This window comes from Hoplias malabaricus, unplaced genomic scaffold (genome assembly GCF_029633855.1).
Source record: "Hoplias malabaricus isolate fHopMal1 unplaced genomic scaffold, fHopMal1.hap1 H_2, whole genome shotgun sequence".
Taxonomy (NCBI): Eukaryota; Metazoa; Chordata; class Actinopteri; order Characiformes; family Erythrinidae; genus Hoplias; species Hoplias malabaricus.
Window position 1 is genome coordinate 310,769 of NW_027101325.1, and position 56,533 is coordinate 367,301.

General features: G+C 40.7%; 2 protein-coding genes across 3 annotated transcripts; both read right to left on the reverse strand.

Annotated features, from left to right (window-relative positions):
- Positions 1-680: 680 nt before the first annotated feature.
- LOC136686039 (ubiquitin-conjugating enzyme E2 Z) lies at positions 681-20,426 on the reverse strand. Of its 2 annotated transcripts, XR_010800274.1 has the most exons (8): positions 19,567-20,426; positions 15,798-15,870; positions 10,219-10,406; positions 8,571-8,682; positions 6,894-7,006; positions 4,047-4,137; positions 3,519-3,825; positions 681-3,401 (listed from the first exon to the last, which is right to left on the reverse strand). XR_010800274.1 is itself a non-coding variant. In XM_066659514.1 (7 exons), the coding sequence occupies exons 1-7, from the start codon at positions 19,995-19,997 to the stop codon at positions 3,649-3,651; spliced, it is 1,185 nt and encodes a 394-aa protein (XP_066515611.1). In that variant the 5' UTR covers positions 19,998-20,426; the 3' UTR covers positions 682-3,648. The 2 variants fall into 2 exon arrangements, 1 of the variants encoding a protein (XP_066515611.1); XM_066659514.1 differs by having other exon boundaries at positions 682-3,825.
- A 3,710-nt stretch (positions 20,427-24,136) lies between these two features.
- LOC136686021 (ATP synthase F(0) complex subunit C2, mitochondrial-like) lies at positions 24,137-30,039 on the reverse strand. Its single transcript, XM_066659494.1, has 5 exons — positions 29,934-30,039; positions 27,427-27,474; positions 27,240-27,317; positions 26,585-26,772; positions 24,137-24,478 (listed from the first exon to the last, which is right to left on the reverse strand). Exons 2-5 carry the CDS (start codon positions 27,463-27,465, stop codon positions 24,364-24,366), a joined length of 420 nt encoding a protein of 139 aa, XP_066515591.1. The 5' UTR covers positions 27,466-27,474; positions 29,934-30,039; the 3' UTR covers positions 24,137-24,363.
- Positions 30,040-56,533: the final 26,494 nt, after the last annotated feature.

Here is a 56,533-nt window from a genome sequence, read left to right on the forward strand (position 1 = left end):
AAGAAACACGACACATGTTGTTTGTTTCTGGATATACATTTTCTACTGCCATCTAGTGACTTCTAGATCTCCCAGAAATGGTTTCATTTCAGAAGGGATAATGCATGTTTTAATAAAGACTTTCTTCAAAGTCACCTGCAGGACTAGTCACTTCTAGCCAATAATGAATAGCAGATATGTGTGTGTTTGTCTGATTTGGTCTGATATTGTTCTGCTGATCAGGTGCTGCATTAATCACAAGGGCACATTTGAAAAATGTTTTAACCTCTGTTGTTGTTTGAAATCCAAGCTGAAGAGCTTAATCTAATTCAAACAGAACATGCAAGCTGAAAATGAACTGCATTAACACCACACACAGCAATGATTCAATTAGTACATTTTCAGAAATGTACTCTCAACCTGTTAACGAACTTCTTTTTATTAAAGTTACTATCTGAAAATGAATTTATCCCATGAAAAAAATGGTTGCTATTTATTGGTTATGTATTTGAGATAAGTACCATGAACTTAAATAAGTATCTTTTTTATTTGTAATAAACTTGTAATTGAATGTCAAACCATTGTCTGATTGAATGTTTGTTTATTAAATGTAATATTCTTGTACAAAATTCGCTAAGAAAAATATTTAATAGTCTGTTTATTGTTAAAGGTGGAATAATTGTGTTAATATTATTCAAACAATATAATCATCATCAGTCTTTGGGTCATTTGAATGTTTCCTGACACCACAATTAGTCAAAGATCTGAAACTTGTTTGAGAATAATGTGTTTATTGCTGGACTAATCAGCAGTGAGAGTGAAGATTCTCAACTGTTCATCAGGTTTAATCTGTGGCTGAAAAACGTAACCACAGTTTAACGTAGAGAACGAATAATCTATTATTTGAATACATAGAACCAACATAAACGTTATTTATAAAAAAAAATACATCTCAAAACTTTTCATACTGGGCTTCTTGATGGCAACCCCTGAGATCATTTAAAGCAAATAATAAACAGCAAATTGTAATAAAATATTTGTGTCTAGCCAAACACAATGAAGATCTTCCTATCAAGACTTGTGACATGGTTACATTGTATAGTTCTAGATGCTTCCAACTAATGAGTATAGATAGTAAATATACGGTAATAAAATAAATCAGTATTTGGGAGACAATTCACTACATAAACTCCTGAATAGGTTCAGACGCCTCATATTTTGTTGCGTTTCTAAAAGATATGTTAACATTTACACAGAGAATAAATAAAAATTCGGTATTTCCATGCTTATATTTGTGCAGTTTTAGTAGATCACATGATATGACTTGATGTCATACCCCCTCCTCCCCAACAGATTACATTCAGGAAAAAACAAACCATTGTAAGTTAAAATATGCAGAAGTGCTTTCTCAGTTGAAGATGTGTATTTATTTTAATTTAGTTTAATAACTCAACAAAACATGGCATTGGACCCCAAAGAAAACAAAAATGTTTGCATTAAATCTTAAATATTTCTTTGCATTAATTCCCCAGTGACTGGTTTGTATCAAACTTTCAGGCCCAAAATAAGTTTCTAAGAGTGTTTAATCAAACATATTTAATAAGAAAATCCATAAACAAACCCTGCTGTCAGATAAGGGAAGAGAAAGATCATTGTAGTTACAATTTATATTATATCTGCAACTGATTCATGCACTGGACTATTTACACAATTTGTTCTTTTTTTTTTTGCAAACAAGGGAAGAACATTAGTACATCATGACACAGAAGGTCAAACAGACACCGTCTCAGAGACACATGGCTTGTTTACATATATATTCTTTTACACTGAGCAGAAAAGGACCTCCAATTAGAAGAGAAACATATTGCCTACTCAAAACTGAATGCCATTTTTTACGTAAGAACAAGAGCGTTAAAAATCAGAGCACATGCAAAACCACAAGGATTCCAATGTTGTAATGTTCTTCATATCTGAGATTCAACCTAATCATTGAACAGACATTGCATCAATTTAGTGCTTTGAGCGTAGAGGCCAATTTCTCTGGTATTTATTATTAGCATTCTTTAGCATCACCTGCTGGATAATTGGAAGTTGCAATAACAAACCATATATAAATCTTGTATTCAATTTTGACTATTTCTCTTGCTTGTGAGAGAAGCGTCTTTTTGACAAAATATCTGATTTATGGGCCATCTCACATGAAAGAGGAGGAATTTAATGGGTTAATTTAGTTTCATCCATATTTGGTAGAGAAAGAAACTACTAAATAATCCAGATTATACTTAACTAAGATTTACTGCCTTCTACTTCAGAAACATCACTCTTACAAAAAGGTTCTTAAGTAGTTTATGGCTTGGACAAATGGTTCTAAGAAAATCTTTTATTGGTGTAAAAGTTCTTCACATGTCCCTCATCTCACGTACACAAGTAATTCTTTAAAAAGGGACCCCCCCCCCCCAGAGAAAGGTTCAGGCAAGAATCTAAAGTGTATCTACTCCAGCATTTCTTAAAACAGCTTTCTATATTTAAAGAGTGTACACAGACTTTTCAGCAATTTAATTATAAATATTTGTGAGTGTTAGCTAATTGGAGTTCTGTAGGAGATGATGATGTACAGTGTAAGACAAGAGACTCCGCTGCCTCTTTAATTAAAGAGGAGGGACTAAACAGATGGACTAATGTGTCCCAAAAAGACGTCAGTTGAAAAATACATGTTCTCCTCATATCCATGGCAAAAAGAAAGGAGAGCCCTTATGTTCTTATTCAACCAGAATTTTTAATCAGGCTGAAACAACACGGACAAGGTCCTTCGACTGTACAAACAATAACACTCATAGGACAGTTGTTCCCATAAGTGGAAATGAATTGATCAGTTTACTGGCCGTCGATATCAGATCACACCAGACCCATTCAAAAGCATTTAATGCACATTTAACATTAAAATAAAACCTTTCTATGCACAATATTTATGTATATACATTTGTTTTGTAGTTGCATCAGTTTTTCTTTTTCTTAGATCATGTAAAGCAATTCATTATGAATTTATGTTGAAATTATGACTCCGTTCATAATATTCAAAATATTTTTTTAATGACTCAATTAACGTGGAGATATAAATGCTGAGATTACTATCAAGACATAAGTGAAACAGAAAAGACTAACAAACCATTTGCAAGAGTGGCACAGGTGCACTAAGGTGTAAAAATGACCTGGTCTGGGGTGAGGGTCAGTAACACTTAACCTACCTCTGCATTGTGTGGCTGATCATCAGAAGAAAGTGAAATGAGGGGAGCAGAGAATGTGCTCCGAAAGGCAGAATGTGTGCTGACCTGCTGAGGAGCTTGCATGTACATCAACATACATACACACATACAGCAATCTCCTAGTCCCTTTCCCACTACAGACTGGACCTCTCTCTCTCTCTGAGAAGAAAACAAAAAGGAAATGAAAGGCAGCCACTGGCCAGCAGAAGGAGAGAGAGAGACAGAGAGAGAGAAACAAAATTTGAACCAATCTAAAGGAACAGGGGAGAAACTAACCCCTGTGCTTCTCAACTAGATTCTTGAAATGCTCAGTGCTCTGTGTATGTTGCCTATGTAAAAGCGTCCAGAGCAACAGGTAAAGAGAAGTGCTTTGTCAGACTCCTGCTCTTCGCCTCTAGTGGGGGCTTTACGGCTGGGAGCTGCCCTGGCTGTCGGGGTCTGTTCCGGATGAACTTGTGTCAGAGTCAGAGTCTCCATCATTGTCTTCAGGGGGGCATTTCTCTCGCAAGCGCTTCTGTGTGGCACTGAGACGAGCCAGCAGCCCCTGGTAGTCAAATCTGCCTCTCTTCTCCCCAAAAGGATCCTGAAGAAAGAGGAAAGTGGTGTAATTTCCAAGCAAAATATTTACAATGTACTTCAACTACTATATTTTTTCAAGAAAGTACAGCATTTTCTTGCATGTATTTTGTTGTTAATTGATATATAATTCCACAAACACTCATTCAAAAGATGCTATATGTTATTAGCTTCTTTATCTTACTCCACTACAAAGACAAACAATTATCATTTGGGTTAAACACACACCTGCATGTTCTGTCCTTGTAGGTGCAGACGTTCTTTGCAAACTCCTTCATAGAAGTCATAATACTCCAGAAAGGACTTTTCCATCACACTCCTGACATGTAAACAAAGAAAAAGAAAAAGTGGCTTACTGCTCTTGTGAAAGTAGCCGTTGTAAAAACAGAAATGTCTCTTGTTTAAGCTGCTTCAGCTGGTTAAAATAACTGCTACCTGATCTTGCATCATGTTATATTTTTATTTCATTGCCTACCGCTAATTGATGTTTTTGTGATACACGAGTTTGCAGAAAAAGTCATAAAAATCACAATTCTGTGCCAAAGAAACAAAATAGCTTCCAACTGAAACTGCCTTTGCTACTCAGTGTGGACTGTGGAGAGCAGTGGACTGGTCTGAAGACAAAATAAAAAAACAAAAGCAAGGATGATGGCAGACAAAAATAAATAAATTTCAACAGTCTGGAAATATTTTAGAAGAGACGAATCAAACTCACCTGCACATTGTGTAAAGTTGCTCTGAAGTGGCATAATTATTTTGCAATGCATAACCATCTCAGAATGAAGTATCTACAGTGGTTGGACAATGAAACTGAAACCTGGTTTTAGACCACAATAATTTATTAGTGTGGTGTAGGGCCTCCTTTTGCGGCCGATACAGCGTCAGTTCGTCTTGGGAATGACATACACAAGTCCTGCACAGTGGTCAGAGGGATTTGAAGCCATTCTTCTTGCAGGATAGTGGCCAGGTCACTACGTGATGCTGGTGGAGGAAAACGTTTCCTGACTCGCTCCTCCAAAACACCCCAAAGTGGCTCAATAATATTTAGATCTGGTGACTGTGCAGGCCATGGGAGATGTTCAACTTCACTTTCATGTTCATCAAACCAATCTTACACCAGTCTTGCTGTGTGTATTGGTGCATTGTCGTCCTGATACACGGCACCGCCTTCAGGACACAATGTTTGAACCATTGGATGCACATGGTCCTCCAGAATGGTTCGGTAGTCCTTTGCAGTGACGCGCCCATCTAGCACAAGTATTGGGCCAAGGGAATGACATGATACGGCAGCCCAAACCATCACTGATCCACCCCCATGCTTCACTCTGGGCATGCAACAGTCTGGTGGTACACTTCTTTGGGGCTTCTCCACACTGTAACTCTCCCGGATGTGGGGAAAACAGTAAAGGTGGACTCATCAGAGAACAATACATGTTTCACATTGTCCACAGCCCAAGATTTGCGCTCCTTGCACCAGTGAAACCGACGTTTGGCGTTGGCATGAGTGACCAAAGGTTTGGCTGTAGCAGCCCGGCCGTGTATATTGACCCTGTGGAGCTCCCGACGGACAGTTCTGGTGGAAACAGGAGTGTTGTGATGCACGTTTAATTCTACCGTGATTTGGGCAGCCGTGGTTTTATGTTTTTTGGGTACAATCCGGGTCAGCACCCGAACATCCCTTTCAGACAGCGTCCTCTTGTGTCCACAGTTAATCCTGTTGGGTGTGTTTCGTCCTTCTTGGTGGTACACTGACATTACCCTGGATACCGTGGCTCTTGATACATCACAAAGACTTGCTGTCTTGGTCACAGATGCGCCAGCAAGACGTGCACCAACAATTTGTCGTCTTTTGAACCCATAATGTTGTGTGCATTGCAATATTTTGAGCAAAACTGTGCTCTTACCCTCTGCTAATTAACCCTTCACACTCTGCTCTTACTGGTGCAATGTGCAATTAATGAAGATTGGCCACCAGGCTGCTCCAATTTAGCCATGAAACCTCCCACACTAAAATGACAGGTGTTTCAGTTTCATTGTCCAACCCCTGTAGTTCTAACCACTAACACTGGCAGCAATAAGGAACACACTCTTGACAGACAGACAAGCTGCTCGCTCACCAAGGAGACAACAAAAAGGAAAACCGAGAGTGAGCCGAATGCATTTTTGTTCACTACACAGACAAAAGACTTGTATTGTGGAACGCAATAAATGGAATTTGATTATTTGAATACATTTCAATCTTTATAAATGTAGGCTAAAAACAGGAAGAGACAGGAAGTTACATTTAGAGAGTGTGTTTGGCTGCTAATTTAATATGATTTGATGTATTCTTTACTGTTGTCAGTGGGCATTCCACTGCACTAATAAAATACAACATCCAAGTAGTCCACTGAGTAGTCTATTCTTTTGAATTACAACTCCAGTGTTAAAAAGACTTCTGCAACTCCTGGCTTTCACACAGAATAAGAAGAATGTTTCTGACAACAATATATACTGAGCATATTTAATCATCAGTAGGCATTGGAGGAACATGTCCAACACTGCTATCTGGTCAAGTTAGAGTCTTTGGATTTTTTTCATTCATCCATCCATTATCTGTAACCACTTATCCAGTTCAGGGTCACGGTGGGTCCAGAGCCTACCTGGAATCATTGGGCGCAAGGCGGGAATACACCCTGGAGGGGGCGCCAGTCCTTCACAGGGCAACACACACACACACACACACACACACTTTTGATTTGCCAATCCGCCTACCAACGTGTGTTTTTGGACTGTGGGAGGAAACCGGAGCACCCGGAGGAAACCCACACAGACACAGGGAGAACACACCACAATCCTCAGACAGTCACCCGGAGCGAGAATTGAACCCACAACCTCCAGGTCCCTGGAGCTGTGTGACTGTGACACTACCTGCTGCGCCACCGTGCCGCCCCTTTGGATTTTTTTAAATTAATTAATTAATTTTTTAAAAAAGAAGAGGCCTGTAGACCATTTTAGAATATAAATGAAATAATCCATGAGGAATATCACTTAACCTTGCGTTGTGTGTGAACTTGCATGTGCCGTGTTACTCACCACAAAGCTTCTGGGCATGGTACCTTGCCTTCCAGCATGTCACAGACAGCCACCCGCATAGTCTCATGGCGAATGCACTCATTGTAGTTCTTACTATCACCTGGGTGCCTCTCCTAATAAATACAGAAACAGTAAGTGTGACCTTCTGTTCCAAACCAAGCAGCCTTCAAATCCAGCATCCTCTAAATAGCTAACTAGTAGCATGCACAAATAAGACACAATGCCGCTATGTACATAATGAAAAAAAGTATAGGTTTTTAGGTATAGGAAAAGAACCACAGGTTTTAAAAAAAAAAAAAAAAAACTTTTCTGCTCACGTAGTATGAAATCTTTCATTTTTATTTCTGTACAATTTATAAATGTATACTAAGCTCACAACAGGTACTTCAGAAAAGTAAAATCAACTTAAAAATCACTATACCGAGTGAGCTACAGTTGTAAAAAGGCCCCTGCCATAGGGCTGTGGAGGAGTGAAACTGCTCTCTCTGCACTGACTCTGCAGTGTTATCTTGTGGATGAACTGAAGTGGTTTTTGGGATTGAGAACTAACTATCAATTATCAGCACCTGATCTTAACTGGTCTGGTCTTCCCAGAGCCTTTATTAGTGAAGGAAAGGGGGTTCAAGGATTCATATATTGATTTCAGAAATAAATGTTGGACGTGAAAATGTCTTTGGCCAAATACATCCCTTTGCATTAAAAACGGTCCAACATTTGTTAAACAGTAACAACAAAAAAGAAATTGGAGTGGTCATCAAAGGGTGCTTTTCCACTGCATGGTACCTACTGGTACATGGTACAATCATTCAATGTACAGTGGGACATCTGTGCACAAGTGGCCCAAAGATCCCCAAATATCCAGAAAATGGACTAAATTTGTCAAATTTAAACGGGAACTTTGGAAAGGACCATCCGCTCACTCCGTTATCTGTAGCTCATTTCACTGGTGCTTTTCCAACAATATGGACATGTAAGGAAACCAACGGAAGGTGTTCAAGAGCCTCTGTAACATGGAGGTAAACAGGGTAAGGACACTCACTTCGCCTGTTTTAGTTGGTGTTAGTTAACGTTAGCTTGACTCGCTAAACTCGGTGTCTCAGATTATACTCGGCTACGTAGCTGCATTACGGAGGTTTATAGTGTCGGATGAATTCGACTTCGACTTCGATCACATTTACAAGAATAACGGTACCTCTACATTTGAGTTTAGCTTATTGCTAGGCTATTGTCATGAATAATGTTGGTTATTTAGCTAGCTAGATACTGTCATAACAGTCAGTCATAACGGTGTTTTACCGCGGCATTGTTCAGCTGTTGTCCACCAGTGACGTCACGGTTGCGTTCAAGAATTTCCGTAGCGAGCTCGGGTTTTTCAGTCAATTTAATAAAATTGTCAGTTTTAAAGCAAATTAAGCTGCTATTTTCATTTTAATTCATACTTATATATGTCAGTAACTAAAATAATGTGGAATATTCATGGAGGTCCATTAAGTGGTGCTTAGCCTTTAAAAAATAAAATCCCACTTCCAAGTCCCAGGTACACAATTTTGGTAACAGAAAAGCAAGAATCAGAGTAGAAGAACTGAGTAGGTACCATGCAGTGCAAAGGTGCCATACACTGTCGTAACCTAAACTGATAAACATCACTAAAAAACATTCAGCTTAAGACACAAATACCTGCTCAAAACCTGGCTCATTGTGATAAGGGTTCTCGGTCATCAGGGACTGGATGGAGATGAGGACAGAGGAGATACTCTGAGCAGGGCTCCATGCTGGACCTGTCCATGTGCTGAAAATCATAAAAAGAGCATCAATTAACTGTGCTGATATTACATATTCTGTCATATTTAATGCTTATCCATTCCTGCAGCCAGTGTAGCTCTTGAATCAAGTCATACATCATTCAGTTCAGATACTCTCTTAAGGCATTCCCCATTAGGCCATAACATTTTTATATCTAGTTATCAAGCCATGAGACTGTAAACAACATACAGGCTTTTGGTCTTTTTTGCCCGACTGACAGTGAGTGAGTAACTAAGTTTACCACATTTCTAGAAAGTAACTGTCACTGGGGAATTAACGCAAAGAAACATGTAAGGAGTCATTGTGTCAACTGTCAATCGTTTATGTTAAATGACTCTAACGAAATGAGACTGACAGCAACACACAACACAACTGGATTGTTTCCCAGACAGGGATTAAGCTTAGTCCTGGCCTACATAGCATTTTGAATTAGGATTTTCCATTGAAAGGAGGATATATTCCAGAGCTAAGCTTAGCCCCTGTCTGGGCAACCAGCCAAATATAGATTACGTCTTCAATTTTCTGTATATTTTCTCCCCTTTAATTTTAAGCTATGCTCTACATGTACAGGCTCTAAGGAAGAAGTGTGTGTCTTTTATTAGGGAAGCTCGCATGAAATTTTGCATTACACAAAAGAGGTTTCACATTTTATAACAGTTTTCAAAAACATAGGACATGACCCACCAGTCTAAAATTACCCCCCCAAGCATTTTTAATGAGAAAGAGGTATATTGTGGGTGCAATATGAATTACTGTCTCCAATTGACTGAATTAGAATGACTTTATTGGCCACTGTGCTTGCATATAGAGGAATCTGTTCTCTGCATTTAACCCAATCCGTGCAGAGAAACACAAACGCACATCAGTGAACAGTAGGGGGCAATGAGCACATATGCCCGGAGCGGTGGGCTGCCATAGCCACAGCACCCAGGGAGCAATTGGAGGTCAGGTGCCTTGCTCAAGGGCATTTCAGTCATGACCTGCCAGCTGTGGGGATCCATCGGGTTAGAAGCCCAGTTCCCCAACTACCAGGCCCCGTGACAAGTGTGTAACAAATGAACTGTGAGGCAAGAGGGAACAGAAATTTGAAGGATGTAAAATTGTTCTAGACAGGAATTCAAATAGTATTCGACAAACAAGTATTTTTTAAATTTAAAACACATCATGTATGCAATGGTTAACAAATAGGTGAATAGACACCAAGATATAAAATTATATAACTTTTATATTTCTGCAGCAAGTAAACAGATTAAGTGATGTGAATGACATGGAAATATATTCACTTCCATGTGATCTCCCAGACATACACAACAAATTCAAACAATTTATTCAAACAACATTCAAGGAATTCAGCTTTGTTATGAAATGTTTGTTTACTGAACACAGCCTTCATGTTCCCAATCCTGATTTAAACCATTCTCATACATTAAACACAACCGAAAATTGATCATGTGCTTCTTGTTAAAGCATTGTCAAATATTAAAATAAACTTTGCACTTTGTTTTTAAGAACAGCCACATACCCGAGTATGCTGAGGCAGACTTTGCCATTGCGGTAGAAATTGGGATTGAAGCGCACTGTGTTATGGCCAGTGGTGATAAGTTTGACGCGTGGGGGGTGGATGGGGTAGTCAGGTGGGCAACGAAACAAGAAGAGAAAGAAGCCCCCCTCATATGGTGTGTCAAAGGGACCCGTAATGAGGGCGTGGATCTGGGGTGAAAAACAGAATTATCAAAATGCATTGTTAGGCTTACATAATAATGAACCTTCAATAAAAGCATCTCAGAATATATAGGGTAAAATGACTTCAATATTAATGCCATTTAAATAAATTCAGTACATTTGATCAATTCCAAGATAATACCAAATAATGTGATTGCTAATATACAATGACAACTATTTTCATACCTCCTGTGCCTATTCAACATATATTGTACTGCAAGCACTGAATGGGTAAGGAAGAACAAAGCAATGAACAAAGCAGTGTTTATTTCAAGCTTAGATAAGCTAATATTAAGTTGCTTATAATAAAACGTATGCGTAGGTTTGACGCAGAAATATAAACTGGGCTGTAACCTGACGCACACCTCTCCAAAAATGTAACTACAGACCGCAACGACTGTGATTGGTCTGGAGTCAGATGGATATTGTTTATATCTAACCGAATAAGTACAGAAAAACAAACTCCTCTTCTCCACCCACAGAGACAGCAGAGAGCTGCAAATTTATAGCGAGAGATTTCCTCAGACATGATGTGGACGTCAGGGATGAATACAAATGTTGAATATAGAGGGGAGAGAAGAGAGGAAAAAAAAAAAAAAAAAGTCTCTAGGACAAAATTCTACGAGAAGTGGGAGCATGCGTGCTGGCTTTGCGTTTGTTTCTTTCTTGGCACCACATGTAAAATATGCTCTGTTCCAAACAATGTCCTACATGTAATTCTACTACACCACCCTGTGGACTACACAATATAATAGAGCAGGGGTGTCCAAACCTTTTTCAAACTGGATCATATCAAAATTCTTAAGGGCCAGTTTCTCTTTCCAAATATTCATTCATTCATTCATTATCTGTAACACTTATCCAGTTCAGGGTCACGGTGGGTCCAGAGCCTACCCAGAATCATTGGGCGCAAGGCGGGAAACCCACGCAGACACAGGGAGAACACACCACACTTCTCACAGACAGTCACCCGGAGGAAACCCACGCAGACACAGGGAGAACACACCACACTCCTCACAGACAGTCACCCGGAGGAAACCCACGCAGACACAGGGAGAACACACCACACTCCTCACAGACAGTCACCCGGAGCAGGACTCGAACCCACAACCTCCAGGCCCCTGGAGCTGTGTGACTGCGACACTACTCTTTCCAAAAATATTATTTATTAAATTATTTTTAACAGTGTATTGAAAATATGAAATATAAATGTACAAAAAGTTTATATTTATTAACTACTGAACTTTTGGAAATTACTTCCCCTATTTTTTAAATCGTCAGTTCTCACTGTCAACTTTGTGGGGGTTATTTTGCTGCAGCCATCACCAAATGTCGTTCTATGAATTACTTTGCTGGACAAGAGAAATGAATGGCATTTAAATTTAGCTTAGTTCATTAACACAGTGGTGCAATATTCTATACATTAATCAAATCAAATCAAATCAAATTTATTTATATAGCGCTTTTCACAACTGATGTTGTCACAAAGCAGCTTCACAGAATTCCAGTAAGACAAGATTTGACATGAAATGTAAAGACAAATGTAAAACCCTCAAGTGAGCAAGCCAGGGGCGACAGTGGCAAGGAAAAACTCCCCCAGCTGAGGAAGAAACCTTGGGAGGAACCAAGGCTCACAAGGGGTGACCCATCCTCCTCTGGTCAATCTACTGGTGATAATAGTTAGTAGTCCGTGAGAACTTCAGTGTAGGGACAGCTTCAAGGCACTTGGTGGTTGCTGGAGCGTGGGCAGCTGGTCTGAAGCGTGGAGGAGGATCTCGACAGTCATCCATCAGTGTCCAGACAGACAGGTGGGCAGTCGTTTACTCGGAAAGATGTAAAGGGATGGAATTAGTTTTGAACTGTTTTGTGTTTGTAAAGTAGAAAATATGAAAATTTCCAGAGGGTGGCTAATGACTCCGGCAGATCTGACTATGACAGCTTTAACTAAAAGGAGAGAACCAGGAGGACACACAGACACGGGAGCATCCTGAAACACTGGCATCCCTCCGCTCCACCGTCAACAAACCTGAGTGATCGCGAGAAGCGGCGGGACGACAGCACCAGCGTCTCAGTATACTATAATTCCCTGTGTCCATGGACCCCCCGGATCTGCCGCCTTTATCTATGGGGGAGCATTAGCTACCAAATGATAAACTAAACAAATGAGTTTTTAGCCTACATTTGAAGATTGCGACTGTGTCTGAGTCCCGAACATTTTCTGGAAGATCATTCCAGAGTTGGGGGGCTTTATAAGAAAAGGCTCTTCCCCCAGCTGAGGCCTTCTGAATTCTGGGAACATTTAAAAATCCAGTATTCTGTGATCTGAGTGAACGTGGAGGCTCATAATAGGAAATTGTATCTTGAAGATATTCAGGAGCAAGCCCATGTAGAGCTTTATATGTTAATAACAAAATTTTGTAGTCAATGCGGAATTTAACAGGCAGCCAATGAAGTGATGATAAAACTGGGCAGATATGTTCAAATTTTCTAGTTTTAGTGAGGACCCTAGCTGCAGCATTTTGAACTAGTTGAAGTTTTCTTAAATTAGCGCCCCGCTTCCACCGTCAGGGGAAAGAAAACACTCCCAAGTGCCTGTGGGCACTTCTTCTTAAAAGTAATGCTGTGGGCTCATTAAAATCTTACAGTGGGCCACATTTGGCCCGGGACCGGACTTTAGACGCCCCTGGTTCAGTGGTGGTGTGGCGGTATAATTGCAGAGCAACGCAGAAACAAACTAGAAACTATATAAACACTAACAACGACGTAGGGCTCTTGCGTAGCCTACATCATCACAGGCTCTGTGTTGAATCAACACCAAAGTATAAAGGCTTAGGCAAGACGTTTTTACATTAAATAGCTTTTGTCTGACTATCTTTAATTAAATACTGGATATCTACAACAGAGTTTCGACTAGTGAAAACTCAATTTTGACTAGTCAGAATCACAATTTAAAATATCTGCATTTACAGTTTGACTAGTGAGAACAGTAGCTTAAGATATCTACAGTTATATTTTGACTAGTCAAAATGTCTTTTAAGATTTCTCTAATGATATCAGCAAATTCGTGGTTTGATGATTCATAAATCCTGAATTAGCATTAAAGATCTCAAATTCAAATTTGACTAATCAAAACTACATTTTCAGATATCTGAATTGTAGTCATTGCCCTCCACGTGCCACAACAGTTGACAGGCGTGCTCATTTTAACTAATTTGGGGCTTATTTCTCAGTAAATTTGCTTATATCGTAATAACACCAGCCAATGCTCCATCAATGAGAAATGTTTCATAGGTTTATTTACATGGGAAATGTAAATAAACCTATATCAAATAAATGCTTTATTGACTGAGGGAAATAAAGAAAAAAATCTATAACGCTGAAGTTGGCTTCTTCTTCGCCAGCTTCTTATTCGGATTTTCTGTTCCACCTTAAATGGTGCAGTAATTGCATCCTGTCGCCAATAGATGGCAACATATGAACATGACCTCCATACCGTGGAAATTTTACACGTTTGGCTTATTTTCATGGGCATTATCTCTATGAAGCAAGCTCAAAAAGGCAATAACATATTAGAAATAACCCAAAACTACAAATATTTTTAAACGACTTTACTGAAAATGTTAAAAAAAAAAAAAGTACACTATAATATGCAGACCTGGCAACATTTACATGATGTGAAAATGGGCTATGTAAGTCTGCTATGTTTTGACTAGTCAGAATTATCATTTAAGATATCAGAAGTACAAAAGGCAAATAAGTTCAACATATCTGTACATTTATTTGAAGAGATCTTAAAAGGAATTATGAATAGTAAAAAATACAATTGGATATCTCTAACTTAGTTTTGACTCGTCATTACTTTCATTCAAGATATCTACAATTTAGTTTCAGATAAGTTAAATATATATTAAAGATATCCTTAATATAAAGGGAATATAAGATATCTTTAATTAGAATCATGACTAGTCAGAGGCGGCACGGTGGTGCAGCAGGTAGTGTTGCAGTCACACAGCTCCAGGGACCTGGAGGGTGTGGGTTCGATTCCCGCTCCGGGTGACTGTCTGTGAGGAGTGTGGTGTGTTCTCCCTGTGTCCGTGTGGGTTTCCTCCGGGTGCTCCGATTTCCTCCCACAATCCAAAAACAGGTGGATTGGCGACTCAAAAGTGTCCGTGTGTGTTGCCCTGTGAAGGACTGGCCGCCCCCTCCAGGGTGTATGAGGAATCATTGCGCCCAATGATTCCAGGTAGGCTCTGGACCCACCACAACCCTGAATTGGATAAGTGCTTACAGATAATGAATGAATGACTAGTCAGAACAAAAGGCAAAATATCTCCAATTTACTTATTGACTAATCATAATTTAAGCAGCAGACAGCTGCTTATTTACAGCAAGAGACTTCCTCAGACACTGGTATGGGCTTCAGGGATGAATAAAAATGTTAAACAAAGGAAAAATACAGGAGGTCTCCGAGAAAAAATAAGGATATTTTAAGGAATTTTAAAGATTTATAAATCTACTACACCACTACATTGTGTACTACATAGCGTAGAGGAAGATGTTTGAGATTCAGCCCTAGTGGTGTGGCGGTGTAATTGCAGAGTGACACATGCGTAGACTCCATGAAGAGTCAATGCAGAAGTATAAATAGGCCTTTACATACTAACATTATTTAAATCTCCACAGACTGCCTGCATTTATGGGATTATTATTTATGGGATTCAGAACCATCAAACCATTTTTCCACCTAATTAAATTTTACAGAATCAAGCCCAAAGACCCGCTCGATAGAGCTTCTCAGATAATAATTAATACGGGAAGATATTACAGTCCATTTGAGCCTGTAAACCCAACAGCCAGATTAACAAAATTAGGCTATTCACAGACCTTGTAAATGTACCTCTGAAACTAATTCTGTGCATTTATGAAAGAGCATGATTTCTGGTATTTGCCTGTACAACTAAAATACTGAAATGACAATATGGTTTTACGTAATTCTGCACAGGTATAGGGGCACACTGTCAGCACTCTCAATCTTTATGGTGAACAATAACTTGCAAATTAACTTAACTGGCATTATGAACACCTTCACGGTAGACGGTTTATTATACATTGTTGTTAACACGTCTTAACCATATTGCATAAAACATATCTTCTGTTTATGGCATTTGGCAGACAGCTTCATCCACAGTGATTTACATGTTTAAAAAAGTCAGAGACATCAGCAAATGTAGCATTGAATCGTGCACAAGAATTCTGACTGGTACAGAGCTGGTGCCTGGGCACGGGACTGAACCCCAGTCTACAGTGTGGTGTTTCCCACTGCACTAATCAAACCTCACAAACGTGTCTTAAACATGGAAGCTGTTATTTAAAGCTTACCTTTGTCATATCATGAGGATCAGGGACCACAAACATTCCAGGAGGAGGCTCCTTATATATGGACATAATGTCTCTGTTTGGGAAGAACAAGATCATGTTAAAATACATTTGCAGGAAATAGAGTACAGCAGAAAAACATATGAAGTAATATTACTCCACTGTGTCTATATTAAAAAACACTTTTTAAACTGCTCCACAACAACACAGAGGAGCACAGTCTCAGCCTAGTCCAGTACTGCAGTGCAAAACCCAATACTGGACATGTAGGTTTATGCTTTGGGCAGTCAGAGTTGGCCAACAATGCTAAAAGATACTCTGAATAATTGTGACTGGGTTCAGATCTACTGCCAGTTGTTTCCATTTTCCTTCACTTCACTACTACAGGGTATTGGGGAAATACTTTATAGATAAACTACAGCAAAGTAGTCTTTAGCCTATTTTACATGACTCAACAAAATGAATATTCAGCTATTCAAATGTTTGGCTGGTCAAAGGATATGTTTTGCCAAAGTGCAAAATAAGTTAACATATCCTCCACAAAGAGCAAATGCAGGCATTATATTTCCTGCTAATTTTAATGCACCATTTTTATTTACTTGCAGGGCTTAACATATTGAGGAGAAAGATTAAATATGCCTTTGCACACAACGATATGTTCAGGAGAGTTAGTAGTTGCTACCTTGGTACTGGAAAACATAGCTTGTGCTTGAAAAAAATACTGGTGTATTGAAGTGATAATATCACTAAATTCTAATCCATATGTATTCAGAAAACTGCAGTGAGTGATGAGGGCAGTAAAATGACACTTTCTATACTGAAATCGTAAATTAGAGTGCTGCTTTCCAATCACAAGAGCTACAATATAGAAGTATAGACAACACCCACAACTAAACAACAGTCTGGCAGCACACACTGAGCATTCAAAGAGGTATGGACCATAACATATAAACTGTTAGGAAAACTGTCACTGTAGTGGTACCCTCGTGTGTACATTTCTGAAACTTTTAGTTAGGGAAAATAACTTGTATTATAATTTTCTCATTTTAAATTGTGTTGAGTTCATACACCCCATTCCATCTTCAGGGCTTATATTGTTTTATTTTACACAGTTCTAAAAGGATAGATTACAAATTGACACTTCTCTTTCTGGAGAAGAGAATGTAATGCACCTTTAGGGAACACAACTGGACTTTACCCACCTGCTGAACCTTTAAATGTACATTTACATTGTACCTTTAGTGACCAGTGATGTACCTCTACCGTACCTTTTTATCTTGAGTGTAGAAAATAATTGCAGCTGAGTTCACAATCACAATACTGGTCTTGAAAAAAGATCATGACTGGATATTTTCCCCCGAAACACAAGGACACACCAAAAACACAGCCCTCTCATTTAAAACTAAATCACAGCAAGTCAGGAATGCTAATAAATGGACTTCTAATGGCAGTTCATTATTTTCTTACATGTTATCGAGTGTGGTATATTGCGATTTGAGATCCAGCTTCTGCCTCCACATTTTAGTGATGACACACACTGATTGAAAGAGCAGGATTGGGGAGAGGGGGAAAACCTCACAACAACAAACTCTGGCTGGAAAGATTTAGTTAGCAAAACTCCATGTCATAAAAGCATACACCAGTGTGTTTAAAAGTGGCTCTGCAAACTCACATTAGTCACATTATTGTTATAATGAAATGCTGAGACTTTGTTTAGAAAGGCAACAGAGCACTGAATGAAAAATAATACTTGACTGTATTAAGTCTCATCTGAAATTCCATTTTGCTTCATTATGAAACAAACAAATATCTTTTTGATGATATTGTGGCAAACCTGTACAGTTAGTCAACTCTGTTGAAATTCCAAGGATAACAAAATTTAACAAGTCTACGTACATGGGCCTTACCACAGAACAAATCAAACATCATTAAGTGCTTCAACACACTCCTGAGACCTCTCAACCTGGTTCCAGCAACTTTCAGAATCCATTAAAAATAATCACAAATATTTTGAAATACATCCTTTTAAGTCAGAAAGCTAATTCAAAGAATGTTGAGATATAAACACACACACACTTAGGGACATATCCCATTCATTTATATTTAAAACATCATATCCCAGCACTGAGGGAGTGTTCAAGACGCATCAAGTGGACACTGAAAGATTTGGTGGAAATAAGGGGTGGGGAGGACGGCATAAATCTGTGCATACTCTTCAGGGAATTTTTTTTTTCTTGGGAAAAGTCTAAATTTGTCATTTGATATGTCATACAAACAGAAAATTGTGGAGGGGGTGGAGGTAATTAAACGGGGATTTTAAGGGTTATTAGATCATGGACAGTGTAATGTGTTCTGAAAGTTGTAACTGTATACTGTGAACTGTGTAGTACATTTCAACCCTACATTACTGTCTGTGTGTGACTCTATTTGTGTGCATTTCATATCCAGACCACTTAAGACTCGAACCCTGCAGTACTTTTCGATGTAGTTTAATTCTGTCAGGGTTCTGTTTTGTTTTCATTGGCGTGAACCTGAGTCAACGCAAATTCCGTAGAACTGAAAAGCACTTAACAAACGTGGACTGGATGTTACCATTTTAAAGACCCCACTTATGACGGTTACGAAATATTCCCAGAAACTCTGCGCCACTGTTTCGGGCCCTAAACCGCTAAACTAAAATTAGTCACATTTACAGTTCAATCTTAAATGTTGCAGCATTTACGCTGGGGTGCCGCATTCAAGGTGGAAAGTAAATTTCAAATTGGAAACAGGCGAATAAGGCGGCTTTCAACAAGCTGTAACTCTCTTATTAAGGTTAGCACTTTTTGTCACCGACTGTTAGTTCGCTCATTAAGAAGCACTTCGTTTCGGTTATCTCAGTTAGGCCACCTCTGACGTCATAAAGATAATTGAGGGAGCTTCGTTTATAAAAGCTAAATGAGGGAGCCGGGAGAAAACTAACTGCCACCATATGTCTGGTCAAACGTGGCTATCTTAAACCAATTCTCATTGAGCTAGCGTGCTAGTAGGGCTGGAGTCGGTCCCCCTAAGAATCGAATCATCAATACGAAGCATTCTGGAGTCGACTCTACTGATTCAGCATGGATTCAACTTAGAATCCAAAGGCTTTGCTGTCACTTTTTAAAAAGTGTCTGAATTATATATACTTCCACGTCACCTTCGTTCATAAGCTAGACATATGATTCATTAGTTATGATTATAAACCAATTATGAATTTTATTTAATATTTGCAAGGAACACGTCTTAAACCGTATATTTTTCGCTAAAATGTCCACCAATTTGAGAAGAAAAGGCTCGCATACACATTAACCGTCCCAATTAATAAGCTCAGTTAATTTAGCTGTCCTTTATATGATTAATACTTTAATTACGGGTTTTTTTCACATCGAGATTATTGGGTGAAATGTATGTGGAATCATGTATATTGAATCCCAACGTATGGAGTCGAATCCGGGGTCGACTCCAAAATGTCTAGAATCAAACAGCCCTGGAGGCCAGCGAGTGGTTCGGCTAACAAACTTAGCGAGGGAGTAAACGTTCAGAGAACTGAGTAATGATTGTATTTTATTTTTAATTTTTTAACCATGTTCCAAGCATATATAAAATCTGGAGAAATGCCAATGATGTTATTTAACCATAAACTTAATTCATTTAAGTCTAAGTGAGAGGTCCTGTTTGGGAATCACCCTCGGGTTTAAAGAGTTTCACAGAATGGGAAATGCCCATTGTGGACTCTCGGGGCTCCTGTTACCTTTTTATCCGGAGGATGCACTGCTGCGAGGCCTTCTCGTTGTCCCAGTCTGTGCTGAGAGTTGGGTCCCAGGACGTGGCGTGTATGTGGGAGAGCAGGCCGGCTCCAGCGAGGCTCGGGGGAGCGCCGCTGAGCCCGAGGCCGATGCCGGGCTGCAGTGAGGGCGGCCCGGCGGCGGGGGCGGACAGACCTGCGCTCACCGCGTTGCTCAGCACACCGACGCTCTCCATTACCGCCGTTATGTTGTGCGCTATGGCGGGGGACACGGCGGCGAGGCCCGTTTCAGCAGCCGCGGCGGGAGGCGGCGAGGCCGGGTTAGCGCCGCTCGAGTGCCCCGGAGGAGAAGGACCCAAACTAGCTGATAACTGCGCTCCGTTTCCCTGACTCGATCCCAAGGCGCCGTTAGATCCCTCTCCGACGCTGTCCGCCATTTCACCTTAATCGTCCCAACGATCCGCTGCACTTCTGACTTCTCACCTCCAACACGTTCTCCTCGCAGTTAGTGTTTGTCTTTGCTCAGGAACCTGATACACACTAAACGCTACAGAGCAGCGGGACCAACAGAGATGACTCCATCGTCCCCAGCTTCCTTTCCGCCCTCAAACATCTGACACATAACAGTGGAGCTGATTCCACCCCGAATGAATAACCGAACGATAGCCGTTCCTACAACTCATTAACCGTAAAAACACACACGCCACATACAGCAGAAACACACTGTCCAGCGTCTCTGCCGCCTCCGCTTGCTCCGTCTTTTCAGTGCCGTGTTTTTCTCAGCTACTTCCTTCTACTGGAGGACAGAAAACCAGAACGCCATCTACCGGTGTACTCCTAAAACGAAACTGAAAGACTTCCAGCAAACTCGGAATGTCCGTATCATAATGAAACAACGTACACATCCTGTGTTCGTCTCAGTAAACACTCAGCGCTATTGAGAGAACAGCCTGCGGTCATTTCTATTTCTGACGCAAAACCAAAGCTCCACAATGTTATAAACACAGAACGGCCAACAGCGATATTTCCAAATGGTCTGGTAAACACGTCTGAAATCAGAAGTGTTGTAGTCAAAAAGGCAGTTTTCTCAGTTTAGCCAGTAAGATTTTAAAGCCCAAACTCCAGGCTTTCCAAAATGAAAGAGATGAGGGACATTCCTGTTGGACAGTGCTCAACTTTAGTCTCAACTCCTCTGGCTAAACTGCCCTGTGGTACACCCCCTGGACAAGTTATTTCATTAAGGCCTCCTCCCCCATACAGCATTTGATGTCTGTACAAACTGAGATTTTCTAATTAAAAATCTTCAAAATGCACGTTTGGATGAATATGACTTTTTAAAAGGATAAGAAAAAAATTAATCTTGGTGCACAAGCTTATGCACAAATTACACAGCTGAAGCTGGATCAGGAATCATGCAGGCACACACCAAATCTGAATCAAAAGCACTCTGTATATAGCATGGTTTCTTATCAAAACACAGTCATTTTTGACTCATGTCACTGACAAGTTGACAGGGCAAAATACCAACAAGCGGTACAAATTTGAACTCTTCCACCACACATTAGTGAAGTTTAATTTAGAAATATCAAAAAACTATTTAACTAAGATGTTGAATTTGTCTATTGCATTTTTTTTAATTTATATTTTAAAACAATTGCAAAGCATTAATAAATAATTCATTCATTCATTCATTATCTGTAACCCTTATCCAGTTCAGGGTCGGGGTGGGTCCAGAGCCTACCTTGAATCATTGGGCGCAAGGCGGGAATACACCCTGGAGGGGGCGCCAGTCCTTCACAGGGCAAAACACACTCACACACACACGTTCACTCACACTTACGGACACTTTTGAATTGCCAATCCACCTACCAACGTGTGTTTTTGGATTGTGGGAGGGAAACCGGAGCACCCGGAGGAAACCCACGCGGACACAGGGAGAACACACCACACTCCTCACAGACAGTCACCTGGAGCAGGAATCGAACCCACACCCTCCAGGTCCCTGGAGCTGTGTAACTGTGACACTACCTGCTGCGCCACCGTGCCGCCCTTAATAAATAATAAATAATTAATTAGCAGCAGGGGCAAGACACATGCTGCACGGTAGTGTCGCAGTCACACAGCTCCAGGGACCTGGAGGTTGTGGGTTCGATTCCCGCTCCGGGTGACTGTCTGTGAGGAGTGTGGTGTGTTCTCCGTGTGTCTGTGTGGGTTTCCTCCGGGTGACTGTGAGAGGAGTGTGGTGTGTTCTTCCTGTGTCTGCGTGGGTTTCCTCCAGGTGTCTGTCTGTGAGTAGTGTGGTGTGTTCTCCCTGTGTCTGTGTGGGTTTTTTCCGGGTGACTGTGTGAAGAGTTGGTGTGTTCTCCCCGTGTCTGCGTGGGTTTCCTCCCACAGTCCAAAAACACACGTTGCAGGTGGATTGGCGACTTGAAATTGTCCGTAGGTGTGAGTGTGTGTGTGTCTGTGTTGCCCTGTGAAGGACTGGCGTCCCCTCCAGGGTTATTCTTCCTGTGTCTGCGTGGGTTTCCTCCGGGTGACTGTGTGAGGAGTGTGGTGTGTTCTCCCTGTGTCTGTGTGGGTTTCCTCCAGGTGACTGTCTGTGAGGAGTGTGGTGTGTTCTCCCTGTGTCTGCATGGGATTCCTCTGGTAGACTGTGTGAGGAGTGTGGTGTGTTCTTCCTGTGTCTGCGTGGATTTCCTCCGGGTGACTGTCTGTGAGGAGTGTGGTGTGTTCTCCCCGTGTCTGTGTGGGTTTCCTCCGGTCGACAGTCTGTGAGGAGTGTGGTGTGTTCTCCCTGTGTCTGCATGGGATTCCTCTGGGTGACTGTGTGAGGAGTGTGGTGTGTTCTTCCTGTGTCTGTGTGGATTTCCTCTGGGTGACCGTCTGTGAGTTCTCCCCGTGTCTGTGTGGGTTTCCTCCGGGTGACTGTCTGACGAGTGTGGTGTGTTCTCCCCGTGTCTGTGTGGGTTTCCTCCGGGTGACTGTCTGAGGAGTGTGGTGTGTTCTCGTGTCTGCATGGGATTCCTCTGGGTGACCGTCTGTGAGGAGTGTGGTGTGTTCTCCCCGTGTCTGCGTGGATTTCCTCCGGGTGACCGTCTGTGAGGAGTGTGGTGTGTTCTCCCCGTGTCTGTGTGGGTTTCCTCCGGGTGACAGTCTGTGAGGAGTGTGGTGTGTTCTCCCCGTGTCTGTGTGGGTTTCCTCCGGGTGACTGTCTGTGAGGAGTGTGGTGTGTTCTCCCCGTGTCTGTGTGGGTTTCCTCCGGGTGACAGTCTGTGAGGAGTGTGGTGTGTTCTCCCCGTGTCTGTGTGGGTTTCCTCCGGGTGACAGTCTGTGAGGAGTGTGGTGTGTTCTCCCCGTGTCTGTGTGGGTTTCCTCTGGGTGACAGTCTGTGAGGAGTGTGGTGTGTTCTCCCCGTGTCTGTGTGGGTTTCCTCCGGGTGACTGTCTGTGAGGAGTGTGGTGTGTTCTCCCCGTGTCTGTGTGGGTTTCCTCCGGGTGACTGTCTGTGAGGAGTGTGGTGTGTTCTCCCCGTGTCTGTGTGGGTTTCCTCCGGGTGACTGTCTGTGAGGAGTGTGGTGTGTTCTCCCCGTGTCTGTGTGGGTTTCCTCCGGGTGACTGTCTGTGAGGAGTGTGGTGTGTTCTCCCCGTGTCTGCGTGGGTTTCCTCTGGGTGACCGTCTGTGAGGAGTGTGGTGTGTTCTCCCCGTGTCTGTGTGGGTTTCTTCCGGGTGACCGTCTGTGAGGAGTGTGGTGTGTTCTCCCCGTGTCTGCTTGGGTTTCCTCTGGGTGACCGTCTGTGAGGACTGCGGTGTGTTCTCCCCGTCTCTGTATGGGTTTCCTCCGGGTGACCGTCTGTGAGGAGTGAGGTGTGTTTTCCCCGTGTCTGCGTGGGTTTCCTCTGGGTGCTTTGGTTTCCTCCCACAGTCCAAAAACACATGTTGGCAGGTGGATTGGCGATGCCAATCCTAAGTGTCCGAAGGTGTGAGTGTATGTGTGACTGTGTGTGTTGCCCTGTGAAGGACTGGCGCCCCCTCCAGGATGTGTTCCCACCTTGCGCCCAGTGATTCAGGGTAGGCTCTGGACCCACCGCGACCCTGAATTGGATAAGCGGTAAGATGAATGAATTAAATTAGCAGCATATCACCCAAAGGCAACCAAATTATATGAGTGTGTTGACCACAAATATCTTGTTGCAACAAGTTAGGTATTGGTTGAGTGGTTAAACCATGTACCCACTGACTTTAGCTCATAACAGGTGTGGTAACAGTGAACAAGACAATTTTTGCTTTTGAGAGAAAGTTAAAGAAAAAAAAAAATTACTAATAAAATGTAATTTAGTAAACTATATTGGAATCATTTCACAGTATTTTTTTAGGATTCCATTTTCCATCAACTCAAGGGAATCAAACTGTTGACTTTCCAGTCCCAAATCCACTTAACCCTTAGGCCCTTAACCCAAGGCTGCTCCTGACTGTAGAGAATTAATGTGTATTACTTACTGCAGATTTACTCATTAAAAAGTTAGATTTTTAAACCCACAACTGCCATGTCTACAAAAGAAGAGTCTTAGGCAAATAGTTATCCCAACCATTTATTCAGACAGACTGTCCAAACTGTAGTGAGATATTACATAAAACGTCGTGGGGAAGGGGAAAAAAAAAAAACAAACATCATAAGGTAGATTTTCTAGAAGTTTGTGTTTTTTGGAATGGCAATGCCACGGCCTCATGAGCTGCACATCAAATTTCACCCCTTTGGAGGGAGCTGACTGAGAAGAGAAGGGAAAAGACATGGCATCATCTAAATCACATGGCAAAGAGGATAAGGAATGCCACCATCAGACAGAAGAGCCCCATGGCCTCAGAGAGGGCAAAACCCAAAATGGCATAAGAGAAAAGCTGCTGCTTCAAGGAAGGATTCCTGTAGAGAAAAGAGAATAAAAATAAATATACAAAGGTCTGAAGACACTTCTATTTAGCACTATATTTAAAAAGTCTTCATTTCACTACAAATTGTAGACAACTGCACATGGCACAATTCCAAAATCCAGCAGGGCAGTCTACAGAAATCAGCAGCATCAAATATACAGTCTGTTTATTGTTCTTAACCAGCCCATAACATCTGAAATACATGTGAAAATGTAAAGATTAATGAGCTTAAATGTTACTCTTGATCACTGACAAAATACTAGTGGACAATGTTTATCCTTCTGCGCAATTCTCAAAGCACTAATTCATGTCTTTGTTGGTGATTTTATTTAGGGGGGTAACAGCCAAATATATTTCTTGAACTGGTTTCACTCAGGATTTTTAAAAACAATTTTGTTATCCTGTCTGCATTTCCACCAATTTAGATGTGAACCAAAATACATCATCAAGAGGAGGCATGGAAGGGTTGCTCAGCTTCATTCCCAAATTCAGTCCCAGCACCCAGAGTTTGTGGATGGTTAACCTACTGTTTGCAGCAGGTTCAGATTATGGTAATATGAACCATGTGCTGATGAGTTCTGTTAAGCTTAGAATATTTGAAAAGTGGTTCCTGAGCCGTCCTGCTGAGCTTTTGAAGTGAGAACAGCAAAGGAAAGTAGAGTAAAAGAAAACGTGCCACTACACAATGTTTTGAGGCTCAATTTCTGTAGTTTCTTTAGCTTGACACACCCACAGATGTCTGCCTAATCTAAACAGCCCTGTTCAGAATTACTGACTCCTGCTCCTGTTCTTTTAAATAAAGGAACCACATTTCAGTTTAGCGCAAGGTGCAGGAGTGATACTTAAAACAGAATGCCGTTATCGGGGAGACTCAGACAAGGTGGACCACAACTAGTGTCTGCACTTTACGATTCATCAAAATTTGTTTTGCCCTATTTTCAGACTTAAGCAGAACACTATTTGAGCATCTGGAGCCTACCATGTGTTAACGCACCACCCTTTAAGCCAGTTTGTTCACTCAGAATACATATTCTAGATAAAAGACTATGAAATTTATGGGGAGGTGATAAACACAGCACAAAAACTAAGGAAATTTGTATTTGATAGTTTTCTTTTTTTGTGACAATGCTTCTTGGAAACAAATCATATACCGTTGGAAAGCCTGTTATTTTCCTTTTTAAATGATGCCACATTTGTAAGGAACATGCATTTGTGGGATGAGCAGTAGAGCTGAGTGTGGGTTGCGCCCATAAAAATTTGCCAAATACTCTATCAATGCCAAACAGCTTATTGTGCCATTGACTCGTTTGGTGGGCTGGATGATTGAAGTTTGAAGAAACAGTATATTGGCAATTTAATTAATTTATTTAACAAACAGGAGCCTCAGTAGCGTGTGGAAGAACCATACACAGCCACAACAGCCTGGAAACTCCTCCTCATGCTGGTCACACACTGCTGTGGGATGGCATCCCATTCTTCAACCAGCATTTGTCACTAGTCAGCCAATGTGGTTGTGTTGGTCACCCTTGTACAAACAGCACGCCCAAGCTGAACCCACAAGTGTTCAAAGGGGTTGAGGCCAGGTTAGCTGGCAGGCCATTCCATCCTCTCCACTCCTAAATTAAAGAAGTCGTCTCTAATAAACCATTCTGTGGGGGTGAGCGTCCTCTTCATGGAAGATAGAGTTTCGTCCCAGACTGTGGAGATATGGGATTGCCACTGGTTGCAGACTTTCATTTTGATATCCCTCCAATGACGACTAGCCTCGTTTTTCCAGTGAGGGAGATGCCGCCCCACACCATCACAAAATAAACATGGGTGCAACCCACATACTCAGCTCTGCTGCTCATACCACAAATGCATGTTTCTTAAAAATGTGGCACCATTTAAAAGGGAAATTAACAGGCTTTCCAAAAGGTAAGATTTATTGCCATGAAGCATTGTTACAAAGAAATAATGTACCATACACAAATTTCCTTACTTTGTGCTATGTTTATTATTGTTTCCTAAACATGTTTTTGGTGCACCAATTTCAGATACAAGTCTCCCCCCCCCCCATCATCTGCCTTTTTCAGAAGTCCATTCCTTAAGAACATACCTGGCATAGCCAATGATGAGACTGCCAAACACTGTTCCAATTCCAGCTCCTGATCCAGCCACACCAACTGTAGCAGCACCAGCACCAATGAATTTGGCTGCAGTGTCAATGTCTCTGGACACAGCACTGGACTGGAAGCTCCGGCTCACAGTCAGGAGGGGCGTTTCACTCACAGGCAAGAGACACGCCTATAAGAAAGATGGGAGGAGGATTTATTTAAAAAACACACACCAACACCCATCTAAACCACCAAGTAACTTAGTTAAATGTGGGGCTTAACCAAAGGTTAAAAGATTTCTCAATCAGAATAGCCAGCCCCCCCGACACACACACACACATTTTGGTGGATGTTTGGCATCTCTCTTGATAAAACCAATATGTAAAAACAAAACGTATAAATAGACTATTCATATATGCATGTGTATTAGAACAAATACACCAGTTGTGGGTTAGAAAATAAAAAGATTTGTTTCACCAAGTTACAACTGATATACATTGTATGCCCTCTGATTTAACTTCTTTACCCTCAAGTGTTTAACACCAGTCTGGGTGACCCCAGCACACCCATTTAGGTTCTCTGTACACTTAGAGGTGAGGTTCCATTTTCCCTGTCTGAATCAGCCCTTGGAACAAAGTACACAGTACAAACACTTACCTGCTCAATTCTGGATTCAGGTCTGTTGAAGACGCACGCTGATACCGGCCGAGCAAGAACTCTGGAGCCACCACGCAGCTGAGAGAAACAACACCAACATAACAGTGAGATCTCACCTACTTTTCCCATAGGATCCATGCTTGTACATTATGAACATCTGTCTTTGACTGCTAGAAACAATACATACCACAGAGGGAGCAGTGACAAACTTAGCACAGGCATACATCTCTGAAGCCTACAGAGTTGGAAAAAAAGGTTATGAAAATGAAAAAGTAATTACAGAAATTGACTTTAGAAATTTGACAAATTGTAAAATGTCATGCCAAACCCTTACATTTATACCATTTAATTCAACTACATGACATAAGCAGACATGTAGCACTGATAGCTGCAGAGGTTCTAGTTCAATTTAAACACTGATAGTCAATATAAACAAAGCCTCTGCATCAAACCCTCCACACAAAGCAATTCCTGCTCTTGACCTTTGTAAAACACCTGGAAAAATGATAGTTAGAGTAGCTGGAAATTTATTTATTAATGCTTAAGGCTCAATATTAAACGTAATTTTTTGATTCATAGCACATGTGTTTTTCAACCTCTTAACAGACCATAAAGTTTAAAACAGCCTTTCTGTTGTTGCACAATTCAGACTTCTCTGTAACGAACCCCTTTTCATATTGGTGCTACTGATTATAAAATCATTTAAAAAAATTGCTTTATTTTATGTAAATGGATATGAACTGCTGCAGGCTCAACAGGCTGAGGTAGTGCTGGGCGATATGAGCGCAATTTCATGATTAACATTTTACCACGGTTACCATTAATGAACAATTATTCTGTTTTTGACCCTCAAAGTTCAGTGATGAGGCTTGCACTGTAAATATGCTCCAGTATTAATATGGGACATTTTTTCCTAATGCTGCGGGGAGCTTGTTCCTCATTTTTTCCCCCCCTCATTGTTTACATTTGACTTCTTTTTGTTCAATGTCGTCTTAATTATAGTCAAAGCACAGCATGTCCATGGTGCGAGCTGCTGGAGGCACTTGGGTTACATCCATGTGGCAGAAACATGTGACGACAGCTTGGGACATAACAATAAAAATAATCAATACAGGGGGTCCTTGACTTACGACGTTAATCCGTTCCTACGTCACGTGGTAAACCGATTTTCGGTGTAAGTCGGAACATACGTACATACTGTATGTAAATAACATACTGTAAGCACTTATCCTATCCTAACACCTATCCTCCTCGGTCCCGAGCCGCGTAACCGTGTATTCTTCCGCCGCGCACACCAAACACGAAGTTCACGTTACGACGTAAAACAAGTTGAAACAAGGCTTTATACAGTAAATGGGAGATGTGTCGTAACCACGAAACATCGTAACTGGGGACTGACGTAACCTGAGGACCTCCTGTATAGACAAGATTGTCGATTATAAGTTCTGAATGTTGATTTCGATTAATTTTCGATTACTTGCCCAGCCCTAGGCAGAGGCTGTTTTTTTTAGCAGCCTAATGACCATGTTGCAATGCTTCATTCCATTCCACACATCACAACAAAGACGCTTAAAATAATTTACATTTTTGATTTATATTTACATACATCCTATAGAGTCTGCAGCAATTAAGATGCTTTCATTTCCACAGAGGTTAAAAAAATATATATTTTAGCTCAGATTGTGTTGTGCATGGGACAAAACAGGGCAACCAATACTAACTTTTTACACACATCAGTCTTAAAAGGCACTGCAACAAAAACAGCCTCTGACTCTAAATGTTAGAGAGACTGGATGATGCAAAGTTAAAATAATAAAGGTTTAAACTCAGAGCACCAGCTCCTAATATCTGTGGACACCGACATTACAGGATAAAATCCATTTGGAATAATTAGCAGTAAAGTAATGTAAGTTACTCCCAGCGTCTGTTAGTGATCCAATTAACGGTCACTGGGATTCCGTGAACTCGAGGCGCCCTTGGCGACAATAAACCTGACTGATATTCAGGAGAAGGTTACTGCAACGAGTATGAACAATGAAAACAGGTAAAAATACTGACTCAATTAGCAGAATAATTTTTAATATGATAATAACAATAACTAAAAATAAGAGCACATTAAACTACCGTAAAAAGAAGCCATGGTTATTTAAGACAACTGTACCACATCACAGAGCTACAGGCTAGTCGTCTGCAAGACGGACGTTCAAGTTAAAAGCCACGAGTGAAGGTCACCAATAAACACATTTAATTAAATTAGAGTGGGAAAAACTAATGTCCAAGCTGCTTAGTAAAACAACGGTTAACAGAAATATATATAAAACCCTGCCGTGCCCTTGAGAAACTTCATGTCCTGAAGTGCCCAGCCTTTCCAGTAGGCCCTGAAATCTTAACGGCAAGTCAGACATTTTGCATGAGTCAATGGAGACAGTGAAAGCCGGTCACTGTGCATAAAACCTGCGAATAAACACGTTTATTTAGATACAGACACCCAGGCGGTGAAATACACTGATTTTGTCCTTTACTTCTTACGCCCTGTTCTTAGTGAATGGCCGCTTCCACCTCACAGGACTAATAGCCTTTCTCTGCACTTCACAGACAGCGAAATAAATTCACTCTGGACTGTTTACTTGCCAAAAGCTTTACAAACACTTCCCTCTGAAATAAAAGTAACACTTACACCCGCGTCTCACTCACCTAGTTGATATAGACAGAACCGGGGAACTAAGAACAAGCTTGGCGCTATAGTCAATGAGTACCGTGTAAAGCTGTCACCTTGTCATTTATAAGCTTATGAATCACGTCCTCAGCGGCCATTGGATCAGAGCACACAGTCTCCAGCTGTGATTGGCTACGTCCGATGGCAATCCCAAGTTTTGAAACCAATAACATACCGAATAAGGAGCTTTGCGCATGCTGATTGGTTTAAAGTCCTACATAGGGCAGGATCTTTCAAAAATTCCCTTTCTAATTGGATGACATTGCCGGGAAGTTTCAGAAGCGTATATGGTGTCCCTTGCGGCCATTGGACGTGCTAACGGAAGTTCTGCCCATTGGAAAAATGGAGGGAATTGTGCAATACACTATCCACTGCGATAGGGGGAGACAATCACCTGTGCTCTGTCTGAGAGGAACGGAGAAAAATAAATGGAGGTTGATGAATTTATATATAATTTATAAACAGATATTTGAGCAATGCAAGTCTTAAGAAAGAAAATAGTAATAAACTCATCCTTAAAAATTAAAATATTTTAAATATATATACTGTATATATGGGTATACGATAGAAATATGGGAAAAAATTAAATAATTAAAGAATTAACAAAAGAACATTGAAAATATGGTTATGATCTTGCCTTCATCACATACTCCAGTTGCTCCTTGGTGGCTCAGGGATTTTAAGTGTTTTATTCTCATTATATAGTTTTTTAATGTGTTTTATTGTAACTGATATTCAGGGTTTAGCATAAAATAATTTATGTTATGTTAGCCATACTTTCACATTTACCTTTGTTTTACTTATGTTTAACATTGGGAAAAAGATTGCAAGCCCATACAATGTGTACAGATATTCTAGAGTGTGCTTTCCTCCTTGTTGACTGTAATTACATTATAAAAATATTTACTAACAAAAAATATATATTTTTTACTTTTATCACCTTTTATTTATGAATAAAATACATGAATTATTGTCTATATTCAGCATAGTCTGCAATATAATGTAATGGAATGTAAGATTTCCTTACATCAGCTTTGTGTAATAGGCCTTCTATCAAAGAGAATTAGCCTTATTAGTCCTCAATGGACTGTGTGTATTGAAGTGTCCTTATTGTGGGGCACACTCTTAACACACTTTTCATGTTATACACATACATGCCTTTGTGTACTATGAACTCTCCCTCTCCTCATAAGCGTCTGTTGTTGTCAGGAGTTCCCTGTCAGTCTCCAAGTACGTCATTCTCTATATCATTTTAACTGCCTGTCCAAACACTGGCCTCTCTAAGCCTGAATAAATCTTCGAAAAATCTTTCCTGTCGGAGCTCCTGTTCCAGTTTAAAAGGGCACAAAGGAAAACAGAAACCATTTTTCTGTGCGTAATGTGTCCTGGGTTAAGGCAAAGAGACACAAAGGTATGCCCTCAGCACTGAATATCATGGCTACTTTTCCAAGTTACAAGCAATTAACAAAATAAATACTAAACAAATACACTACATGCTGTAAACACCCCAAAAACCCTAAAAAATAATTATATATATATTTATATATTTCATATCACAGCAGCTGTTCTTTACACAATGTTGCCACATTGTGTGATATCACAGTGGACTTCAGTAAACAACCTTGGACAGCAAAGTAGTGTCTTCTCCACAAGGGGGTGCTAAAATTATATAATGCTCTTTAAGAGCAGTGTTTGATATGATGTTTGCAGTGTCTTTATTTTAGATGTTAGGCACCTCATGAAAATGGTTTGTATCACGCACTCACTCACGATAAATAACTCAATGTTTTCTTGTTTTGCATTTCTCACTATTTTACCATGAATAAGATTAAAAAATGAGTGTAAGTTCACTAGTCATTTTGAACAGTGTATACATTGGCTATATTTACAATGTAAACAATGTGAATATTGATTCCTATCACCCACTGTGAACAAGTAATTGAATTACCCCTCATTTATTGCAGTTCGCAGACGTTCTATTAAAAATAGGTGGAATACCACTTTAACAACCTAAAGCAAGTGTGTGATGATTTAGACATGTGGTTTGTAAGATGGGAACTAGTGGCTATAAACGTCCATTACTGTTAGCCAAACAGCACACTTCAAACATGAAGCATGTCTCAGTTGGCTGTCAACAACTAAAGTGTTAGCTTAGTTGATGTATTCACAGGATTCTTATGAACGCTTCTCATAGTCCATTGCTTATGTGTTGCCAAGCCCCCTAAAGAAGCCCAGCTTCTCACAGTGCAAATTCCTTCAGAACATAATGAACAGGGCTTAATGTAGGTGACCTGTCATGGACTTTGATACAAAATGAGTTAGAACACATCACTCAAGTAAATGTCTTTTTACTCACACGAGCCGGACAAATAAACATGATTTATCCTCACTGGGCCAGGTTGGGCTTTGAAGTCATTAGATACAGTTAACCATTCATCAAAGGTGTCCAGCCAGCGGCGAAATGCTCTCGGTCACATGTGGACCCAAAGAGAGGAGCAGAGGAACCGCAGAGGACCTTCTGCTCCACCAGAGAATGGATTCCCTACCCGAACAAATGCACAATGATTTCCTGTGGGCTCTGAGGCCATGTTTATTTAATGCTGGGGTATTATTAAAAAAAGAGCACATTACATTTCGACCATCATTGAAGTATAATGTAGAAACAAAATTGCTGCCCTATATCTTTATGCTTTAATGCAATCTACAGTGGAATACAACCCTAAAGAATTTCTATAGACAGAAATATATGACTCAGAAATTTAACTGCGATGAAGAAATACTAATAAATAAAAAAACATTGAGGGAAAATTACAAATAAATAAAAAAAACAGCTATGTTTTTAGACTGGAGCTTCTCTTTTAAACTATAACGCTGATTTGAGGTTCTTTAGATTTATGCAGTGCAGGACTGGTCTCTCTCAGCAGGAGGCAGATTTGATAAGTTTTATAGTTGACAGAGGCAATAAATTATCAGGCTTTAAAGAGCTGAAACAGGCAAGATTCTCTCTCAGCTGGAGTAGGGGCCAGTACGGTAATGCACCAGATTGTACTTGTCTATTCATAACAAATAAAGCATTAAAGAAAAAAAAATCTTCATCAACAAACTGGACAATGCTTGATGAATGTCATAATTTGATTTGATTTTTTATGTAGAACCTTCCTAGACATCCAATGATGCTTTACATACATTGCATTTAACAGTCAGTCAACACACTACAGAGTAAATGCAGCTTAATGTGCACAACCAGGAACGACCACCCACCTGGAGGACTGCGTCAGGCACTAGAGGGTTAACCCAGGATAGAGTACCAATCCGTATTTGGGCATAGACATGTACAGACATTCATTCAAACACACCCACCCGCCCTACACTGCAAGCCGGGTTTGAGGCAAGTGACTGCCTTAAAATATTTAAGTAATGAATACTGGAGAAAATGAATTGATTTGAGTAAAATTAACTTAAACTACAAATAAATTTGAAGTGAACATTTGAGTTAAATCTACTAAAATCTGAATAGTTTATACTGAAAATCTGCTGTATAATCAACAAAACTGACAGGTTAATTCAGATCAACATCTTAGGTTTTCTGTAATTACAAAATGAATTTTAAAAAAGCTTTTTTTTTAAAAATGTTCACCTTTATTTAGCGGCAGGGTGGTGAAGCAGGTAGTGTCGCAGTCACATAGCTCCAGGGACCTGGAGGTTGTGGGTTCGATTCCCGCTCCGGGTGACTGTCTGTGAGGAGTGTGGTGTGTTCTCTCTGTGTCTGCGTGGGTTTCCTCCGGGTGACTGTCTGTGAGGAGTGTGGTGTGTTCTCCCTGTGTCTGCGTGGGTTTCCTCCGGGTGACTGTCTGTGAGGAGTGTGGTGTGTTCTCCCTGTGTCTGTGTGGGTTTCCTCCGGGTGACTGTCTGTGAGGAGTGTGGTGTGTTCTCTCTGTGTCTGCGTGGTTTTCCTCCGGGTGACTGTCTGTGAGGAGTGTGGTGTGTTCTCCCTGTGTCTGCGTGGGTTTCCTCCGGGTGACTGTCTGTGAGGAGTGTGTTGTGTTCTCCCTGTGTCTGCGTGGGTTTCCTCCGGGTGCTCCGGTTTCCTCCCACGGTCCAAATACACACGTTGGTAGGTGGATTGGCGACTCAAAAGTGTCCGTAGGTGTGAGTGAATGTGTGTGTGTCTGTGTTGCCCTGTAAACGACTGGCGCCCCCTCTAGAGTGTATTCCTGCCTTGCGCCCAGTGATTCCGAGTAGGCTCTGGACCCACCGCGACCCCGAACTGGATAAGTGCTTACTGATAATGAATGAATGAATGACCTTTATTTAATATTTTCCCATCAAAAATGAACTCGAAGTGCATTAAAAAATGTTTTATTTAAAATTACATCACAGCAACAAAACAGTATTTTGCATAAAATAAACTGTAACCAAATCTAAAATGTGGCAAATATGTAAAATTGGAGAGGAAGTTTACTGACAGTGTAGCAGCAGAACAGTCTAAAAGTGATACAAAATAAATAAAACACGTTATGTGCACTTTATGTGCAATGATCAGAAATGTTTCGTACAGAACAAGATCATTCTTTAGCTTTTGAATCTTTGGTGCTTCTCATGCTCTATATGTCCAACCCAAAAAAGGGGCACCTTGCCTAAGGGAGGTAAGTACATCCACTTAAAGACTGCCTTCTAGGATGATCCTCACCCTTGAAGGGTTCAGTAGAGGTGATGCCTGGTTTTGGGCCAATGACCTGGAAATCTTCATGTCAAATGTCAATTACAGTTTGTCTAAATATAGACAGAAAGACAGAGATCTATAGATAAATAGTTAGCTGTAGAAGAACAGATATATGTAACTAGACAGACAGATGTAAATGGACAGACAGATACAGAAAAGATACTCACAGAGCTACTTATGAAGAACTCAGAAGCCTTGAGGGGACTTCCAGTGATGTATCTATGGCTGTTAGCTCAGGGTTCTGGAAGAAGGTGCACACACTTGAGACAATTTGGGTTTTATTTCTCCAGGTTTTAAGAAAATCTGACATTTTTGCCTTCAGTTTTGGTTAATGCTCCTAGCATTAACAACGTGGTCATATATCAATAATTATTTCACAAACAGTATAATGTACAAAGTTTAAATAATTTAATATTAACATGTTCCTGATGCTGCCAAGAAAAAGGCCCAGTCCTTGTGCTCTCTTCACACATGGAAAAGGACAGTATTTGCATTTCCAATACATTTTTCTGTAAGGCTGGTAATGTCTGATATTAACTCTAAGGCCCAGGACATTTAATGGAGTAAAGGAAACCGTTAACATCAGCCAAATCACTATGAACAACACAAATTAAGAAAATTAAACACCTTTACACTTTGTAATGGCTCTAAAATTCACACACTGTAATTCAGTTTCTAACATAAGATAAGCTTAAAATACACAACTCACCAATTTCCAGAATGTGAAAAAGAGCTTGAGGGGAAAAAAGGCATCTTGTTTAACTGAGTCAACTGTAACTCTGTAGCTTTTCTCTGAGGAACAGAAGAAATAAAAAAAACAATGTCCTGTATAAATAAGCCCCAGAGCATAAAAAGTTATCTGTCCAATGAAAAAGAAGTAAAATGCAGAAAACACTAAATGTTACTGTGTAAAAACGGGAAAAACTTGTAAAGAGTCTTCCATAGAACAAGCCAAGACTAGGTGTATTTGAACTACCAATGAAAATTTGGCAAAGTGCTATAGGGGTGTGGTCCCAGCTAAAAATTGATATTTTAAGTTCACTCACATTAAAAATACTAGTGCACTCAGTTATTCTCTCAGAATAGGAGAACATACTAAAGTATGCAATACAATATTTTCTTTTAAGTAGTGGTTACACACACACACACACACACACACACACACTCACACACACACACACACACACACACACAAACACACTCACACACACACTCACACACACACACACACACACTCACACAAACACACACACACTCACACACACACACACACACAAACACACACTCACACACAAACACACACACACACACTCACACACACTCACTCACACACACTCACACACACAAACACACACACACACACACACACACACACAGACACACACACACACACACTCACACACACACACACACACACACACACACACACTCACACACACACACACACACACACACACACACACACACACACACACACACACACACACACACATCCACTCACACCAGGACAGTTTATATCAGAGTAGGCCACTTCTCTTACCCTCCATGTTTTGGGCTGTGGAAGAAAAATGGAGACCCCAGAGGAAACCCACACAGACAGGGGGAGAACATGGTAACTCAATCCACACGGGACTTGAACCCAAGATCCGTTTTAAGAATTACATCTCAAATTCTTTCAACATAGTAGCTGCTTGTATTTATTAGTAAACCATCTAAAAAATTCAGAGACTGTTTGTCATTTATTTAATTTCACCTTAGGGCTATTATTTAAGTAATCCCAGTAATCCCAAACACAGTGATGTTCATGTCTAGGCTTTGAAGTTTTTTAGACCATGGACAGCTTATTTATCCGATTTCCTGTCTGTGAAGCGTTTGGTGTGTTCTACCCATGTCCAGTGCTCCGGTTTCCTCTCACAATCCAAAAACACACATTGATAGGTGCAAGGGCGTAGATTTGCTCTTGACATTGGTGGGGACCTATGAATCTACGCGGCTTTGTTTACTCCCGTCTGAAGCCTGTCTCTTTAGTCCAGCATAGGTCATGCTACGGTGGGCTTATAAGAAACATGATACCTTTGGATCTTGTTCTCCAGTCAGCCTCACTTTTAATTATTCAAATATATTCAGGTTCATGCAGGTACTGTATACTCTCCTCCTACTCTACTATTATATACTGTTAAAATGGTCCTTTAAGCTGTAGCACAGATTTATATTCTATTTGCATTTTTGCAAATCTGACAAATTTCATCCAGTGGTTCTATGCTTACAATAAAAAGCATTTTGAAATATCTTCAAAAGCATTAAATATATTTCTTCTGTGACACTGTTCCCAAGAATCCTTTTTAAGATATTTTTTTCATACTTTATTTTTGAGAATGAATGCCTTTGTAATCTGCCATAATAAAATAATTTGATTGGGGGTTTTGTATAAACAAGTTAAAAAACAAATGAATGCACAAATCACATATAAACATCACTCAGTTTTTCTTTTTGTATTAATGAATGTTGTGTGCTCTGGAGGCCTGATCTCTGCTACCTCTGTAGACCATTTGGGGAGAGGAACAGTCTACCATGGGGTCAAAGGGTAGTTTTTCATAAATCACACCTGGCGTGTGGAATGCACAGATGGGCCGCATCTCATTCAGACAAGAAAATGCCCTTCCCTTGTTCTCTTCCCTCGAGGGAGCTTTTCAGTGATCTAATGATTATATTCAAACAGTACTCTGGCAGATTTGGCCTTCACATGAAGGACAGAGGGAGCCAGTGATTCTGAAATGGAACATCTTTTTTTTGTTGTGTAAACAATGTTCAAGATTTCTGTGGATGCTAACATTACTGCAAAAAAAATCTTATATGACAAAAAAAGTAAAACTCAAAATTACAGGAATCATTTTTTTTGTAATAAATGTGGATACTTTTACTATTTTACTATATTTTAATATACTACAATATAATATTTACTTCCTTAAAATGTTCATTTATGTGAGTGAGTATGTTTGTGTAGGTAATTATAGCTCCACATACAGGCCCTTATGATTAAATGATATAAATTATCTACACATAATGATTCATTCATGTTTTTATTCATTATCTGTAACACTTATCCAGTTCAAGGTCACTGTGGGTCCAGAACCTACCTGGAATCATTGGGCGCAAGGCAGGAATACACCCTGGAGGGGGCACCAGTCCTTCACAGGGAAACACACACACTCACACATTCACTCACACACTCACACCTACGGACACTTTTGAGTCACCAATCCACCTACCAACGTCTGTTTTCGGACTGTGGGAGGAAACCGGAGCACCCGGAGGAAACCCATGCAGACACTGGGAAAACACACCACACTCCTCACAGACAGTCACCTGGAGGAAACCAACACAGACACAGGGAGAACACACCACACTCCTCACAGACAGTCACCTGGAGGAAACCCACACAGACACAGAGAGAACACCACACTCCTCACAGACAGTCACCCGGAGGAAACCCACGCAGACACAGGGAGAACACACCACACTCCTCACAGACAGTCACCCGGAGGAAACTTACGCAGACACAGGGAGAACACACCACACTCCTCACAGACAGTCACCCGAAGGAAACCCACGCAAACACAGGGAGAACACACCACACTCCTCACAGACAGTCACCCGGAGGAAACCCACACAGACACAGGGAGAACACACCACACTCCTCACAGACGGTCACCTGGAGGAAATCCACGCAGACACAGGAAGAACACACCACACTCCTCACATAGTCACCCAGAGGAATCCCATGCAGACACAGGGAGAACACACCACACTCCTCACAGACACGGGGAGAACACACCACACTCCTCACAGACTGTCACCCGGAGGAAACCCACACAGACACGAGAACACACCACACTCCTCAGACAGTCACCCGGAGGAAACCCACACAGACACGGGGAGAACACACCACACTCGTCAGACAGTCACCCGGAGGAAACCCACACAGACACGGGGAGAACTCACCACACTCCTCACAGACAGTCACCCGGAGGAAACCCACGCAAACACAGGGAGAACACACCACACTCCTCACAGACAGTCACCCGGAGGAAACCCACGCAGACACAGGGAGAACACACCACACTCCTCACAGACAGTCACCCGAAGGAAACCCACGCAAACACAGGGAGAACACACCACACTCCTCACAGACAGTCACCCGGAGGAAACCCACACAGACACAGGGAGAACACACCACACTCCTCACAGACAGTCACCCGGAGGAAACCCACGCAGACACAGGGAGAACACACCACACTCCTCACAGACAGTCACCCGGAGGAAACCCACGCAGACACAGGGAGAACACACCACACTCCTCACAGACAGTCACCCGGAGTGGGAATCGAACCCACAACCTCCAGGTCCCTGGATCTGTGTGAATGCGACACTACCTGCTGCTCCACCGTGCTGCACACATAATGATTATGATTATAATTCCCATTTCATATTTCTACCTCCATATTCTTTGAAGTGGTTAAAAATAAGCATGTTTGGCCTTTATCTGTTTGCAGGGGTGTATCCATGTGCCTTTGTCTATCCAATGAAACCTTTCACAATGATTTTTTCTAATTTTAGTTGATTAAACCAGTGATTTAGTTAGTTATTATTATTATTTTATTAAATATTACAAGTGTAAAATTAAATGTTTGTTAGTACATTTGTTTAAATTTGACTTTCTAAGAAAAAAAACGGTGAACCTTTCAAATCTTGAACTGTACAACAGTATTTTCACCACCATACTCTTGTTTAAGTACCTTATCTGGGAAAAAAAACACCATTGTTTTGTTTCCCACCAAAAAAAAATCCAAATGCCCAGAAGGTGACAGTGTGGCAAAGGCTTGAGGAGAGAAGAAGGGGCCAGTGGCAAAAAAGGGAACGAGACTGGACCTTGTAAATTGCCTACAGTTGCTTGAGTCAAAGGGCCTTTGCAAGTGGGAAAAGTCGCCAATAAACTGTATACCAGGAACAACAAAACAAAACAAAACAAGGAGGTTGGTGGGGTGTTGTGTGCATGGGGGGCAGGGAGCAGGTGTCAGATACAGAGTCACATGCTTATCTTCGAAGCACTGTACATTTTCTTCAGAATCATTCAAGACTGGGTTATAGCAATGATGTACCTTTTAACAGCCATTTCCGGGGTTAATCCATCATAGTGTAACCCTTTTTGATGCTGTGTTAAGTGAAAAAACAAGGTAGGCATTAGATTAATTTCTGTGGTAACTGTTCTATAACAATTGCTACATGACGCTACCTCTCAGGCCAATCAAAAACATTATTATAGGCTCTATGTCATGGACATGGTCATGTCCTTATGTGTGTTTTAGGGAAATGTTTAAGATATCTTAGCAGCTAAAAGAATCAACCAGGAAAGGTTCACATATGATTCCTGCAGTGATAAGGCTTTTTGGAATGCAGTCACGCTCACAACAGCTCACAGGAGGATATTTTCAGGCCCATCCTCCCGCATAAACAATAACCCTTCTCCTCACCAAGTTATCATCAGGTTATCGATGTTTAGGTGCTACTAATTAAAGGCCAGAGGTGATGAATGTTGGCGCTCATTATCACTGTGGTGTATGCTATAAGAGGGGTGATGGTAGAAGGCTTCAGAAAATGAGCATGCAGACCAGCTGCTCATTTCTCAGCTCTAAATGAAAGAGAGGGAGACGGATGGGGGGGGGTCTTCGTTATAGCTCCTATAAATAAGGCTTGTTCCCCTCATGTTGATGAGATACAAGAACGGCTCATTAGATGGTCTTGGGAGTCTTAGCATGAAACTTAAATTTTGATATATTTAGCTGAGAATTAGTCATTTGTCCTTGTCAAAATCACACCTTGTAACTCCATTTTGACTGTTTTTCTTTTTTTACACGTACATTTTTTAAAAATGACAGCTAAATGATCAAAAATTGACTGAAATAACACTTTGTTACATTATGTGTTGGTTTTCTGGGCAAGGATCATGGATTAAGTCCAATCTTGTACTAAATTCCAGTGTCAGTGGAGGAAATCTGCTGGTTTTTAGTCTTTGCTAAGACTTAGACTGGGGCTGGGAATCCGAGCCTGTCTTACACTGAAAGTTGAGAATGTTCTGCGGTTCTCCCAAAACCATGCTTGTCTGACATAGATAAGAATAAGTTTTGTTTCCTTGAAAGCATATACGAGTATTTACCCTTGGGCCTCCAGCCTGTTCAGCATTCAACAGATATCCAGCAGCTCCAAGAAGAGCAATCAATGAATGGATACAATGCTGCCCACCCCCTTTGTCACCAACCTCCCACAGACCCTCTCCAAACTCATCAGCCCCCTCCTCAACATCCCCCTCCACTCCAGTGTCAGTTTTGTGAGCTAGTGTCTACTCGAGGAGCTGCTGCTTTTTAATAGGCTGGAAAGGATGTGAGGAGTGTGAGCAGTCAGTCAGTCACAGTGTTATTACACTCCTGGGTTACACATGGCCCGGCGCCGAGGCCGGCAGAGATGGATTGCTCGCTGGAGCTGCAATTAATAATGTTTTTACAAGAGCAATGGAGGCACACAGAAGCGCTGGACGGATCAGGCGTTGTATTGAAATGTGCAGGTGAATTGATTGGCCCATCGGATTTCCCATAGAAATCATTTGGATTAATTGAAAGCAGGGTGGGTGGGAGAAGAGAGAGAGAGAGAGAGAGAGAGAGAGAACAGGAGGGGAGGAAGGAAACATGGAACACTGTGATTTATAGGCCCTGCTCAGAGAGGAAGAGAAAATGGCTGCCTTACAGCTGGAGACACAAGGAGGCGGACCTCACTCTGAATGTCATTCACGCATACATATTGCCCATAGATCTAGTATTGACAGACAGACATATTCATGGCCATTGGGGAAAAAAGGCCAGTGGGCGGAAAAAAAAAAAAGTCACCCAAATAATGACTGTTACGGAAGGAACAATATAAGCACCACAATCAAAAAATTACTTTTGGACTTTATTGTGTTATCTGTGATAAATATTTAAACCAAAGTGTCAATTAAACTTCCTGTGAATCTGAATGACACAATGATGAGCAGATACAAGGTCAAAAGGTCACGTAAAAAAAAGTGATGTGCAAATATGAGAATATGAAAACTGCCAAATGCCTATTTTCCATAAATACATGTGGTTTTGAAAGGCTTACTAGTCTACCAAATGTTCAATATGTGTATTTTTCTGTAAGTGGCAATGTTAAAAAATCCATATTTATTTTTATACTGGTTTACAATTTTTGCTAATTGGACAGCAACGCAGAGGGGGCTTTATTGAACAATCATTTTGCAAGGTTGGTCAAGTGCCACTGATTTATAGTAAATGTTTAATTATTTATTATGATCTTTCACAGATGCCAGTCCTAGTTTCTATAAGGACTAGAATTTAGGCTAACCACAACATTTATCTGGCCAAACTCACAAATGGATTCTACAGCCTTTAATTACAGTCTCCAGCAGCTGTAGTCTTCAAAGGGCAGAAATTGAAGGGAAAGAATATACTCAACACTGCCTCCTATGGTGTTTCTGGTTACAAATAAGATCAGATGTTGGGCAGCTATTGTTTCCCATTTTCTATCAGTGCTTCCTTGGCAATAGCTACACTCAGATCAGATGTCAGAGAAACATATGAAACAGATTAATAAAAAAAATAAAAATAAAAACAGATGAATACTTAAGGGACACAAGGAAAATTGTAATTGAAGTATAACATTATTATCTTGCATAACCTTCTAAAGTAAGCATCTCAAATCTGCTTGGAAACATCTGAAGGCAATTGCAAATGATGAAAAAATTCCTTCTTAAATAGTACCTTAATCATGAAGCCTGTCTTCAAAATGTGGTGTGCATTAAGTCATGCCTAAAATAACTGATGATATTTTAAAATATTTAGTTACAATTTAGAATATTTCAAATGTTGTTTAAAGTTTAAAAAATGCTAACATGTGTATAAATAAAAATAGAAGAGACACTTGTAATTAAAATGTAATAGGTTCCATTATAAATTAAGACATAATTCTGTGTTATTTCAGACCAATGAGAATATCTGCAATATTTTACCTTGGAAAGAGACAATTATAATGAAACAACATTATAATTAACGTTAAGTCTTCCAAGAAGTTAACTACTTCCAGAGTCTATACAGTGTAAGCCAGCGAACAGTGGGAGGATATTTAAGCCTAAATCTAATGACATGGACATTTGATACGGTACAGTTTGAAGTGAGGGTAATAAGAGAAGGCATGTAACAGAAAAAATTCTACTATTTATTTTTCTTGTGCCTCTTGAGGATTCTGAATCTACTAATGTAACCTCGACGACTAACGTTAGTTGATCACTAGAATTAATGGCGTTGACGAGCGTTTAGACCGGTAGATCAAACCGTGCTAAAAATTGGCGCCAACTGCTGGATGCTGAAGTAAATACAAATAAAGATTGTAAAGAGTGTAGGATTAAGTATACTACCCTACGCTTAAGGGTAATATTTATACACATGTAACTTATATTTTGGATGGATATTGCCTCCTCGGTTATGTGTATATGCTCGGTTATATTATTAAAAACATTTTGCGTTAGTTGTGGATTCTTAACAGAACAAACAACACAGGAAGTGTTAGCATAACATAGCATTGCATAGCATAACAGCACCCTGTAGGCCTTGGGCTGCGTTTAAAATAACTACAGGAATTGTATGCTAGCGTATATATCAAAGCATGCGATGAAAATATAAAAGATTGGAACGCTTTACTGGGAAAGGCATTTCATGCCGTCTTTAAGAAGACAATAGACCACAGTCCTCAGACACAATTGATGATGAATACACCCCCACCCTTTTTAATAAAAAAAAAATTGTGAAAACCCCAAACGCAACGTACAAAAGCAATTGCTATATACACTCTCTAAATTAAAACAACAACAATTTAAGTCCCTTTCTGGTTGACTGCAGGATATGCAAGGAAATCTCCCACTGGCCATCAAACCCCTAAAACCTCAAGTTCTGTGGTGCATCCCAAATATTTATATTTATAAAGTTTAGAAATAGTAACCCATTTGCTATGTACAGAAGACCCTTTCCGTGAGTCATCTTTTTCCTTTAAAAAAGCCTTCTGTGGTAACAGTCGTTACTTATGCATTTTTTTTGTGTAGCAATTATGTAATCTTAATTAGCCTGTCAGCATACAGTGTGTAAATTCATTACAGTTCTAATGACAGACAACTCAAATACACTAGACTGCCTTTCATTATGATACACAGATTGTGGTAAAGGCTTATGCTTGAATGCAAATGGCATTTCCCTTTCCTCACAGTAATGTGATACAGTAAGTGAGTTAAAACCACTCTGGCACCATTAATATCCGGAATGAATCCTGTAATTGTCAGCATTGTTTACAATTCATGACCAAACATAAATAGATATAATGATTTATTGACTTTCATATTGTCCTTAAAATGTTAATATATATATAATTTTAGTTGCTTTTTGTGTCAATACAACAATAATAGCTACAATTAAAGAGGAATAATTGTGGGTCTTTGGAAATCAAAATAATGTATCCTTCTTATTTTTTTAACCTTATATACAGCATGTCTTGCTCAATATTATGAATATTTTCACTAAATAATCTCTGGTTGTTAGTAGTCTTTCTTGTGTGATGTACAGTGTATCTGCTCTACAACACTATCCCAGATTTAATTATTTAAGTATATTAAATAATGTGAGTGTTTCAGAATTTGGATGTTAAAATGAATGTAGATGCATTGTTACATTTACTTTCCATACAGTCTTTGTGTAAAACTTTAGCAAAGTAGGCCATGTCTTGATGGATTTGACAAGATCCAGTGTAAGATGTGCTGAAATGTCCAATAAGCATTTTATTTTCATCTCGGGAGGGTTTAAAAATACGTCCACACAGAAGTCAACTTTGAATTATTTTAGGATTAATGGCACTGAGAAATGACAATGTGAGCAGCCAGCCCCAATGAAGGGGTCTGACTCCGGGCCCACAGCAGAGGGGGAGCAGTATTTTAAGCAAGCCAAACCAGCAGAGCAAACCGGGAGCTCCAAGAGAAAAAAAAAATTAAACAATACTAGGAGGCGCTGCCCTGAGCATGATTAAAAAATGGTTATAAAAAAGCTGGTGATCGATAGGTACCAGCGAAAGGGATCTTTGCTTCTTACCCCCGACGTAATTCAAACAATACTCAGAATACATTTATCAATAAATGTATTACTGCAACTGTTCCTGCAACATATGGAGCATTTATTTAAGACACCCATGGTACTGGTGTAGGTGTTACTGTATCAAGTCAGTCAGTTTCTGCTCCTTTCATTCAGAGAGCTTGAGAGTGAGGGAGGTCGCCAGCAGAAGGTGAATGGGGTCTCAAGCCTGGAGGCAGACATGGGTTATGGGCAGCTGCATGTGTGTAAAGACAGTGGGCGACGATGTGGCAGGCAGGAGTGCGCCTCTCCGGTTACAGTACCTGTCTATAAAAACTGCTCCAGCATTAAGCATCCCTCTCTCATGACCCCCCTGCAAGTCCCCAGAACTGCACCAATGATGAAAGCTACATCTGCAGTTGCAGGCTCACAAACCTGCTTTGTTTATTAGTCCACTTTTGATGTCTGCACCTAGTTAAGGCCTTCGCTCTCTTGAATAAGACTGAGCAGCTATGGGGTGGCATATTGGGATTCACCTTGGGAGGCTTCAGCTTGAGAGAGCACAAAGAATCATATGTGGTTATCGGTTTGACGGGCAGGTTTTATTAGTGTGTACAGTTACACTGTAGTGAGAATCCCGATGCTGTAGTGTAATACTTGTGTTGTAGATTACGTATATTTTCCCAACCCAAATATAGTGGATTACCATCACATCTATTACCAGTTATATGATAGTTAGAGCTTTCTAATCAGTTCTGCCTGTCTTATTGGGATTAAGATCATCTCTTGGCACCCACTGAATAGCATCTCCCTATTAAAATATCTGACATTCCCCATGACATTCAGGGCCCGCTGAAGGACTCTGACAGAGCCGAGTTAAAGCCAAGTCTCTTATGTAGCTCTGTCGAAGGCTGTTTATTGCAGATTTCTTTACTGCACAGTGTGGCGCACACCTTTTTTTACTGCATGGAGAGAGGGCTTAACAGTTGGGGAACGAGTAATAAGCGCCATGTGAACGATGCAGGTCCGTCTGAATGAGCTCCCTCTGATGCTGTTTACAAGAGTCGGGTCTTTTTAAGAGTCTCTTCCCCAACCGCGGAAAGTCAAATTGCCCTCTGCTTAATTATTGTCAGGGTGCATGATTTTTACAGGGGCCTGATCACAATGTGATACGCTCAACAATTTTATGTTGGGCTCTTTTTTGAGTGTAGAATATCTTTATTCCGTGAGGATTGATTTGTTCACGTCTTCAGAATTAGTTTTCAGAAATGTATCTTTTAGACGTTCAGTTGGTGTTAATGCAGTAGTGTGATTATACTCCATACAAGGTATATTTCTAGTCTGGACTTCTGGTGCAGGTAGCAAGATAAGTTTGAGAAATCTGTGCTGCAGGAGTTTGCTTGTAGAAATGTATTATGTTGACCAGTAGGTGGCATTGGAGACAGTGTGAATTAGAAATGGGCACCAAGGCAGTACGTGGGAGGAAGAGTGAACTTACATTGTTCTGGTTTTCATATTAGGGTGCGTGTCTTCCATGCATAAGGACATTGGTCAGGGATTTACGCGCGTGAGGGCATGCATCTGTCCATGTCTTTCTTTCAGATGACTGTCAGTCAAACCTCACACGTTGCAAATACATGCGGTGATGATCTTTTAATTCATAACCAGCCATACACAAGACATTTAGTTGTAAAAGGAATGTTGTAGTGGTTTACATTTGTTTGGGTCCAATGAGTTTATTTAAAACAGTCCTATTTCGGGGTGGTGTTGAATATTACGGCTTGATTACACTGAGCTACATTAGAGCTGGACGATATGGCCATAATTATATCACAATATATTTTTTTAATTTCAGTCAATATGATATAATTCCGTGGGTTCGTTTCCCGCTCCGGGTGACTGTCTGTGAGGAGTTGGTGTGTTCTCCCCGTGTCCGCGTGGGTTTCCTCCGGGTGCTCCGGTTTCCTCCCACATTCCTGGATTGGTGACTCAAAAGTGTCTGTAGGTGTGAGTGTGTGAGTGAATGTGTGAGTGTGTGTGTTGCCCTGTGAAGGACTGGCGCCCCCTCCAGGGTGTATTCCCGCCTCGCGCCCAATGATTCCAGGTAGGCTCTGGACCCACCGCGACCCTGAATTGGATAAGGGTTACAGATAATGAATGAATGAATGAATGATATAATTCCGATATCGATATGAACAATAAAAAAGCCACAGAAAAAACTGCCAAGAACCGAAAGTGATACCAACATGACATCATCATCAAACAAAAACCTCCTGGTTTTGTCAATAATAATATTTTTTTTACTAACTTTAATATTGAGTGCAATTTACTGATGTTAGTGCACTGTAATGACTATCAGTCTGTGACAGATGCTGTAAATAATGTGAAACTGAAATATACAAATGTGTGTAAATATGATATAATTGTTATTAAAATATTTTATATTGTGATATATATTTATAAAAAAATCATTGTCCAGCCCTAAGCTGTAGGGCCATATATTCACATTAATGGTGATTCAAAGAGTACAACAGAATGTGTTATAATTATTATCTAACAATTAAAACAGTTTTGTTGAATTTTGGTTAATCCTATAATTACATCACAATGTGGGTATTTTTACTAAATTAATTAGATTATCGTACTACAGATATTACATTGTAAAAACGTAATCAGTTCAGTAATGTATGCAATAATGGTCTTAATAACAGTACCGTTAAAAATGTATACATTTTAACTCCAACGTTTAATATTCTCAATGTACCAACAGCAAAGAGACCATAAGCACAAGGTAAATCGCTAGCCTTTAGGACCCTGGGCAGACCCTGTGTCTGTGGAGGCCAATAAAAGTGTGGCATGTCTCATTGGCAGGCTGTGTGCGCAGACTGACTGTTCTGTATTCAGGGCCAGTGGTGTGTTTAACTTACTGCGTCTCCTACACACTTCAGCTCCCCTGCCATTTCACAGCATTTGCCGATAACATGGAAACCCTTGCATTTTAACACACAAAGGCAACCACAGTACACAGCCACAGAAGAACACTAGATGCATTCAGAATAACAGTGTGCCCACACACCTGCACGGTGGTGTTTAAAGCTAAATGTGTTTTATTTAGAAATGGACAATAACATTAAAAAATTAAAAATATTTTGTCTTAATAATGTCTACATTATGGTACGTAATGCCATGTTATGTCTGCAGGTGTTAGAGCCAAACTAACACAGTGTTCTGAAGTATTAACACATACACATTCTCCTAACCATAAACCAACCACAAGTCTATATACACATGAATCCCCACATTTACACGGGGGTGGGAAACACATAAAAGTACAGCATTTATGCATATGAACATAGGCCTATAAACACAACATTAAACTTCCTAACAGTCAACCTTGTACAGTTTTATTTTAGAATTGCGAATAACACTTTACTGTAGGGCAGTGTTGATTAAATGACACCTACATATTCTCATCATGACAGCTGACCTATACCTAAATAAACATATATAAAGGCTTATTCCAACAGGTCTGTCAAAAAAGTCAGCTGTTGTCAGCTTTGATGTCAAGCTCACATAACACCTGCCGTATGTGTCATGCTAACATAATGTCAAAGCTAGTGAATGGATTTTATGATAAACAATGCCTATTTGATGGGCGGCAGTCACACAGCTCCAGGGACCTGGAGGTTGTGGGTTCGATTCCCGCTCCAGGTGACTGTCATTGAGGAGTGTGGTGTGTTCTCCCTGTGTCTGCGTGGGTTTCCTCCGGGTGACTGTCTGTGAGGAGTGTGGTGTGTTCTCTCTGTGTCTGCGTGGGTTTCCTCCGGTTGACTGTCTGTGAGGAGTGTGGTGTGTTCTCCCTGTGTCTGCGTGGGTTTCCTCCGGGTGACTGTCTGTGAGGAGTGTGGTGTGTTCTCTCTGTGTCTGCGTGGGTTTCCTCCGGGTGACTGTCTGTGAGGAGTGTGGTGTGTTCTCTCTGTGTCTGCATGGGTTTCCTCCAGGTGCTCCGGTTTCTTCCCACAGTCCAAAAACACATTGGTAGGTGGACTGGCGACCCCAAAGTGTCCGTAGGTGTGAATATGTGAGTGAATGTGTGTGCGTCTGTGTTGCCCTACGAAGGACCGGCGCCCCCTCCAGGGTGTATTCCCGCCTTGCTCCCAATGATTCCAGGTAGGCTCTGGACCACCGTGATCCTGAACTGGATAAGGGTTACAGATAATGAATGGATGGATGGACAATGCCTATTTGAATGTTTTTTTTCTATATCATTTTTCATAAATTCTAATGTATATTTTCTCATTATGTAGCTTTATGATACTGTCCTATCATAAAGCGTTAACACATTTTGTGTAATATTCTTTTTAAGAATAGGGTTAAAATATTTGCATTTCATTTAATGTTCATTATATAGGGCACTAATTACAGAAAATTGTGTACATTTATTTTTCTTCAGTCAGTGATTCTCTCTGGGTCATATGTCTTTTTTATAGATTATAGATATAGACATATAGATTTTTTAATCTATTGCTCTAAGGTCTCTGCTGAGAACGGTGCAGACTGCTGCCATGTAGTGTTCACTGAGGTGCTAAGAAGGTTTGGAATTCTTCACGTGTTGGATTCTATAACGATGTAATTCAGACGTTAAAATGAAGCTGTGTAGTGCAGGACATTCATATCCGTGGAGCTATTCCTTGTTGGTGGATTGCATCTTTTACAAAGTACTTTAGCATATCAGGTTTCAAAAAGGCATGTTATCACAGTGCATAAATGACCATATTCATTAATATACTTTAATACTAGCAGACAATAAAATCACAGACCTGGTTCTGCTGCATATAGCTTTAACATTAATTTAAAATGTTTTATATTCATTCATTCTTTTTCTGTAACCCTTATCCAGTTCAGGGTCGCAGTGGGTCCGGAGCCTATCTGGAATCATTGGGCACAAGGCAGGAACACACCCTGGAGGGGGCGCCAGTCCTTCATAGGGCGACACACACACTCACACGCTCACACCTACGAACACTTTTGAGTCGCCAATCCACCTACCTACGTGTGTTTTTGGACAGTGGGAGGAAACCCATGCGGACAAGGGGAGAACACTTCTCACAGACAGTCACCCGGAGCGGGACTTGATCACACAACCTCCAGGTCCTTGAAGCTGTGTGACTGTGACACTACCTGCCGTGCCACGTGCCGCCCTATGTTTTAAATTAAATTAGTTTAATTATGAATAATTGCTAACCAATATTCTTTTGGACTTTTTTTTAAATAGTCATGAAGTATATTCAGACTGTGTCAAGGCTACTGTAAAGCTTGTTAAAAAGGAAAAGGAACTGTAAATAGTTGGTGTTGTGATCGTTCTCTTGAATTCTGTTTAACTGACAAAAAAACAAAGACATTTTAACTCACTAACTTGAGTGAATTTTGTAAATATGAGCAAATTTATAATTTGACACCTGCAATACACTTCAAAAAGTAGGTACAGGTGCGTGTTTACCACTTTGTTAACACCCACGTTCTTTTAAATTTCACTTTTTAATCATTTGGGAACTTCACGTATTTGAAGTTTTGCAAAAGGAACTTTTTTTGTGGCTGCTCTGACAAAGTCTGATTCTTTTCTTCATGATGACTCTGAGTGGGCTGTGGACCCATCATGATCTTGAAAAGGATGAGGAGGTTATAGACGATGAGTGAAAGAATGATAGGAGCAGATCAGGCTCACACTTCGTCAGTAATGTCACGCTGTTATAGCATGTGCTGCATGAGACCTGGCAGTGTTTTACTGAAATAACCATTTGCTCTCTAAAATTGAAGGTGGAACAACTCCCTTTTCTAATTTTTTCAGGAAACTAGTATGCTATTTATGCAAAAATAAATAAATAAATAAATAACAAGTAGCTGATCAAGCATGTTTAGTGGAATCTGAAAAGTCAATATCCACAGTCCAAAAACACACGTTGGTAGGTGGATTGGCGACTCAAATAAAGTGTCCGTAGGTGTGAGTGAATGTGTGTGTGTGTGTTGCCCTGTGAAGGACTGGCGCCCCCTCCAGGGTGTATTCACGCCTTGCGCCCAATGATTCCAGGTAGGCTCTGGACCCACCGCGACCCTGAACTGGATAAGGGTTACAGATAATGAATGAATGAATGAAATGTCAATATTTGGGATGAAGGTGCTTTGTAATTTGCAATTTTGAAAAATGCATAACCTTTTTTTTTCTGCTTAAGGGCATGTGAAACCCTGGCCATTTATTGATGAAACTGCATTTTTACTGCAGTGTTATAACTTTTGCAATTCCTTGAACTTGCCAAACGGAGTCAGTAACTAACTGTGCTTCTGATTTATGGATTTGCTTTTGCAAAACACTAAAGTATTTAACGAGAGGATGTTTTAAATAACATTCCTCTCTATTTTTAAAAAGTATTGTCTAGGAGTAAACATGTCAATGGTCAAACACATGCCACTGGCTTTGCATGACTGTGTTTAAACAAAGTTTACAAACTTGACTTGATACTTGTGACTTTGAACATTATAAAGATAACGGCTTATTGTAGACTATGATTATTATCTTCAGGGTACCAGGAATAACAAAGAGTAATGAGTGCCTTTTAGTTTGAAGATGACTTGATGATAATAGCTGTGGAAATAGCCAAGGCCTAGTTTTGAAAGCAGACAAAAAATCTCATGACTCAGAATGACTAATCAGGCATAAAAGAGTGTCAGCATATTTTATGCACTCATCTATGAGCAGGGCAAAAAGAGTCACTGTAAGATGGTCCAATTTCAACACACTGTATGACACTGTCTGTATCTGTGCTTTAAATTTTTAAATAGCTACAGTTTACACAGACCAGGGTCATAGATTTTATTGCCCTATAAAGCATAATACTTACTACAATATAGATTCATCATAAGCATTCACCCCCCCTCACCACCCTCCCCAGTACCCCCCCTCTCTCTCACTTTCTCAGCATGATGTCTCCACGCACTTACTTATGTCTGCAGGCAGCATACTGTGAGGTTATCTTTACTTAAGCAGCATGTGATTTTGTGACAGGACGCTCTATGCTTTTATTTCATAAAAAGTAATAAAACATGCAACCTATCCATTTGCCTGGATGAATGTCTTAGACTTCACATAAAAGTCTTTGAATGTCCATCACCATCTAAGATACTCAGAATGTATGCTCCCCTGTTCTTCTACCTGCTGAGCTCTAGGATCAACTTTTCCGTTTCAGTGCAGGCATTAATTACTATAGTCATCCTAACAAGTGGTTTACTAAAAGCACAGCAGCACTCCCTTGCCCCATATACAGCTGATGGGTCCAGATCAGCAATGGTTGGTGAATAATTCTGGTCTACCGTCAGCTTTCACTAAAGGAAACCTTCTACGTCGATGTGTCGGCTGGAAGAAATGAACTGTGTCACTGTGAAGAGGCATGTTTTTGAACATGTGGTGATTTAAAACACTGATCTCCGTGCAGTCTGCACTCTGCCACAGCTACCACACCTGCTTCCCCCAGCATGCAGTTAACCCAGTGGGAAAATGCTTTGAACTGCTGGCCTTTGAAAATTAATTGACAGGTCTCTCGGCCAATCACAATCTTCCATAAGCGCTAATACCACAGTCGAAACTCTCCATTGAATCAACCAGTAATGAGAAGTCCACTTTATTAGAACTAAAAACCCACAGCCCTGATGTTCAGCTGTTAAAGTTTTTAAGAGTGGCAGGACTTCATTTTCCTCATCTGACTGAAGTAAACATGGTTTCCATAATCAATTTTGAATTTAAATTTGCCTTTGTTCATGTCAGTTCTCAAACATGTGACGACTCAAGTGAGTATCTGGTCATTTCAATTTATTCTAATGTTATTCTAATAACTCCTCCATTTTCTGATATTCACATTACGCTTAAACATTCATTCATTCATTCATTATCTGTAACCCTTATCCAGTTCAGGGTCGCGGTGGGTCCAGAGCCTACCTGGAATCATTAGGCGCAAGGCGGGAATACACCCTGGAGGGGGCACCTGTCCTTCACAGGGCAACACACACACATTCACTCACACACTCGGACACTTTTGAGTCGCCAATCCACCTACCAACATGTGTTTTTGGACTGTGGGAGGAAACAGAGGCACCTGGAGGAAACCCACGCAGACACAGGGAGAACACACCACACTCTTCACAGACAGTCACCCGGAGGAAACCCACGCAGACACAGGGAGAACACACCACACTCCTCACAGACAGTCACCCAGAGGAAACCCACACAGACACAGGGAGAACACACCAACTCCTCACAGACAGTCACCCGGAGGAAACCCACGCAGACACAGGGAGAACACACCAACTCCTCACTCCTCACAGACAGTCACCCGGAGCAGGAATCGAACCCACAACCTCCAGGTCCCTGGAGCTGTGTGACTGCGACACCTACCTGCTGCACCACCGTGCCGCCCTCTGCTTGAACATGTGAGGGTGAAAAAAGTCCTAGGTGTTAGCACAGTGTTTAGCACAGGCACTGTGCCTGCTTAGCTGAAAGTTTTAATTACATAAACTGTAAACAAGATAGTGTAAATCAGTGACTTGCAAAATTCTGACAAGCCCTGCCACTCACAAAAAGTCAGGTTTTGCACTAGTTAAGTTTGGACTTGCAATATTGGTACAGTTTAGTTTGATTAACACAAATGCAATGGAAGAAACTGTTTGAGCAGTAACCAAAGATATGATCTAAAGCAACACACACAGATTTTTATTTTTGAAGGAGAATAACAGCAATCATTGCCAGTAAGACCAGTTGCTGTCTAGAATTTGGACTACAGGATTCAAGTAAGCATTCTCCCTGCGATAAGCTAAAAACACACATTGGGGAAAAAAAAGATGTCTACCTTAATAATTTTTTTTAATTATCCTTGTGGCATAATTATCCATGTAACAGTCACACAGCTTCAGGGACCTGGAGGTTGTGGGTTTGAGTCTCGCTCCAGGTGACTGTCTGTGAGGAGTGTGGTGTGTTCTCCACGTGTCTGCATGGGTTTCCTCTGGGTGCTCCGGTTTCCTCCCACGGTCCAAAAACACACGTTGGTAGGTGGATTGGTGATTCAAAAGTGTCCATAGATGTGAATGTAGGTGTGGGTGTTGCCCTGTGAAGGACTGGTGCCCCCTCCCGGGTGTATTCCTGCCTTGTGCCCAATGATTCCAGGTAGGCTCTGAACCCTGAACAGCTTAACCACAGACCCGTGGCTCAAAATGAAGGTGAAGGATAAGCTTTTGTTTGACTCTCTAGATCTGATTAATCTAGGAGCCTGAGAAGATGAACGTCAGTGAAGCAAAGAGACGTCATATACAGATAAGGCTTCAGCAGGCCTCCAGAAAGGAACAGTAAAGAAAAAGAACAGTTGCTTTCATTTGTGTTGTGAGCCCTTGGTCAAATGACACGTTAATTTTCTAAGTAAAAAATACGTGAATTGCACACAGAGGACAAACTTTTGCTCATTTAAATGTACATTTACTGTTTTTTTGCCCACTTATATAATAGCATTGTATGAAATTGTGTTCAAAATCACATGACTAGAAATGGTAGCAAAACTTTATATCAGTCTATGGTCCGACACAGTTTACTAATGGAATTGATCAACACCCACTTGTCCTCTTGCTTTTGTACGTCCTACAAAATTCTGTGAATTTGAATAGCCAAATTCGTACACCTTTTGGGTGACCTTTTTGGATATTGTTTGTGAAGAAATCTTGATTCTAGGCTTTTAGGATGCTAATCTTTTTCACAGCTGGATGCTACTATATTAGCATGACCAGATCTGAAAAAGAGGATACGCCTCCCTAACCCTAACCCTAGTTCTCTTAGCTGAACCTATGTGTGCTTTTAGGTCCTTTACACCTTTGTTTGCTACACAAAACATGGGAATTTATTTTTTCATTCATCCAAGAACTTACATTTGTGTCTCGAGCAGCTATGTGTCGGCATAGTTGCTCGAGATGAGGGTAGGTGCATGAGCTTTGCCTGTCGTAAACAAAGACTACTGACGTGCAGACTGACCAATTAAATATTTACAGAGAAGGTTATCGCCCAATAACGGTAGCTCTACAGTCAGACCGTCCAATCAGAAGATTTTAGGCTATTTCACCACGCCCCCTTCTCACTCAAGCGAACCAATCGGAGTAGGGGAGGGCGGGACTAGTTTGTGAACGAAAATTCTCGAAGTTCTATGTAAGCTCTAGAAAAACAAAATCCCGGACGTTTGTGAAATTCCGCCCGGACATTTTTTAAGTCTAAAAAAGAGGACATGTCTGGGAAAAAGAGGACGTCTGGTCACCCTACATTATGCTAACTAAGTTTAACAATGGGAAGCAGTTCCAGAACAAGATTTGTGATTAAGTGAGACATTTCAGTCATTTTAAATAGAGAAATTTAAAATTTGAAATGACTTAACTTTAAAAGGACATAACTTTACAATGTGAAAACAGTCATGTGAGCAGGGTGGGTCCTTCAGTTGGACTCTTAGGTATTTGAAAGCTGGGTGTAGTTGAGACTTCAGTACAGGCTCTAATTCTTCAGGATCAGAGACTAGCAGGAGCTACAAATATCTAGAATAGAACAATCTTTCAAGTTTGGAAATTAGCACCTGGGAGGATTTGAAGGTTGTTTCCTCCCCAAGACAGCGCAGAGTATGACAAGTGCCTCACACTGCCACTCAAAACCTGCTGCCTCTTATGCTCGAGAGAAGTGTTCAAGGCATACAGATATACTCACCATCATCCTAATATAAAACTAGGGCCATAATATCACCCTCATAATAGACATCTAAAAATCAAAATGAAGTGCTTATTTACTTTTTATTTGTTTGGTAAATTTCTAATTCTCGGCTGTGTACTTGTTTACATTCAGGCAACAAATTCAGGAGTTGCAGGAGAAGCAGGAGGGGGAAAGTGATATTAACTGAGCCTGAAGGAATCTTTAAAAACCTGTGACCATCAATAAAAACAACTGCTCTGTATGTAACAATCATTCATTCATTGTCTGTAATCGCTTTTCCAGTTCAGAGCCTATCTGGAATCTGGAGGGGGCGCCAGTCCTTCACAGGGCGACACACATACACACACTCGGACACTTTCTTTGAGTCGCCAATCAACCTACCAACGTGTATTTTTTGGACTGTGGAAGGAAACCGGAGCACCCGGAGGAAACCCAAACACAGCAAACTCCTCACAGACAAACACCAAGAGTGAGACTTGACCCCACAATCTCCAGGTTCCTGGAGCTGTGTGATTTTGACACTACCTGCTGCGCCACTGTGCCGCCCTATGGTTATGGTTTATGGTGTAATGATATAAACCCTTTTTTTCTTTTACTTTACTGTGTTTCAGCACTTTCTGCCAGATCTGAAGATTTCAGCTGCTACAAAGGAAGAGCAGGAAGTGGGAGAAACAGCATAGAGCCAGTTTACTAAAGAACTTGGATGAAGTGGAACATGTCTGTCATCTAGTGAAAGGCATCCAAACATCAAGAACATTTCCAGCAGCTCTTCCTGACCAGGATGACCAAAAACATCCAGCAAATTACTGACAAGCCAAGAACAGGTGGTGTGGTCCATTTCATATGTGTGTTTTTACTGTTTTCTTTTTTACCATTTTCCTC

Bases quoted from the DNA above. Each gene is read 5' to 3' on its own strand.
- LOC136686039 (XM_066659514.1), bottom strand. From the start codon at position 19,997: ATGGCGGACAGCGTCGGAGAGGGATCTAACGGCGCCTTGGGATCGAGT. The intron at 15,871-19,566 runs GTAACAGGAGCC...CTTCCCAAACAG, and splicing joins TGCATCCTCCGGATAAAAAG to AGACATTATGTCCATATATA. The intron at 4,138-6,893 runs GTGAGTAACACG...TTTACATGTCAG, and splicing joins CCATGCCCAGAAGCTTTGTG to GAGTGTGATGGAAAAGTCCT.
- LOC136686021 (XM_066659494.1), bottom strand. From the start codon at position 27,465: ATGTATGCCTGTGCTAAGTTTGTCACTGCTCCCTCTGTG. The intron at 27,318-27,426 runs GTATGTATTGTT...TGTTTCTCTCAG, and splicing joins TTGTCACTGCTCCCTCTGTG to CTGCGTGGTGGCTCCAGAGT. The intron at 24,479-26,584 runs GTATGTTCTTAA...TTTTCTCTACAG, and splicing joins CTCATCATTGGCTATGCCAG to GAATCCTTCCTTGAAGCAGC.